We start from the raw sequence: 72,089 nt of genomic DNA on the forward strand, positions 1-72,089 counted from the left end.
TCCTTTCATTTTCATTTGAAGAAATTTCTACTGGATGAAGTCTCTTTATTTTGTGATTCTTTAATTTGTGTGTGATTCAATCTTTGTTTCTGTGATAATCGTGATGGTGATGGTGATGAAAAGAAGATGAGTGGGGTTAGTGGTGAGGGAGAGTAAGAGTTTGGGACAAAGAGAGAGAGAAAGAGGTTTGGTGGTAATGATGAAGGGGGTTAGGAATTAGTGATGAGGGAGAGAAGACGGGAAGAAAGAGAGAGAAAAAGAAGCTCGGTTATGATGATGAAGCCTGAAGGGAGGTTGGGGGTTAATTAGTGGAGAAGGGAAGGGTTTTTTTTAGAGGGCAAAATTGTCTAAAAAATGTTGTTTATGGACAAAAGGATGATTTTATAAAGTTTTGTAACGTTGAGGATTATTTTAATAACAAAAAAAGGTTGAGGATGATTTTCATTTTCACCCTAGACCTTAGGGACGGAAAAAGTACTTAACCCTAATAATAATATACACACAAAATATACAAATTAGTATAGGGATTATGATTGTTATGTGATAGCTCTCCAGACCAACTGAAGATGAGAACATCCCTGCAATAGTAGATTATTTGGAGATCAGGCCAACTGAAATTGAACCCATTGCTCTTAGGACTAAGAATAAGTCCACTTGGATGAAGAATTATGTACTCAATTGATATGTGCGAAGAGCATGAAAATTGCATCATCTTACTACCATGACAAGTTAGTTAGAGGGTTTTATATTGGAAAGAATATGGTGATAATTCAGTTAGAGTATTTAATGGATTCTAGTATGAACTAGAGTGGGCACCCAACTCGAATCGAGGTAGCATCTCGGTTTTGGAATGTTTCTTCAATATGCTCTACAGTAGACTTGATGAAGTGTCAATCAAGTTCTATTAGTGCTAATGCATATTATATGCATGAAAATAATAGGATCATGATCTCTTTACTGAAAACGGGGCATGATGTGAAATTGATGGGTTTGGGCAAATCTTAACAAGTTAATTGGTTTAAGAATCTTAGTCCTGAATCAAACGCCTACAGTTAAGAAAGGATGATTAAAAAAATCCTCCAACTACAATCTTAACTTACATATCAACCTTAATAAGTTACAATGTATAATCTATGCTTTCTAAATTTCTTATATGCCAATATTTTATTACACAAGAAAATAAGAATCATGAATCAAAGATCAAGAACTGGCTGGACTTCAACTTTAATTGAGTTCATGAATCTCGTAATGTAATCCTTCTTGTTGTAGGCAAAAAGAAGCAGCATTTAACAAGGAATACTACATAGTTACGCGACTATCATATGGAGAAATTATATAGCAACAAATAGGAAAGACAGCACGTTATGGCTATAGAGACCTGTAGATTATTAAAAATCAGTCAGGAGTAAGAACCAAACTAATGGATATGCTGATATCATTTATGCTTCTTAAATCTTAGTGATCAGATTAGTTTACAATTTTAATCTGCTTTATGTTTTATCTGATACTGAAAGACCTATTTAAGCACCAACATGTTTACGACAAGCATTTATTTGATCATTCTACTCAAAACCTTAAACGATCTTATGAAGTTAATGTATTGCTAGTAAACAGCATAAATTGAACAAGTCTTGATACAAAAATTACAATTTTCACTAAAATTAGAATTTGAGGGGATCCCAAAATGCAAATATAATCACTTGTTCTAGAATAACCTAAAGTTTGGGTGTGGACATGGCCCACCTTATCCTTAAAGTGGCGCAAACCATGTGAACGAGTATAGGCTGGGGCTTAATACCAGTTAGCACAATATAAAATGGGAGAAAAATTGGAGCCAGATTGGATCTGAACAGCACAATGACCGACCGCTGCTAGCGAAGCACCACACCTTTTCGCAGAGCCATGCTTAGAACCATAACATGGCCAACAATATCAGTTACATTACCACCAGAGTATCTAGATCAGGATGCAATAAGGCACGATGCGTCAACCTCTTTCAATCATGCTATAGACCTAATCTTTAACTTCTGGTCGTGACGACAACAACACAATAGCTGCCTCTTCTAATGACTGCTGACCTATAATATTGGCCAACCACACAATCTTCATACCATCTAAGCTTTCTTTTTCTCCTATCATCAAGCTGTCCAATACCGTCTTTTTCTTAGTGCATTAGGCGATACATTGGTCATTCACACCCTCACTCTCTGACAACTGAGATCTTGGCGACCTGTATGTACATGGAATACTAAAGTTTCACTAAAGTACAGTGGCTCACGAGAGACGCTTCCTAGATTATAAGACACATGAACTTCACATCAATCACTTGGAATATATGGATAAAGATATAAGTAAGATGGCTGGATTTTAAAAGAAAAGGATTATAATAGAGAAAAGAAACCAAAACTAAACCCAATAGGTACTGAAAGATATTACTAAGAACAAGCAACAAATAATCCTTCAATAATAAATCAATAATATTAATAGATAGGATTTTTTACATAATAAATAAAATAAATATAAAAATTATAGATGTAGACACATGTTGGGGTATTTACTCTTTCACACTTTGTTACATATTCCATCCTCAAATAAGATGATTTTATAACAACGTATCTCGTCCTTCTAAAAGATGAGATAAGTAAGGAATCATTAAAAGCATATCCAATCTACAGACGAGATAAGACGCCGAGCACATCTTAAATGTATCTTTCCCATATTAAGGACGAGATATGAAGATAACTATCTCGTCCATCATGAGGATGAGATACTTGTGTAAAAAAGTCATTTTCTATGTGAACGTGATACACATGGGACAATTTTTAACTATATAAGAAGCCCATAAATGTCATTTTAACACCAATCTGATTTCAATTCTCTAAAAATATCTAGTAGTGAGTGCATTATTGTGAGTGTTTATGTAAATGATTTTATTAGAGGCAATGACGGAGGGGTTATGTTTGATTGTCCGAACCGGATGTTGTTTCGAACCCTTCGACTCAACACTCTGTAGGATTTGAAGAATCTGATATTGATGAAGAATGGGATTCAAGGTACGAGAGAGGTCACGAGAATTGGGTATAGGTTTCTTGCTACGCTGGCAAATTGAGGCTTCAGGTACAAACTTTTCTGGGTTGTAGGTAATGAACATGTGAATGCAATATTTGAGGCTCATGGGAGAATCTTAGCACACCAAGTCATGGAGCTATATGTCAAGGTCAATGATATTGGTGGTGGTGAAGTTGGATCCACACCCGTTGGGGTCACTGATTACTGCATTTCCATTGCATTACACTACACCAGCTGATCACATGGAGGAGAACTCTAAGTCAGATGACGAATATATTGCTGAGACTAAGGTTTCCTTCGGTAGCTTTAAGGAGAATGAGTTTGTAATGGGTACTCCATTGGGACAGAGTTTTTTTTAGCAGCACCATTTATTGTGCTTGACCTATCCAATGTGCCTAGCCACTATCACACATTGGACCTTGATACGATGGAGGAAGATCCACTTTGTGGCATCAGTGTGGTAGGAGACTATTACAATATGGACGGGGGCGTTAATTTTAGGGTGGACCACCGATTTAGAGTACAGAAGCTTTTCATATAGGGGGTAAAAAATTATAGTATTCAGTGGGCTACGAAATACAGAGTGATGAAATCTGATTATATGAAGTACCACTATCAAAGAAAACAAAGATCAGTTGGGTGCCCATAGAGCATATGCATGTCACTTGAACAAAATCTTGGTTGTTAGTAAGTAATTAGTCACTATTTATATTTAAAGTCATTTATGATTTTCGCTTTTTTGGAATGAGTTACATATTTGTGGTCAAGTAAGAACATCAGATCCCCAGGACAACCCCCTGTATGTCGCGAAGTATACAAGTAGGGGAAGCTAACGGATATGCACAAGATTTTTGGACTTGTCTATTATCAAGTACCCACCAATCAACATCAGGATATAGCATCGGGTATACTGTCACAGCCTGTCAGGATCAGCATCAACACAAATCTACTGCATCCTCTATCTCAACCATGTTATCTTGATGAAAAATCTCTCCTTCTTACCTTCCAGCTGTTGCAGTGGCATGGCTCCCAGTAGCTCTGCCATCCAATCCTATGTTGGTCACTGATAGTGCATTTGGAAATCCCATAAGCAACCACGACCAAGTTTTCATTCGTACACAACCCAAGATGATACGCCACATCTTGGAATGTAATGGAACACTCTCCCCACGGTAAAGGTGTGTGTCTCTCGATGTTATCTCTCCACAAATGCAGATATTAGGGCGTTGTCGAAACAGAAGTCCCTAAGCATTGCTACATGCTTAAACCCGGCATCCTTGAGGTACAACAAGCGAATCTCTGAAGGTGCCATGGTATGGCAAATTTACCTAGAATGAAGCACCCTTGGCTGCAAACATATGACTGAACTTTACTTTTGTAACAAAAATATCTGATATTCAAAAAAGCCAACACTAATGCCACAAATGAATTAACTAGGATTTTTTGTAATAAATAAAATAAATGTGAAGTAAAATATTATAAAAATATCCTAACTAACAATTTCGATTTCTTTAAAATAAATAAAACAAATAAAAAATAAAAATATTAGAAAATATCCTAACTAACCATTTTAATTTTTAAAATAGATAAAATAAGTATTTTCTAACAATACTTTATTAGGCCATACAAGTCTAACTGATTCAAATCAATTAGAATAAAATTATTAAATAAGATAGAACTGACAAAGTAACTAACAAACAAATTACTTCTGACAGTCATATTTTGTAAAATCATTATTATCTTACCTAAACTAACAAAATCAATTTAATAACCATAATATTTAAATATTCAACTCATTCGGTTATCAACCTCTTGGTCGAGCGCTCTGATAATGTGTGTAGTCGCATTCAGCCAGTTGACGTCGACGACATGTACTTGTATCATTTTTTAGTGGTCCGAAACCCAATGAGTAAAACGAGAAGAGCAAACAAAAGGAAATTTTTCCAAAGAAACAAGGAACTTAAGAAATTGCAAAATAAAATTCATCGTCTTGTTTGCCACTAAGTTTGTATATATGGTTCCTATTTATAAGTATCTCGTCCTTAATATAGACGAGATATGTTTAAGATGTGCTCAGCGTCTTATCTCATTTGTAGGCTAGATACACTCTCAATACTTCCTTACTTGTCTTGTCTTCTCCAAAAACCATATACGTTTGCTATAAAATCGTCCTATGTAAGGATGGGATATGTAACAAAGTATAAAAAAATAAATATCCCAACACGTGTTTATATTTGTAATTTTTATATTTATGTTATAAGTAAAATATATTTTTTGTCATTAAATCTTGCTAAAAATTTCTAAAATACTCTTAAATTTAATTTTGTTTCAATTTTGTCCTAAAAATTTTTTATTTGCATTAAATATATCCCTTATGGCTATTTTTTAAAAAAAAAAACTTCAGGCCAATTTAGTAACAATTTTACAAAAACGAACTTTAACATAAGGAAGCCAAATATAGCTCTCATGCATTATTGTTGGATTGATATTAAACGTTTTGAAAATTTAGCTGGCGGGAGTATATTTGATGCAAATCGAAAACTTTTAGGACAAAATTAAAACAAATTAAAACTTAGGGATATTTTTAAAACTTTTGACAAACCCAAAAGACAAAAAATATGCTTTAGTATTATTTTATTATTTTAAAAAAAATCCTTGAAGAATATTAAAATTGTTAAAAATATTAACTGATCAAGTCCCATGATATCCAACCTGTGATACCATCTCAGTACCACCCCTTCTAGTGATCTCTATTCTATGAATCGACCTTATAACTTAGTATAAATTAACATTTTCAATAAGATTATTTCTTTTAATAAATATTTAAAGACAATAAGAAAATAGTAGGTACATCCATATCGCTAGGTCCTCACATACACTTTGTTTGGATATAGAAAAAGAAAATAAAAGGAAAAAAATAAAAGAAAAGAAAATAAGAGAAAAGAAAATAAAAAAAGTGAAGTTATTTTTGTGTTGTTTGAATGAAAAAAATAGATGAAAAAATAAAAAAAAATTGTTTTGTTTGAATAAAAAAATAAAAATAAAAAATTATAATAATATAAAATTATATTAATACTTTTATCATGAAATAAAGTATAAATTTTTGGGACATACTATTGTGAGGAAGTAGAACTTTTTTCTCACCCGAAGAAATGTTGTGGATGCACCAAGAGGATACGCATGTAGCTTTGGTTCCCATCCCCTTAATAATTCTACGACAGACGATTCCATTCCGGAAATAGCTTTGGATACTCCTGTTACAATTTTGACTGCCCAATAACCAATTTCATCCCAAGGTAAGGAATAACTAATTACACCAAAAGATGCGGTCAATACACAATGCCTGTAACCCACGTCAATTCATGCCCCAGCAAGTTCTGTGATAATTGTAACTCCCTACCACACAGAGTCTTATGCTTAAGTCACAAAACGGAGGTGGCAAGGTATTACGACCTCTAAACGTAAAATTATATAATAATAGTTGAAAGGAATTGTATAAAGAGAAGCCTTCGAAGAAAAGTCTAAAACAAAAGTCGTAGCATTCACGTAAATAGAAAACTTGCGTACGAAAAAAACTAAGGTTCGTAAACATTGATGTATATAGAAAGTAAGAGCAGAGAATCAAGGATACAAAATAATTAGCTCCTAACTCAGCCTGCGAAGCTAAGGCTGGCCGAAGAATATTTACATACTTATATACATATCCCAAAACCCAAAATACATAGATGAAACTCTAGTTCTCCATAATCCTTTAGGAGGAGTAAAATAAACAAGTATATAAGAGGAGAATCTATATATACATATGTCAAAAGATTAAAAGAAACCCCAAAGGAAACCACTTCGTTGCAGAAGCTCCAAATGCCTAGCGAGGTGCCTCTCGATCTGCATCTGAAAAACAACAACACAGTATGGAATGAGAACTGGAGGTTCTCAGCATGGTAAAGGTGCCACATACATAAGATATAAGGTCCTGAAAATACTAGAGGCAATCCTAGAACACCGATACTCAGATTGTGAAACTTAAAGAACTAAAATAGAAACCATGAATCAGGGACGTTCTCTAATACTTTCTAAACTTAACCAAGTCCTTAAATCTAGCTAAAACTTAACTAGAACCCTAAATCTCTCCGCGTTTTGTAACACCCTACCATACAGAGTCTTATGCTTAAGTCATAATTCAGAGATGGCAAGGTATTACGACCTCTAAAACAAAAATTTAGTACGTATAGTAGTATGAATAATTGATTATAACTAGGAGCCTTTGTAGAAAAAGGGGGTAAACAAAAACCGTAATCTCGAACGCGCAACACTCCGATCGATAACGTAACGAGCAAATGATAAGCTAACGCAAGATCATATGTATACAAAAGAGTGTCAAAAACAGGAATATCAAGACTCAAAATCCAGCCGCGAAGATAACCGGCCTGAGCATAGCAATATATACATATGATAAAATAAGGAAACCCCAAAGGAAACCCAAAGGGACACAAATACAGAAAACCTATTCTCCAAAAATTCCCTCTAGAAGGAGTCATCACAGTTTGTATTATTTAATGGAGATAAAAGTATCTAAACAAGATATATAACCCAAAACAGAGTCCCGAGAACAAAGGATCTTCGCTAATCCAAAAGTCTCCAGCATGCCTCAACGAGAAGCCTCGCGTCCTGCATCTGAAAACCACAAAATCCGCATGGGTGAGAACCAGAGGTCCCCAGCATGGTAACAGCTTCCACATATATAGTACATAATAATAGAGGAAAGCCGAAGGCAATCCTAGAACTTCCTCCAGATAATATCAAAGCTTATAAACAAGCTAAACCGTAAGTGGCAACTGACTAAAGATTCTTCAGTCTAACTAATACTTCCCTTTCCAATTCCTTCAGACCTCCCAACCACCAGCAGGAGTATAATATAGCAAACACAGTTATATCAGACAAGAGATTTACAAATAGGAACAGATAAGGCATTTAGGCAATTAGCAAGTAATATGCAGTCAAATAGGCAATCTCAAACAATTCATGTAGTATGCTTATGATGCATGCCTGTCCCTAGTGGCTGATGATATCATCTGTCGGTTATAGAGCCAACCCGACAAGTCCTGGTAGCTAGCCATTGGACTGTCCTTCTGTCGTGCATCCCCAACTCGAGTTATACTCATCATAAACTTGATCATAATCATGATCCATATCCATCACCCTCACTGGTGAATATTTATCCATCACCATCACTGGTGAATATTTATGGGGGCGAGCTCATCCGGGCCTTTTACAGTGCCCGGCCACACTTACGACATTGGGTTAACAGAGCTTCGAGTCTCAACCTGGAGCACATGGTGGCTAGCCATTGCTACTACCCAGGGAAACCCTCATCTCCAATGGTGGAAGTGCCAACATTCACAATTCATTCAACAGCATATATGCATTTATACTTAGCCATAAACATGGCTCCGCCGCCACACGGCATAATCCAGCCATCCGGCTCACGGTTAAATCCATAACCAGCCAATTCATTAACAATTTCGGCCATTCGGCCCATGGCATAACAAGCACTTCCACCGCCATCCTCCACATCTCACATAATCATCTTTGATCCTCATGGATCATTCATTTTTCCCTTGCTTCACTCGCAAGTTACCACATTCACTAGCCCTTTTTCTCATGCTAGGCATATCATAATGATTTAAGACATAAGTGGTGAGATTGGAGGCTTAGAAGTATGAAGTTTGGCTTTTAAAACTCAAAAATCAACTTTGGAATGAAAACAGGGCCACGCGTACGCGCACTCCACGCGCACGCGTGGATGATGCTTTCTCGAAGAACGGCGCATACGCGCGAGGGGTCATTCTGCTAAAAATTTTCTAAGTTAAAAGCTGCAGAATTCACAGATTCAACCCCCAATCTTCCGACGGTCATAACTCTCTCATTTTAAATCATTTTTTACCCGTTCTTCGAACGGCATGGACATCCCGGATCCAATTTCATTTCTAAATAGATTTGGCACAAATCAAAGATCCGTAGTCCAAGTTATGTCCCATCAAAGTATGCCCCAAAACCATATTTTCATTCAAAACCACAAAGTGCCATTTTCAAAACAAGCCACTTTCAACTCTTTTCAAAATCAATTAAAACATGCCAATTTCATCCCTTTTTTTTTGAAATCAATCAAAGTGTACCAAATTCAACAACAAGCCATCCTCAACTCACGCATTGACATTTTACCAAAATTCTCAAAACTACCTCCAACCATTTTAACACTTCTCAATCAAAAGGCCAAAGGATAAACACAATATTATGTCATACATCCTTCTCATCCCAATTTCTAACAATATTAATTTCCAATCAACCATCATTATACATAATCATCATACTCACCAACAATATGGCACCACCCATCAATTCAACCTCAATCATTCATCAAGCATATATCACAACATGCATTTTCTCACATATCACACAATCAAGGCATCAATATTCATAATCACACATATGATCACATCATATATCTCAACCATTCCACAACATCATCAATTCAATGCCTATCTTAGGGCCTCTAGCCTAAGTATTTCCTACCACATTACATATTAGATACGGGAAACCGAAACCATACCTTAGCCGATTTCCCAAGCTCAACCGGAGCACTTCCAAACCACTTGTCCACAAGCTCTCAAGGTATCAACACCTCTAAGAACAAATTTTATCACACAAAACCCTCTTCCAAGCTTTCCAAAATCACCAATCAATCTCCAATATTCACATATACACAACCTAAGCCACAATCATTATACCCATACACAACATCTCAATACCCAAACATCATAGAACAATAATTTACACTAGGGTTGAGAATCTTACCATACCCAAGGTCCAAGGAGATAAGATTAACCTTCTCCTTCAAGAGAGTTGGGTCCTATAACATCAAAGAACCCAAAATCTCAACATTTTTACTCATGAAACTCGAAATCAAGGGCTGGAATTTCGAACAGTAAAACGTGGCTTACCTCAAGATTAATTGTATGGGTTTTGTAGAGCTCTCCGCGGTGAACGCGTGGCCGCAAACGGAGCGGCAATCGGAGCTCTAGATCAAAAGTTATGGTGGTTTGAAGATCAAGTGAGAGATAGAACTTGAGATAGTGTTCTTCCCTCCATGGCCTCCATTTCAGCGTGTTTAGTGTCTCAAATGAGGAGAGAGAGTGCTGAAAACTAGGGTTTTGGTTTAGTTTAGTTGAGCCAAGGGCCCACTTTGGGTCCGGTTGGCCCGGTTTGGCCCGTTCGGTCCAATCTTGGTCCGATTTCTATAAAATTGGTACCGAAATTCTCGTCTCAATTTCCTCTATCATATTAAGCCATAAAAATAACATTTTTGGCTTTCTAGAATAAATTCTCATTTATGGGTTAATTAGCCGTTAATTAACCGGATCTTACATTCTACCCACCTAATTGGGAATTTTGCCCACAAAATTCAAATTCAAAGTCAATTACCTGAGAATAAGTGCGGATAATCCGTTCGCATCTCCGACTCAAGTTCCCAAGTGTGTTTCTCAACACCGCCTCGACTCCAAGCCACTTTGACTAATGAAACCTCTTTTCCACGCAACCGTTTGATACTAGTATCATCAATTCTGACTGGAGCCACTGGAAGCGTCAAATCTTAATTGAACCGATTCGGGTTCTAACACATGGCTAGCATCAGGAGTGTACTTTCGAAGCTACGACACGTGAAATACGTCGTGCAGGTTTGATAGATGGGGTGGTAGAGCCACCCGATACGCCACCGGCCCAATCCTCTCCAAGATCTGAAATGGACCAATGTATCGAGGATTCAACTTCTTTGCTTTAATCGCTCTACCTACTCCTGTGGTCGGAGTAACTTTTAGGAAAACATGATTTCCTGCCTCAAATTCTAAGGGCTTCCTCCTTTGATCGGCGTAACTCTTTTGACGACTCTGCGCCGTAAGCATCCTATCTCAGATTTTCTTGACTTGTTCAGTGGTCTCAGCTATCATTTCCGGCCCCAACAAGCCTTTCTCTCCAGCTTCATACCAACATAGTGGAGATTGACATTTTCTCCCATACAAAGCCTCATACGGAGCCATTCCGATGCTCGCATGGTAACTATTATTGTATGCAAACTCTACTAACGGCATATACCGATCCTAACTCGCCGGTTGGTCCAAAACACAAGCTCTCAACATATCCTCTAGTGTTTGGATCGTCCTCTCGGATTGACCATCTGTTTGAGGATGGTACGCTGTACTCAAGCTTAATCGAGTTCCAAAAGCTTTCTGAAATGCACCCCAGAACCTCGAAGTGAAACGAGGATCTCTATCAGAGATTATAGTAGCAGGTACACCATGGAGTCTCACAATCTCCTTTATGTATAACCGAGCTAGCTCCTCAAGGGTGTAAGTCATCCGAACGGGTAAAAAGTGAGCTGACTTCGTCAGTCGGTCCACGATCACCCAGATAGCATCAAAATCAGTCCTAGTCCTTGGCAATCCCGACACAAAGTCCATTGCAATACTTTCCCACTTCCATTGCGGAACCTCTAAGGGTTGCAACATCCTGGAAGGTCTTTGATGTTCAATCTTTACCTTTTGACAAGTTAAGCACTTTGAAACATATTCCGCCACATCATTCTTCATACCCGGCCACCAAAACATCGCCTTTAAATCATGGTACATCTTAGTACTCTCCGGGCGAATGGAGAATCCGCTTTTGTGTGCCTCCTTTAAGATATCTTGCCTCAAAGTGCCAACATCCGGCACAATGATCCTACCCTTGAATCTCCATAACCCATCTTTTTCTTCCGACACTCTCCACTGTTTTCCTTGCTCGATAGCCGGTAACACCTTCCATAACGCTTCATCATTTTCATGAGCCTTTAGGAGTTCGGACTTAAAGTCACTCGAGATTTCTAATCGGCTCAAACACAAGGTTCCAGATACTTCTCGAGCACCAATTTTTAGACTCTCGAATCCCTTGAGCAACTTCTCCTCTTGAAGCATCATCCAAGACGCATATAACGACTTTCGACTTAACGCATCCGCCACTATATTCGCCTTTCCAGGATGGTAATTTAACTCAAAGTCATAGTCTTTCAACAATTCCATCCACCTCTTTTGCCTCATATTAAGCTCTTTCTGATCAAAGAGGTATTTCAAGCTCTTGTGATCGGAGAAGACTTGGAACTTAACCCCATAGAGATAATGCCTCCACACCTTCAAGGCAAACACAACCGCAGCGAGTTCCAAATCGTGCGTAGGATAACTAACTTCGTGAGGTCTCAACTGTCGTGAGGCATACGCCACCACATTATGATGCTGCATCAGCACGCACCCTAGGCCCTTTAACGATGCATCACAGTACACCTCAAAAGGCTCGTTCGGCTCAGGTAACACTAACACAGGTGCAGTGGTTAACTTTTTCTTCAATGTCTGAAAGCTCTCCTCGCACTCAAGAGTCCAAACAAACGGAGTGTCTTTGCGAGTTAACTTTGTCAACGGCAAAGCTAATTGCGAAAAGCCTTTGATGAACCTTCGATAATAGCCAGCTAAACCGAGAAAACTCCTTATCTCAGTTACTGTGGTTAGTTGCTTCCAATCCATCACAGCTTCTACCTTAGTTGGATCTACGACTATTCCCTTCTTACTCACCACGTGACCCAAAAACTTCACCTCATCCTTCCAAAACTCACACTTAGACAGTTTCGCATGGAGTTTCTTCTCCTTTAAAATCTGCAACACGGTCCTCAAGTGTTCTGCATGCTCTTCTTCAGTCTTGGAGTAAATCAGTATGTCGTCAATGAAGACAACAACGAATTTATCCAGAAACAGACGGAATACTCTATTCATGTAATCCATGAATACTGCAGGAGCGTTCGTCAACCCAAAGGACATTACAGTATACTCGTAATGACCATAACGAGTCCTGAAAGCGGTCTTAGGGATATCCTCACCCCTCACCCTTATCTGGTGATAACCGGATCGCAAATTGATCTTAGAGAAAACCCCAGCTCCTTGTAACTGGTCGATGAGATCATCAATTCTCGGCAATGGGTATTTATTCTTTATGGTGACCTTGTTCAGCTGCCTGTAATCCACACAGAGCCGCATACTTCCATCTTTCTTCTTTACCAGTAACACTGGAGCACCCCACAGGGAAACACTTGGTCGGATAAAGTTCTTACCCAACAATTCCTCTAACTGAGACTTTAGCTCGGCCATCTCTAATGGTGACATCCTATAAGGAGCACTTGAGATTGGTCCCGCCCCCAGGCACTAACTCAATAGCAAACTTGACCTCTCGGTTAGGTGGAAATTTCTCAATATCATCGGAAAACACTTCCGGAAACTCACACACTACCGGAATCTGATCTAACCTTTGATCATCACCCGAAACACCCGCGGTTAACAACAAAATACCCTGACATTCGATTCCAGAACAGTTCACCATCATCAAATTCAAGTAATAATTATTTACCACGACCGGCCCTTCTGTATCCTCCGGCATAAAGTACACCGACTTGGTAGAACAATCAAGCAGGACATGGTTTTCGGATAACCAGTCCAATCCCCAGATAAGATCAAGACCGATCATCGGTAAGCAGATTAAATTATGGACAAAATCACGCTGCTTGAACCTAAACGAAACTTTCGGGTATCCTAGCCTAGTTACCATGGCTTCATGGGTAGCATTATACACTTTTAAGTCATAACCTAAGGTTACGATCTTCAATCCTAATTCATGGGCTTTCTCAAATGCAATAAATGAATGCGATGCTCCCGAATCAAATAAAGCATTTAAAGTTTGACCAGCTATTTCACAGTTACCTCGAATGAGTGTCTCAGATCCTTCTGCACCCACAGTTGAGGTGGTGAACACCCGACCAGTTTGCTGTGCTTTCCCAGCACCTTGCTTTTGCTTCTCCGGACAACTTGCGGCTTTATGCCCTGCCTTTCCACAATTGTAGCACAAACCCCATCCGGCCTTGCATGGTACTCCTGGATGGTGACTCCCACACCTAGTACAAGCTTGATCATTATGAGGCTGCTTCCCAAACCTTTTTCCTTGGGAGTAGTTGTTGTTGGGCCTCCTAAAAGAACCTCTCCTCTTGAAAGACGGGCCTCTAGGTGCAAAGCTCTTCCCTCGGTTCTGTGGAAATGACCCTTTGTGACTTCCTTTCTCAGCGGCTGCCCTCTTCACACACTCTTCAGCAACCTTACACTTGTTCACCAACTCAGAGAAAGTCCTAATCTCCATTGGTCCCACTGAACTGAAAATATCGCTCCGGAGTCCTCCTTCGTACTTAACACACTTCCATTCCTCATATTCCACCGGAGTCCCTTAACACATACGAGAGAATCTGAACAGCTCCTCAAACTTGTCAGTATACTCAGATACGGACATAGTACCCTGCTTCAGCTGTAACAATTCAAGTTCCTTGGCCGTCCTAGCAGAAGTCGGAAAGTACTTCTTATAGAACTCCTCTTGGAAGATATCCCAGGTAATATAATCATCACCCTGCTGCAGGAGACGTCGGATACCTTGCCACCAATGCGACGCTTCGCCAGTGAGCAAATAGGTAGCAAACTCAACACGCTGTCCTTCAGGCACCACCTGCGCTTGCAGTGCTCATTCCATGGCCTGAAACCATGTATCGGCCTCAGTCGAGCTAGTAGTTCCCTTGAACTTCGGGGAATTAACCTTCAAAAAGTTTGCCAGTGTCATCGGGCCCTGAACTCCACCTCCGTCATTACCATGGTTGTTCATCTGTTGACCAAGAGCCTCAACAGTGGCTTGCAAAGCAGCAACCATGTTCTCCAACGCAGTCATAAAGTTTACCGGGTCATTAGGGTTATTCACCGGCGCACGAGTATTCGTATGACCTCTCCAACGGCCTCTACCGCGTCCACGAGGCGCCATCTGGTTCCTATACACACCAAACAATCGATATTAAGTTGATCAGTCTCAATATCGGAAGTTTAGTGCTTCAAAGTCCCAAATGCATGCTCATGAACGTTTATGCTAACTATATCAAGTAGATATACTAATAGCACATAACACACATACAGAGAATGCACAGAAGCATAGTCAGTCCATTCCTCAGGCTCTACAGGAACGAACTGCTCTGATACCATAATGTAACACCCTACCATACAGAGTCTTATGCTTAAGTCATAATTCAGAGATGGCAAGGTATTACGACCTCTAAAACAAAAATTTAGTACGTATAGTAGTATGAATAATTGATTATAACTAGGAGCCTTTGTAGAAAAAGGGGGTAAACAAAAACCGTAATCTCGAACGCGCAACACTCCGATCGATAACATAACGAGCAAATGATAAGCTAACGCAAGATCATATGTATACAAAAGAGTGTCAAAAACAGGAATATCAAGACTCAAAATCCGGCCGCGAAGATAACCGGCCTGAGCATAGCAATATATACATATGATAAAATAAGGAAACCCCAAAGGAAACCCAAAGGGACACAAATACAGAAAACCTATTCTCCAAAAATCCCCTCTAGAAGGAGTCATCACAGTTTGTATTATTTAATGGAGAAAAAAGTATCTAAACAAGATATATAACCCAAAACAGAGTCCCGAGAATAAAGGATCTTCGCTAATCCAGAAGTCTCCAGCATGCCTCAACGAGAAGCCTCGCGTCCTGCATCTGAAAACCACAAAATCCGCATGGGTGAGAACCAGAGGCCCCCAGCACGGTAACAGCTTCCACATATATAATACATAATAATAGAGGAAAGCCGAAGGCAATCCTAGAACTTCCTTCAGATAATATCAAAGCTTATAAACAAGCTAAACCGTAAGTGGCAACTGACTAAAGATTCTTCAGTCTAACTAATACTTCCCTTTCCAATTCCTTCAGACCTCCCAACCACCAGCAGGAGTATAATATAGCAAACACAGTTATATCAGATAAGAGATTTACAAATAGGAACAGATAAGGCATTTAGGCAATTAGCAAGTAATATGCAGTCAAATAGGCAATCTCAAACAATTCATGTAGTATGCTTATGATGCATGCCTGTCCCTAGTGGCTGATGATATCATCTGTCGGTTATAGAGCCAACCCGACAAGTCCTGGTAGCTAGCCATTGGACTGTCCCTCTGTCGTGCATCCCCAACTCGAGTTATACTCATCATAAACTTGATCATAATCATGATCCATATCCATCACCCTCACTGGTGAATATTTATCCATCACCATCACTGGTGAATATTTATGGGGGGAGCTCATCCGGGCCTTTCACATTGCCCGGCCACACTTACGACATTGGGTTAACAGAGCTTCGAGTCTCAACCTGGAGCACATGGTGGCTAGCCATTGCTACTACCCAGGGAAACCCTCATCTCCAATGGTGGAAGTGCCAACATTCACAATTCATTCAACAGCATATATGCATTTATACTTAGCCATAAACATGGCTCCGCCACCACACGGCATAATCCAGCCATTCGGCTCACGGTTAAATCCATAACCAGCCAATTCATTAACAATTACGGCCATTCGGCCCATGGCATAACAAGCACTTCCACCGCCATCCTCCACATCTCACATAATCATCTTTGATCCTCATGGATCATTCATTTTTCCCTTGCTTCACTCGCAAGTTACCACATTCACTAGCCCTTTTTCTCATGCTAGGCATATCATAATGATTTAAGACATAAGTGGTGAGATTGGAGGCTTAGAAGTATGAAGTTTGGCTTTTAAAACTCAAAAATCAACTTTGGAATGAAAACAGGGCCACGCGTACGCGCACTCCACGCGCACGCGTGGATGATGCTTTCTCGAAGAACGGCGCATACGCGCCAAGTGCGCCTACGCGCGAGGGGTCATTCTGCTAAAAATTTTCTAAGTTAAAAGCTGCAGAATTCACAGATTCAACCCCCAATCTTCCGACGGTCATAACTCTCTCATTTTAAATCATTTTTCACTCGTTCTTCAAACGGCATGGACATCCCGGATCCAATTTCATTTCTAAACAGATTTGGCACAAATCAAAGATCCGTAGTCCAAGTTATGTCCCGTCAAAGTATGCCCAAAAACTATATTTTCATTCAAAACCACAAAGTGCCATTTTCAAAACAAGCCACTTTCAACTCTTTTCAAAATCAATTAAAACATGCCAATTTCATCCCTTTTCTTTGAAATCAATCAAAGTGTACCAAATTCAACAACAAGCCATCCTCAACTCACGCATTGACATTTTACCAAAATTCTCAAAACTACCTCCAACCATTTTAACACTTCTCAATCAAAAGGCCAAAGGATAAACACAATATTATGTCATACATCCTTCTCATCCCAATTTCTAACAATATCAATTTCCAATCAACCATCATTATACATAATCATCATACTCACCAACAATATGGCACCACCCATCAATTCAACCTCAATCATTCATCAAGCATATATCACAACATGCATTTTCTCACATATCACACAATCAAGGCATCAATATTCATAATCACACATATGATCACATCATATATCTCAACCATTCCACAACATCATCAATTCAATGCCTATCTTAGGGCCTCTAGCCTAAGTATTTCCTACCACATTACATATTAGATACGGGAAACCGAAACCATACCTTAGCCGATTTCCCAAGCTCAACCGGAGCACTTCCAAACCACTTGTCCACAAGCTCTCAAGGTATCAACACCTCTAAGAACAAATTTTATCACACAAAACCCTCTTCCAAGCTTTCCAAAATCACCAATCAATCTCCAATATTCACATATACACAACCTAAGCCACAATCATTATACCCATACACAACATCTCAATACCCAAACATCATAGAACAATAATTTACACTAGGGTTGAGAATCTTACCACACCCAAGGTCTAAGGAGACAAGATTAACCTTCTCCTTCAAGAGATTTGGGTCCTATAACATCAAAGAACCCAAAATCTCAACATTTTTACTCATGAAACTCGAAATCAAGGGCTGGAATTTCGAACAGTAAAACGTGGCTTACCTCAAGATTAATTGTATGGGTTTTGTAGAGCTCTCCGCGGTGAACGCGTGGCCGCAAACGGAGCGGCAATCGGAGCTCTAGATCAAAAGTTATGGTGGTTTGAAGATCAAGTAAGAGATAGAACTTGAGAGAGTGTTCTTCCCTCCATGGCCTCCATTTCAGCGTGTTTAGTGTCTCAAATGAGGAGAGAGAGTGCTGAAAACTAGGGTTTTGGTTTAGTTTAGTTGGGCCAAGGGCCCACTTTGGGTCCGGTTGGCCCGGTTTGGCCCGTTCGGTCCAATCTTGGTCCGATTTCTATAAAATTGGTACCGAAATTCTCGTCTCAATTTCCTCTATCATATTAAGCCATAAAAATAACATTTTTGGCTTTCTAGAATAAATTCTCATTTATGGGTTAATTAGCCGTTAATTAACCGGATCTTACACGTTTCCTCTGTTCCTCCATCTCTAGTGAAGTTACAAAGACAAACAAGTAGACAATGACAAACACAGGTAGAATACAAGTAATACAGATAGCAAATACAACAAATAACATATTATAACTACTTAGGCAATCCCAACTAATGCACCATCAAACAAAGCACACATATGCATATGATGAATGTCTATCATACTGGCTGTGAGCTCACGTGTCGGTAACTTTGCCAGAACCCGACACATCTGGTAGCTAACCTCGACATTGGTCTCTAGGTTGCGCATCTCCAGGAGGATCATAAACGAAGGAGAGTGCCTTTCCACATCAAAGGAGTGTGCATTTCTACCTTCTCTTGGAGGATATTCAAAGGAGAGTTCTTTTCCACATCAAAGGAGTATGCCATTCCACCTTGCAACCAGAGAAGAATGCAGGAGAAACAATACAAAGGAGAGTGCCTTTCTACCTTTCCCATATCCTCGTCATGACAAGAGAGGGAACTTCCGTCCTCAACTTGCCATTTGAACACATTTTCAAGTTAACGAGCAAGTATCATCGCACCCAATTCTTGCCCTCTCGACCATTCCGGCCATACACACACATCTCGACTGTTTCGGCCACACACACATCTCGACCATTCTGACCGCACACTCATCTCGACATTTCGGCCACATATAGTCATCCCCAATCTCATCATTAACACCTTAGTTCAGTTACTCTAGACCTTCCTTTACTTCCAAGTAACCTTCCTTCTCATAGCTTAATCTCATCATTTTCAACCTTTACTTCATCTCCAAGTTTCCTTAATTTCCTAACTTTAACTTACTACTAGAGTTACTACTATGTTTTTTGACTAAAAGAATGAAAAAAAAGTTTTAGAAGTTTGAAATTAGGTTTAAAATTCAAAAACCCAGATTTGATGAAACAGGGGACACGCATACGCGTGGGTATGAAAAATTCTTACTCGGGTACGCGTGAATCCCAACCCAAAAGGGTTAGTCACGTCACGAGCAGCTGGATGCATACGCAAATCCAAGGTCACGCGTACGCGTGGGCCACACGTACGCGTGGGTGTACGTTTTTTCAAAAATTTGCTAAGTCTAAAAAACTGCAGAATTTCATTTTCGAACCTTAAACTTTCGACGTGCATAACTTTTTCGTTTTAAAACATTTTTCATCTATTCTTTGAACGGCATAAACTTCACGAACCCAATTTTTATTTGAAATAAGTTTGAAATCATTTGGAGGTCTAGAAGCCAAGTTATGCTTTGCCGAATTTCAGCCAAAAATCAATTTTTCACAAGAAGCTCCAAACCTCAAATTTTCATTAAACCAAACTCAAAACCTATTTTCATACATATATCTAACACAGCCACATGCCATTTATTTTACCAAAGTCATCCTCAACCTGCTTCAATCAAATTCACATCAATATATACGTATTCTCATACCTAAATCTCTTAACTTTAGTCACAACATTCACCATCATACTACCATAAACTCATATTCATTCCGTTTTCCGCTTTACAACCATCAATAACTCATCATTCAACAGTCCATCATTTAAACTCCAATATCAACAACTAAGCCAAAGCATAACATTTATCATTAAGCACTAATCAATTTACATGCTCATGCATTCATTTTTATCTTAAAGTCAACTAGCCTAAGTTTTCACAGAACATTATATATTAAATATGTAAAATCTAAACCATACCTTAATCGATTTCCACGTATAATCCGAGATACCAACAAAAGGCACTAAGCACAGCCCCAAGGGTCCCAAAACTTCCAAAGCAATAACTTCCAAGCTCTACCAAGTCTCAAGTGTCCACAATTCAAGCTCCAATTTACAAATATACATACCTAATACACATTACCATATATATATATATATATATACAAATTTCAATATCCAAAATCCTAACATTTTCGAACTGAAGAAGAGGGAATAGGAGTTAAGAATGTGATTTCATCACCTTGAAAGGTACCGGACTTTGTAGAGATCGTCATTGCGGATGCGTGGCCGCAAACGGTGCGGCGATCGGAGCTCCAGATCAAAAGTTATGTGAATTTATCTTAATCAAGGGTTAAGTTTTATGGAAGAGCACTTCCCTTCCCCTAAATCAGTTTTCAGCGTGTTTCATTGTGGGAAGGGGAAGGAGAAGCTGAAACTTGTGGGTATTAGTATTTTGGGTTGGGCCTTGGGCCCAATACGGGCCCGATTCACTCGGTTCGGCTTGTTCGACCTAATTTTGGGCTAAATTCTTTAAAATTAGTGTCAAAATTCTCGTTTTAGTTTTCTCTATTTCATTAAGCTATAAAATTCTATTTTCTAATTTGCTTCATTATTAATTAATATATTAATTAATTATTTACTAATTATTTGGAGTTTACAATAATTGCAGAAGGTACAGAAATTGTTGAGGCTAATTAGAGTCAGTTGGTTGGCACATAATCTTCTAATCAGATAGTTGGACTTTTTTGTCTGTAAATTTTTGGTATACCATAATTGGAATGAGTTGGGTTGAGGTTATGGTCTAAAAATTTTGCGACTCCATTTCAAAATAATAATATGAATAATAATTACAACAATAATAAGAGCTCTAGGCCCCTTTATCTTTCCAAAATAGTAATAATGATGATGATCATTATCATGATAGAAAAACAATAAATTATATTTTTAATTTAAAATTTTTAATTTTAAAATTAATACCAGTACGTTTGTGTAAATTTTTTAATTTGAAATTATTAATTTAAAAATAATACTAATCACTTATTCTTTAATTTAAAATTAATAGGTTCAAACATTTCATTTTTTCTATAACTGAATATACATAATTAATTAAACAAGAACAATAATTATATATAAAGCAAACAATTGATTAAATAAAAAATTTAAAATTTACAATAATTTCGTTGATTTAAGATTACTTCAAAAAACAATTATATTTTAAGAAATACCACTCAAGGAAAAAACGTGTATCCACCATATCTCTCAAAATTTTTTGAATTTTTTATTTTTTATAAAATTATATTCAATGCCATTGGACTTTAAAAATATTGGTGAAAAACTTTTTTCTAAAACATCATATTTTCAAACTTATTCCTCCATGTGAATTAAATATTTTCACAATAACATTCACATTTGAATAATTTTTTATTAATTGAAAAAATAATTTGATCCAAATTATACCATTTAAAATTTTATTTATATAATTATATCCTAAACCTTAATCTAAATCTTCAACATTAAACAATAAATTCTAATCTATAACGATAAATTTTAAATTTTAAATTTTAAATTTTAAATTATAATACCTAAAACTTGCATTAACTCCCTGAAATTATGAATTTTAATCACTGAATTTTTAACTCTTAACTCTAAATTCTACATACTGAATCTTGAACTATAAATTTTAAACTTTAAATACTGAATGTTCAAACTTTAAATTTTAAACTCTGATTCAGCAAACCTTGAACAGATAATGCTAAAACTAAATATTTTATAGATTACTTGATAATTATTCAATTATTTAATAAACAAATCCAATTTAATTTCTAATAATAATAATAATAATAATAATAATAATAATAATAATAATAATAATAATAATAATAATAATAATAATAATCTCTAATTCATTCTTGCATTTTTAATAAGTCTAAAATATTCCCAAATCATTTTTTTCAAATTCTCAACTTATTCATTTTCAATACTGAAGCCACTACATCATCCGAAAATACAATACTGTAATTTTATCAACTTAGATTAACATTATCGTATTTTATACAGTACTAATAAATATAATTTACATCATTTTTTTACTAAAATATCTATTTGGTGTAAATCAAAACACTAAATACATTATTTTTTTAATTAGAATTTATCTAATATGTGTCTTAAGGACACATGATAAATTTATTACCAATAAAAAATTTAAAATATTTTAGTTTAATAATATAAAATAAATACATTAAAAATTTAAATTTTTAATATTTTTAATAATTTTTTTTTAATTTATACAAATTTTTTCTACTACTACTATTTTTTAAATAAATAGTAGTAGTAGTAGTAGTAGAAAACCCACATAAGTAAATGTTAAGGTTCATTCCACTTTTGGTTGAGCATTTTCTTGGTTTGAACTTTTGTTTTCATTTACTTTCTTTAATTCTCCCTTTTCGAAAACACAAACTAAATTCTTCAGGTAGCTTCATTTACCACAAAATTGATAATGCCATTTATCTTTTTAATTCGAATCTCTAGTTCGTTTTTTTAACTGTCACTTTTTATCTTTTGGTCCTATGCCTCCTTTTTTTTATTGTCAGCTTCCGTCTCCTCCTCTAACGAAGAAGAGGAGAATCTATCGTCCTCTTTCATGTTCGTTTCTACTATCGATCTCTTACCTCTTTTTTCTGTTTTCAAAAAAGAGTTGCATTGGTCTGTGTTGGCATCTCTTTTTGCCGTTCTTCTACTTCAAGCAATAACTCTACTTCTCTCGGCACAAGAGAAAAGCTCCCTGAGTATCTATACTCGTTTCCTTCTCTTTTGACCTTCTTTCCTTTCCTCCCTTTCCTTCTCGTTCCTGTCTTTTGGCTCATGCGAATGTAAGTGTCCACCACGGACAAAACCACCTTTCATTGTAGTGGTCAAGAGTATACATTTATCAGGCACAATGAGAAAAAATAAAAATTCTTTTTTATCACAAAAATACTTTAGTTATTGGTCTATATGATTCTAAGGTGACCAAAAATTAACAATTCATTAGAAAATATCTAAATGTATATTAAGCAAAAAAAAAAATCGCGGCCCATTTACCTAATCATTTTATTTTTGTTCAATAACACAACAAAAAAAATCACATTTTAGACTGATACCAAATATTTACGGAACATTAAAAAAAGCCCAAGACCATAATCATCATCGTTAACTCTTTATCATCTAATTAATTTTTTAATAGAATACGATACTCTTTGCTATGGTTCAGTTATTGTCGGAGTGTTTGGAGACACATTAACATGCGTTCGTTTTTTTTTTGTTTCACGTACTTTAAGCACCTTCTTTTCAACACGGTAGTATTAGCCTAAATTTTTTTATTTATTTATGATATTGTATTTTATAAATATTATAAAATATTATAATTTTATATATTTGATTTAAATTATTTATCAATACATATAATGTTGAAATGTAAATCTCTATTATAGTAATATATTAAAATTATTAAAATTAAGTTTATATTAATAATTGTTAATAATAATATAACTAAAGATAATATTAAAAATATAAAAAATATAACTTTTTTTTCTTTTCTTGCTTGTGAGAAAAAAAAATTTAGTGGACCAACATAAAATTTTTCTTTTCTTTCTATTTTCTTTGATATCCAAACAAAAGAAAATATAATTTTTTATTCATTTTTTTTCTCTCATTTTCTCTCCAACTAAAATAGTATTAAGAACCTGTGATATATGTAAGGCCCTTATAACCTAGTACAAATTAACATTTCTAATAAGATTATTTATTTTAATAAATATTTAAAGACAATTAAAAAATATTAGATACATCCGTATCGCTGGTCCTTACTTAGGAACCTGTGATATATGTAAGGCATCAATAACTAGATTCAACTAACAATGTTCATAGTATCATAATGGTTGTACCGTATAGGAAATGGTATATTTGATGATGTGTCCCCAATCATCATCCATGTGGAGTTATTTTTCAATCTTTATATTTATTAATATGCACATGACATATATTTTTAGTATATTATCTGTACTGTACTCCTAAAATCTCAGGCAAAATCGAGTCATACCTCAATACGACCTATTATAAAAATGGCTCTATCTTAACAGAATGCTCTCCTCAATCTCATGACGAGATCAGGCGCTAAGATCTCGGACGAAACTAATTGCTAGCTCCACACTAAATTGGGCTATAAAACGACCACGGCATCAACGATAAAGCACACAGCAAATTTATTCCATAATAACATACTACCAAACAGCGTTCCGATCATACACATGCTTTTGTTTAAGTGACATTACAAGGTTTTTGTTTATTTATGGAGGTTTTTTTTCTTATTTGTGGAGGTTTATAACTCCCACCAAATAATTTGTGGGGGGTTTCTAAAACCTCCAAAATTTGAGGTGTCACGAGGTCTTTTGTGGGGGTTTTTAAAAACCTCCACAATTTATTCAGTGGGGGGTTTTGTATGTGTTTAGTGGAGGTTTTATATTAGACTTTGTGGCAATTTTAAATCACTTTTGTGGCAGTTTAAAACCTCCACAAATTGATTTTTTAATTTAACAAGAATTAACTATTTTGTGTGATTTTTAAACCTCCACAAATCCTGTAATTAATTATTTATTTTTAATTACAAATCATTCATTAATTTCATCTCATTCATATACTCTCAAATTAAAAATTTATTTTTTAATATCAAAATTTAAAAATTAAATCTTTTATAACACAATTCCTCAATATAAGACATAACTCTATATATAAAATCATTCTCTGAATGCCAATTTCTATCACAAAACAGTTAACCTCTTTATTTGAATCAGCAATAATTAGTGGAAAAAGTACAAAATTCAGATATGATATATTACACAATGATCACAACTGTCAGGCATTATTATGTACAACATATTATGAGTATACATCATTCTAAAGCAACTCAAATCAGAAGTAACAAAGATGCAATAGTGATACACAGTTATCAGATCCAAATTTTGGAAAGTGTTGAACTTGTTGTCAACCTGCACATTTAACACATGACAAAAAAAAAAGCAAAGTGTCTTAGAATGTTATATCACTATCTTAGAGTAGTATTAATATATAGTTTATTCATAATTTCATTCATACCCAACAAGTGAAATAAGAAACAAATTGCACAGTAACTTGCCTGACAAGGGAGCACTCTGTTTACTACAAAATTAACACACAACCAAAGGAGAATTAGAAGCCTAGTAATCATTAATAAAGGTTAATAATAATAATTTAATTCATGATGAGAGAATTAAACCTGTCAAAAAAAGAAAATGAAGATAAGAAAACTGATGCAAAGGCTTGTCTATAAACAACAAAAACAAAAGGGGTCATTCCTTTGGAAATTGCAGCCTTAGACAATAAAGCCATGCTTGCATATACAAACTGAATAAAGAGCATTGAAACATAAGGCTTATTTTTCTCCACAATAGCCATATAGCTTACAAAACTCTTCATATTTTAATAATTTTTTTGAATGAATGGACTATAAACTAATAAGAAAGTCGTGTCAATATATATATATATATAAAGGCTTTTGGAACTGATGAATTTTGCCAACTATGCTAGAGCCCATATATTTATATCAAATAAAGGGGCACTAGAATAATTAAGGTAAGGCAAGGCCCCTCCATTGAATGAAAAAAGTGAAATCATTAAGCACTAGCTAGTAGTTGCATCATTTTCATGGTAGTAGTAGTATATAGCAGAAGCAGCAACAAAGATAGATTGAAAAAATTTACAATATTAAATTAGAAAAGGAGAATAAAAATTATACCTGTAAATTACACTATTGTGAATTTTTCTATCTCACAAACTCTAAAAAGGAGAATAGAAACACTACCTTGTAGTACTTGGCTAAAGGAATAACAAACTCTGAAGGACTATCCCTGCAAATGAAAGAAAGATTTTGAGTTCAAGACTTTATAATTGAGAACAAGAGTTCATTAAACAATTAGTTGATCCATGCCTCTGTAATTGAACAAACATACAAGAATTGATAAATTAGCATAAAGAAAAGTAAAGATACTCACCTAGGATTGTAAAAGACGGTAAAGGGACTATTATTTGCAAAAGCATGAGCAGCTGCCGCAAGAATCCCAATATGCATACTATCACTTGACAATACCGAGGATGATATGTTGGCTAGTTGCCTGTTAGCTAGCCTGATGCCCAAAACGTTTAAAAGAGCAGGAAAGATAGTCAAAATGCAAGTCATTTGCTGAAGTGAGTTGAAGCTTTGAAACACTGATTTTCAATATATTTCAAGACAGTTTTGAAAACTTCGACTCGAGCACCAAACAGCACAGAAATGATCAATTTATTACCCTCACCGTATAAATAAAACAGAGTCTCTAGCAAAGAGCCTCTTTCCACTGACAAATATACTCCATTCAGTTGTAACCAAGTGGCGCTTTGGTTGCCCTGCTTAAGGTGAGGGCCATAATAAATAAATAAAAAGATCTTCAGCAAGTTTCCAATAATTTTGCTGTTTCAGATTATATACAGGACTACACATTATGCATATCTCGATATATATGACGGAAAGTCCAAACATTATCATGCGAATCCCTAGCCACAAGTTCTTGTGCATGAAGTTGCATAGAATAATCCTACATGAAAATATGGAAAAGATCAAAGCCTGAAAATTTTCAGGAGGCACTGGACGGAGCCCTCTATTGCCACCAAATGCGCCACCTATTATAATCAATAAGTGTATCAAACCAACTATCAATCATTTTCTTCACTATTTCACCAAATTCACACGATAGAAGAAAAAATTCGTATTTGAAGAAACATAAATTTAAGCAAAAATTCCTCAAGCGCTTCAATTAAAATCCAGCTAGTGCTTATATAAATCACTTAAACCCTAATAATAATAATAAATTTGGCGAGGAATAGAATAAGAAAATGGTACCTGCACTCATTTGTAGGAATGGAAAAGGTTTCGCAGAATCGGAATCGGAGAGAAATTTTAATTTTCATTTTGTTGATATGCTTCCTAGGACCTTAAATTGTGAGTCTAGCTGCACACATTATATATAAACAGAATTAAAATTTGAAAAGAGAGCAAGAAATAATAGAGAAGAAGAGTACCTCTCTTCCATCCTTCATCTCAAAGGCTAAATGATGAAAACAGAACAGTAAATAGAAATAAGAGAGCATACTTCACTTTCAAACTGATGCATAGACCCTGCAGTCAACGAAAAATATTATTGAAACATATAAAACCACAGGGAATAAGTAATATTTTACTCCTGGCTTAGAGGTCCATCATGTATCAATTTACAAAATGTAAACGAGAAAAGAAACATATATGTATATATTCCACAAACACTTCATACATCTAAGGTCTAACCTTCACTTTCTTGAGGAGTTCAGGATCAATATCAATATTATGTTCATCAACCATGTAATTTATCATCTTCGCTGACATTTTCTCATGGGACCTGAAAGTAATGTTAATTCAAAAGGATGAATTCTCAACCAACACATTGTTGCAGGTTTTAGAAAGTCAATTTAACTCCTTAAATAGAAATAAACAAATTCAGAAAATATAATTTTTTGGAATGTTGTTGGAAGAAGCAAGAAACATGTGCTATTAATCATGTGAAGAAACTTCAATGTACGGAGAGAAGTCAGAAAACCTGAATTAACAAGCACATCATAGAATTACCATTTGTCACCATTAAAGACCCGGGAAAGGAACTTGCCCTCAAACATGTGGCTGAAGGGACCATGGCCAACATCATGCAGTAATCCTAGGCAAAATATCATATCATATTAGTAATAATAACAAAATAGTGGAATTAGAAGTGTCAAAACAAATAACTCTCCAGAGATGTCAGGTACCAGCAAGCTTTCCTGCCATTACATCGCAATGTTCAATACCAAGCTCTGGGCCCTAAAAGCATAGTAAGATTGTTTAACAAAATAATCTCATATCATCTTGCCAATAACAAGCATATAGCAACACAAGGCAGTTTATATATATTTACTTTGTATTTTTTTATTATGTCAATAGCTTTGCCAGCAGGCAAGCCAATAAACACCAAGTGAATGCTCAAAACGAGTGTGTACAGCTCCACGGTAAACCATATGAGTTAGACCTGTATTACATTAAAATCAAAGATTCTAAGGGCTTAATTTTGATCGACTAAGTGCAGACTTCCTCACATATAACATGACAACATCTAAATCTACTTTTTACTAACTTAAACTGACTATTAAAGCCTTAAAAGTTTTAACTAAAAGATGTTGTGACAAAATAAACACTAATACACTAAACACTCAGAATGATTGAACAACTCTCTTAAAAGTTATTACAATTTTCTTTTTCTCAATGTGTGTTATTTGAACAAAGATTTTCATTCTAGACCACTGGAGATACAGAAGCAGAGAAATTTTTTTTTTTTATATAATTCATCAACACCTTTTCCTTCTAAGAACTTCAAGAACAGATTGTGCTGTGCAATAAGCTATAGCCTGAACAGTGATCATTGGATTCACACCCAATGCTGTAGGGAACACACTTGAATCTCAATTTATCAGTATCATGAAATATTAGTATCAAAATAAAAGAGTATCACGAAATCAAAATTCAAAAATTAGCAAATCAATTTATCAGAATTTTAATTAAGAGAATAAACAATTCATCAAACACTTGGAGTGCTTGATAATTTGAAACAATGTTATATCACATAGCAAGGCATTCAGAATTTGCAGATGAAAAACAACGAAAATAAATAAAAAGGAAAAAGAGAAGGAGAACCAGAAACTGAGAACGAGTGGAAAGAAGAGCGTACACAAGGGATAGAATGCCGATGGAGAACATGAGCGTCATTGGCGGAGGAGAGTTAACCGAAGAGGTACTTTTTCTCGATCTCAAAGGCTTGGGCGTTGCGATTAGATTTGGAAACGCGTTGGTGAAAGAGATGCCTTGGCTCGATCTCAATGGCTTTATGGCAGAAGCAGAAAGGAGATGAACTCTAGCGGCGGCCATGGCGGCGGAGGCAGCGACGGAGATGGCGGTGGAGATGTCTATCGCAAGCTTAGGGTTTCGATGAGCTCTGACTCTTCAGTTCTCTGTTCGAGTGTTCTCATGGATATTGAAAGAGTTTTAATTACTTGATAATTATAACGGTGGAGTTTCATTGTTAATCTGTGGGAGTTTATTAAAATGTCACCAATATATTATATTGTGGAGGTTTTTAAAAATTCCTTTTAAAAAACACCCACAAATATATATAAATCTTGTAGTGTGATTCTTTTACTGACTTGGGCGTCGGAGTCCTTTTTGCAGGTACCACGCTCGGGTCCGAGTTCACGAGGATATCCCTGGTTCGGCTCAAGTTATAAAGCATACCGAGCAACGAGGAGCTGACGTATAGCTCGGAAAGAGTATCCTTGCCAGAACATTTGGTGCCCACCGCGGGGCCGAAGAATTTAAATTCACCCCATCCTGTTATTTTAATTTTCATAACTTATCCATATCTGCCTTGTACCCCTTTTTCTTTGCAGAAAAGGAAGCATGACTGATCTCTCGGAGACTCGGCAACATCCTCGGACCAATGCCGACCTCATGGCCGCTAACTCCGCCCTCCTAGCAGAAAATCAATGGATGGCCGAGCTGTTAGTAGCAGTGCAAAATAACGGAGAACAGAAAGTCGCTAGCAAAAAAACAAACGCTGATCAGCACGAAGAGCATTGATAATTGGATTTTTGTGTGGTTTAGAATTCACAAATGAAGTCTCGTTGCAAATATAGTTTCTAAACCAATCAATAATCCTTTCATACAAAAATTTGTTTGTCACAAGTAACAAACTCCTAAAATCTATAAACCGAAGTATTGAACCTTGGGTCATTCTTCCTAGGAATTGCAATAAAGTGTTCTTGTTGTTGGTTATGAGTTTTGTTTGGCGTTTTTGATAAGAGGCATGGAAAGTAAATAGAAATGAAAATAAACTAACAACTAAAGAGGTCTTGGCAAGGTTTGGTGGTCAAGGATCTCTATCCTAATCACTAATCACAACATGAGAATTGGCAAGGACCAACTCCACTAAGTTAACCCCTAACTAATAGTAGAGGAAAGTCAAGTGAGCTATGTCAATCTAAGTCCATAAGTCCTAGTTCTCCACCAAATCAATTAGTGAGATCTAGAGTTAATGGCTCCCAATCGTCAATCACTTGGACATTAGTAACTCAAAAGTTCCTAAGTTACCTTCCCAAGCCAAGAGCATTAAAATTCCAATCTAAAATCCAACCAAGCATTTCATCAAACACTTGGAAGGAACAAAAGAAAAGCATAGTAAAATAGCAAAGAAAGTAAATCTACACTACTCAATTGTAAGGAATTAAACAACAACAAATCAAATCAACAATAAAGGAACATGAATCATAAATTGCATTGAAAGAGAAATAGAAGAACAAAAGTGTATCAACATAAAAGTAGAGAATTACATGACTTAAATGCTAAACTAGAGAGAGAAAAGGTAGAAGAAGAAGAATTGCAAAAGGAAAAGTAAATCAAAGCATGAAATTAACCTAGATCTAAGAATTCCTAATCTAGATCTAACCTACTCCTAATTCTAGAGAGAAGAGAGAGATTCTCTCTCTAGAAACTAACTAAAAGCATATAAAAACTAAAATAAAACTAAACTAATCACTAGCTGTCTCATCCCTCTTCAATCCTTGGGTTAAATAGCATCAGAAATGAGTTGGATTGGGCCCACAAGGCTTTAGAATTCGCTGGCCACGTATTGCTTTAAGTGGATCATATGGAAGCAACGATGCGTGCATGTACAGTGCGCATACGCGTCACCATACGTGTAGCAACTATGGCAAATCTTATATCTTTTCGAAGCCCCGGATGTTAGCTTTCCAACGCAACTAGAACCGCATCATTTAGATCTCTGTAGCTCAAGTTATGGTCGTTTAAGTGCGAAGAGGTCGGCTTGACAGCTTTTGCAATTCCTTCATTTCTTCATGAGTTCTCCATTTTTACATGCTTTTCCTTCATTCCCTTGATCTAATCTTTACCGCCTAAATCTGAAATCACTTAACAAACATATCAAGGCATCTATTGGAATCAAGGTGAATTAAATTTAGCTATTCTAAGTCCTAAAAAGCATGTGTTCACTCTTAAGCACAATTAAAGGAGAATTTATAAAACCATGCTATTTCATTGAATAAATGTGGGTAAAAAGTGATAAAATTCCTTAAATGAAGCATAAGATAAACCCTACAAATGGGGTTTATCAAGCATCAGTTAGAGTCCAACACGAAGACAGGGGAAACACCCCCCCAAAACCGGAAGACGACGAACCAACCCGTTTTCCGAAGAAATAATGAATTTCAAAATGCCTAAGAATATTTTGTTACACTCCCTATAACTCTAACACCATATAAGGGGATCGGAAATCCTAAATTTCATGTCATAAAATTTGAGTCTATGATGTTCCTCAATAGTGACTCTGATCCCATCCTGTGCCGATCTTTTTCAACCTTTTTAGATGGAGTCGCTTTTATTATGGTTTTCTAATTTGCCTGCAGGATCCATAACCAGCTTTGACAAGTTCGCTAAGATGTTCATCAATCACTTCGCAGCATCCAAAATCTATGTGAGAGACTCGGACTACCTTAGCACAATTAAACAAGGGCTGCATGAAAGCCTAAACGACTACATGACACGCTTTACAATAGCAGCTATGGAGATCCCCGACCTTAATCCAGAAGTGCAGTTGCATGCCATTAAGAGCGGTCTCCGACCTGGAAAATTCTAAGAAGCTATAGCTGTGGCAAAACCGAAAACATTAGAGGAGTTCTGGGGCAAAGCTACTGGACAAATCGAAATAGAGGAATTACGTGAAACTCGAAGGAACGAAAGACTACCATCATGGAAGGAAAAAGACAAGCTGTACAGGTCCCATAACAAAGACTCCAAAAAACCTTTTAAACTAACTCCAAAATTTGATACATATACCAGGTTTAACACCAGAAGAGAGGACATCATTAAAGAGATATTGCGCAACAAACTCATAAAGCCACCAAGCAAAGCAGGAACATACAAAAGCAAACACTGCGCATTCCATTGAAAGTTCGGGCACACCATTGATGAATGCGTAGTAGCTAAGGACCTACTGGAGCGGTTAGCAAGACAGGGACTACTGGACAAATACGTTAGCTCCAAAAGTCAGAAAGAGCCAACCAAGGATACAGACAAACCGAGGTACGACTCGGATAACAGAGCAAAAGAAACATGGCGTAGCCTGGTAGAGATCCCTGCCTCCAAAGGAGTCATAAACTACATATCAGGTGGCTTTGCTGGAGGCGGAGACACTAACACAGCCAGGAAAAGGAGTTATCAAACTATGATGGCAATGGAAGGATCTCATCAGAGCCCACCAGTTCCGACCTCAGCCACCCACATCAGTTTCAATACTAATGACTTTAAATTGCAGACACCAAATTTAGACAACCCAGTGGTGATCTCGGTGCGCATGGGAGAACTAACTGTAAAGAAGGTCTTGCTCGATCCAGGGAGCAGAGCTGATGTCTTATTCTACTCCACGTTCAAAAAGATGCAGTTAAGTGACAAGGCACTACAACCATCAGGGGGAGAATTGGCAAGATTCTCAGGTGAAAGAGTCCTTGTATCAGGTTATGTATGGTTAAGAACAACATTGGGATAACCCCCAAACTCCAAATCATACACTAGACATCCAGATATAGATGCACCCAAATGACGAAGATAAGACAGCGTTTGTAACTGACCAAGGTAATTTTTGCTATAAGGTAATGCCTTTCGTACTAAAAAATGCAGGAGCAATTTATTAGAGACTGATGGCAAAATCTTTAAAAGTCAAATCAAATGAAACATCGAAATATACGTCGACGATATGGTGGTCAAGTCTAGTTCAAAGAAACAACACGAAGCCGACCTTCAGGAGATTTTCCAGCAACTCCGAACATACAATATGAGACTAAACCCAGAAAAATGCGTATTTGGCGTACAGAAAGGCAAATTTCTCGGGTTTATGCTCACAAATAGAGGTATAGAAGCTAATCCCGACAAATGTCAAGCAGTTCTAAACATGCAGTCACCAAAAACAATCAAGGAAGTACAACGTCTAACAGGTTGCTTAGCCGCCCTATCCAGATTCTTACCAACAGCAGCCACTAGATCCTACTATTTCTTCAAAACCATGAAGAATTCAGATAAGTTCGTTTGGACAGAAGATTGTGAAAAGGCCTTCTCCAAATTCAAACATATCCTGGGGTCACCACCTATACTTAAGAAACCAGAATAAGGTAAACCACTCTTTATATTCCTTTCAATTTCCACTAACACTATCAATTCTGTACTTGTAACGAAAGCAGGGAAAGAGCAACGCCCGGTGTACTTTGTAAGCAAAGTATTATAAAATGCCGAGACAAGATACATGATGATAGAAAAATTGGCATTCGGTCTAGTAATCACTGCTCAACGGTTGAGGCATTACTTTCAAAGACACCAAATTATAGTTCGGACCGGTCATCCCCTACGAAACATATTATCAAAGCCAGACCTAGCAGGATGATTGACAAAATGGGCGATAGAGCTCTCTAAATTCGACATATCATATCAATCACGAAGATCACCTAAAGCACAAGCATTGGCTAACTTCATCTCAGAATTCACAGAAAAAGAGGATCGAATCAAAACATGGGAATTATACGTAGACAGAGCATCAAATGAAAATGGATGTGGAGCAGGAATCCTCCTAAAAGACAATAATAGAGTCCACTCTGAACAGTCAATAAAGTTTCTTTTCGAAACAACCAATAACCAGGCCGAGTATGAAGCTCTACTGGCAGGCCTAAGGTTAGCCAAGGAAGTAGGGATTTCCAGTTTAAAAGTACAATGTGACTCCCTCTTTATGGTACAACAGGTAAATGGTCATTTTCAGGTACAAAATTCGCTTCTAGAAAAATATTCGAACTCAGTCAAAACCATAATGAAATTTTTTCAAAATTTTGAAATACTGCATATACCCAGAGAACAAAATTGCAGGGCCGATATTTTATCCAAATTAGCTACATATAGGGTAATAGATCAAACAGAAAAATTGAACCATCTTACACTAACGGAATCCAGTTTAGATACAAAATTTGTTTTACGTATGTCACAGGAAGAAGATTGGCGAAGCGCATTTATTTGCTACTTAAAAAGCGGAGAAATACCCAAGGGTGAAAACCCAAGGACATTCAAATACAAAGCAAACCAGCATACCCTATTAGGGGACGACCTATACATGCGAGGTATATCCCGACCTCTTCTGAAATGCCTTGGCCGAGCAAAAAGCAGAAACCTCCATGGACGAGCTACACGATAGGATCTGCGGACACCATACCGGAAGTAAGAGTTTGGCCACAAAAATACTCTGATCAGGATACTTTTGGCCGATGTTAAGAAAAGATTGCAGAAATAAGGTACAAAACTGCGATGCATGTCAGATATGCACACCGTACATCCACAACCCAGCCGAGCTATTACATACCTCAGACGTCAGCTGTTGATTACTTCACAAAATGGATAGAAGCACAGCCTCTTGCAAAAATAACAGTAGAAAAGGTACAAAATTTTATTTGGAAATCAATTATATGTAGATTCGGTTTACCTAGGGAAATTATATCTGATAATGACAGACAATTTACAGATAAAAAGATCGCGTCATATCTAACCGACCTGCATATCTGATGAGCGGATAATTTATATGCTTTTTGGCATTGTTTTTAGGTAGTTTTTAGTATGATTTAGTTAGTTTTTACTATATTTTTATTAGTTTTTATGTAAAATTCACATTTTTGGACTTTACTATGAGTTTGTGTTTTTTTTGTGATTTTAGGTATTTTCTGGCTGAAATTGAGGGACCTGAGCAAAAATCTGATTCAGAGGCTGAAAAAGGAGTGCAGATGCTGTTGGATTCTGACCTCCCTGCACTCAAAATAGATTTTTGGGAGCTACAGAAACCCAATTGGCGCGCTCTCAATTGCGTTGGAAAGTAAACATCCTGGGCTTTCCAGCAATATATAATAGTCCATACTTTGCCAAAGTTTTGATGATGCAAACTGGCATTCAAACGTCAACTTCTTGCTCTATTCTGAAGTTAAACGCCAGAAACAGGTTACAAACCAGAGTTAAACGCCACAAACAGGCTGCAACCTAGCGTTTAACTCCAAGAGAAGCCTCTACACGTGTAAAGCTCAATGCTCAGCCCAAGCACACACTAAGTAGGCCCCGGAAGTGGATTTCTACACTATCTATCTTAGTTTACTCATTTTCTGTAAACCTAGGTCACTAGTTTAGTATAAAAACTACTTTTAGAGACTTACTATGTATCTCATCACATTTTCACATTTTACATTTTATCTCTACGGCATGAGTCTCTAAACTCCATGATTGGGGGTGAGGGGCTCTGCTGTGTCTCGATGAATTAATGCAATTACTTTTATTTTCTATTCAACACGCTTGTTTCTGTTCTAAGATATTCACTCGTACTTAACCATGAAGAATGTGATGATCCGTGACACTCATCATCATTCTCAACCTATGAACGCGTACCTGACAACCACTTACGTTCTATCTGTAATAGTTTGAGTGTATATCTCTTGGGTTCCTGGTTTAGGAGTTTGATTGCCTCTCCTGATAACAAAGCGTTCAAATCCATGAATCCAGAGTCTTCGTTGTAAAAGCTAGAATTAATTGGCAGCATTCCTGAGATCCAGAATGTCTAAACCTTGTCTGTGGTATTCTGAGTAGGATCTGGGAAGGGATGACTGTGACGAGCTTCAAACTCACAAGTATTGGGCGTAGTGACAGACGCAAAAGGATCAATGGATCTTATTCCAACACAAGTGAGAACCGACAGATGATTAGCCATGTACATGGACCTTTTTCACTGAGAGGACGGATGGTAGCCATTGACAACAGTGATCCACCAACATACAGCTTGCCATGGAAGGAGCCTTGCGTGCGTGAAGAAGAAGATGGAAGGAAAGTAGAGACTCAGAAGACAAAGCATCTCCAAAACCTCAATCTGTTCTCAATTACTGCATAACAAGTATTTATTTGATGCTCTTTTACTTTTTACTATTGAAATTAAGAATTATCATTGATTTTCTGACTAAGAATTACAAGACAACTATAGCTTGCTTCAAGTCGGCAATCTCCGTGGGATCGACCCTTACTCACGTAAGGTATTACTTGGACGACCCAGTGCACTTGCTGGTTAGTGGCACCGGAGTTATGAAAAGTGCGATTAACAATTTCGTGCACCTAGTTTTTGGCGCCGTTGCCAGGGATTGTTCGAGTTTGGACAATTGACGGTTTATTTTGTTGCTTAGATTAGGAAAAATTGACCTTTTTTTAGTTTAGAATCACAAAAAATTTGCATCTTCTGTTATTGTTTTTGGTTAAAGTTCTAAAATCCTTATTTTCTTTTTCTAAAATATTTTTTGAAAATTTTTATAAACTAATAATTGAGTTTTTCTGCTTGAGTTTAGTTTCATATTTTAAGTTTGGTGTCAATTGCATAATTTTATTTTTCTTTCAATTTTTTTCGAATTATTAATGCTTAGAATATAAAAATTTTTAAGTTTGGTGTCCTTTGTATTTCTGTTTTCTTAAAAATTTTTCAAAAGTTGTTCTTAGCGTTCATTGTGATATTCAAAGTTCTCCCGTTTGTTTCCTTTATTTTGATCTAAGAATTTAAGTTTGGTGTCATTTTTACTATTTTTCTCTTTCTTCATTAAATTCAAAAATATCTTTTCTCTTTATTTTAATTAATTTTCGAATTTTCCTTTAAAAAATTCATATTTTTATTTTAAAACTTTCTATTCTATCTTATCTTAGTTTTGAAATTTAAAAATTCAAAATCTTTTTCAAAAATCATATCCAAAGTTTTTCAAATCTTCTTAATTAAGTAATTATCTTAGTTTTCGAAATTTATATTTTAATTTCTAATTATTTTATTTTATTTTATTATTTTTATTTAATTTTAATTATTCGATTTGTTCTACTTAAATAGAATAAAAACAAAAATATATTTTATTTGCAATTCATATCAATTCCCTTTTATCCATCATGGACCTAAAGGAAAATGAATAGTCCAGAAGGACTCTGGGGTCATATGCTAACCCCATTACTGCTGCATATGGGAGCAGCATCTGTATATCTCCCATCAGAGCAAGCAATTTTGAGCTAAATCCTCAGCTCATTGTCATGGTGTAGCAAAATTGCCAGTATTCCGATCTTCTACAGGAAGAACCTACTGAGTTTCTGGCACAGTTCTTGCAAATTGCTGACACAGTACGTGACAAGGAAGTAGATCAGGATGTCTATAGATTATTATTGTTTCCATTTGCTGTAAAAGATCAAGCTAAGAGGTGGTTAAATAACCAACCTACAGCAAGCATAAGAACATGGAAACAGTTATCAGACAAATTCCTGAATCAATATTTTCCTCCAAAAAGGATGACACAGCTAAGGCTGGACATCCAAGACTTTAAACAAGAGGATGATGAATCCCTTTATAACGCCTGGGAGAGGTACAGAGGGATGCTAAGGAAATGCCCCTCTGAAATATTTTCAGAGTGGGTGCAGTTAGACATCTTCTTCTACGGGCTTACAGAAAAAGTTCAGGTATCTCTAGACCACTCAGTGGATCTATACACATGAGAAAGACTATTGAAGAGGCTCAAGAGCTTATCGATATAGTTGGTAGAAATTAGCATCTGTACATAAGTAATGAGTCTTCCATGAAAGAAGAAGCTAAGGCAGTATCAACTGACTTTAGTCCTCAGGAACAAGTTGCTGAACTCAATCAGCAACTATCTTCTATAACAAAGTAGTTAGCAGAATTTAAGAAGATGCTACAAGAAACCAAAAATGCTAACAAGGATATGGAATCACAATTGAATCAGAAAAAATAGCAGTTATCAAAATAGATAACAGAGGAGTGCCAAGCAGTTCAATTAAGAAGTGGAAAAACATTAAATACCTCAACTCAAAGCAGCAAAAAGCCAAGAAAAGAACAGCTGACAGAGGATGAGCAACCTGCTACCCAAAATCCCTCTAAGGACAGTAAGAGCCCAGAGAGGAATAAGTCTGGTGTTCAAATGCCAGAAAATGGTGAGAAACTGGCGCTAAACGCCCAATCCATGTCCAGTTCTGGCGTTCAAACGCCAGTGAAGGATCAGACACCTGCAAGTGCTGATAATAACTCCCTCAAGAAGGCTTCTCAACCTGCCTCTGTAGGAAATAAACCTACAGCAACTAAGGTTGAAGAATATAAAGCTAAAATGCCTTATCCTCAGAAACTCCGCCAAGCGGAACAGGATAAACAATTTCCTGCTTTGCAGACTATCTCAGGACTCTTGAAATAAAGATTCCGTTTGCAGAGGCACTTGAGCAATCTTATGCTAAGTTCATGAAAGAGATCTTAAGTCATAAGAAGGATTGGAGAGAAACAGAAAAAGTTTTTTTCACTGAAGAATGCAGTGCAGTCATTCTAACAAGCTTACCAGAAAAGCTTAAGGATCCCAGAAGCTTTATGATACCATGCACATTAGAGGGTACTTGTACCAAGACAACTCTATGTGACCTTGGGGCAAGTATCAATCTAATCCCTGCATCCACTATCAGAAAGTTTGGCTTGACTGAAGAGGTCAAACCAACCCGGATATGTCTTCAACTTGCTGATGGCTCCATTAAATATCCATCAGGCATAATTGAGGACATGATTGTCAAGGTTGGGCCATTTTCCTTTCCCACTGACTTTGTAGGAAGAGCACAAGAGTGCAACTCTCATTCTAGGAAGACCTTTCCTAGCAACTGGACGAACCCTCATTGATGTCCAAAAAGGGAAAGTGACCTTGAGAGTCAATGAGGATGAGTTCAGGCTGAATGTTGTTGAGGCAATGAAGCATCCAGACACATCAAAAGACTGCATGAGTGTTGATATTATTGATTCCCTGGTAGAGGAGATCAACATGACTGAGAGTCTCGAATCAGAGCTAGAAGACATCTTTAAAGATGTTCAGCCTGATCTAGAGGAATCAGAGGAAATAAAAGAGCCTCTGAAAATTCTTTAGGAAATGGAGAAACCTCCTAAACTCGAGCTCAAACCACTACCACCATCCCTAAATATGCATTTCTAGGAGAAGGTGACACTTTTCCGGTGATCATAAGCTCTGCTTTAAATCCACAGGAAGAGAAAGCACTACTTCAAGTGCTAAGGACACACAAGACAGCTCTTGGGTAGTCCATAAGTGATCTTAAGGGTATCATCCTAGCAAGATACATGCACAAGATCCTATTGGAGGATGATGCTAAGCCAGTGGTTCAACCACAGAGGCGGCTAAATCCAGCCATGAAGGAGGTGGTGCAGAAAGAGGTCACCAAGTTACTGGAGGCTGAGATTATTTATCCTATTTCTGATAGCCCCTGGGTGAGCCCTGTCCAAGTTGTCCCCAAGAAGGGAGGCATGACAGTGGTTCATAATGAAAAGAATGAACTGGTTCCTACAAGAACAGTTACAGGGTGGCGTATATGTATTGATTACAGAAAGCTCAATATAGCCACTAGGAAGGATCACTTTCCTTTACCATTCATAGACCAGATGCTAGAGAGACTAGCAGGTCATGAATATTACTGCTTTTTGGATGGCTATTCAGGTTATAACCAAATTGCAGTAGATCCTCAGGACCAAGAGAAAATAGCATTCACATGTCCTTCTGGAGTGTTTGCCTACAGAAGGATGCCTTTTGGTCTGTGCAATGCACCTGTAACCTTTCAGAGGTGCATGCTCTCTATCTTCTCTGATATGGTAGAGAAATTTCTGGAAGTCTTCATGGATGACTTTTCAGTATTTGGAGACTCATTCAGCTCTTGCCTTGACCATTTAGCACTTGTTCTGAAACGATGCCAAGAGACTAACCTAGTTTTAAACTGGAAAAAATGTCACTTTATGGTGACTGAAGGAATTGTCCTTGGGCATAAAATTTCAAATAAGGGAATAGAGGTGGATCAAGCTAAAGTGGAAGTAATTGAAAAATTACCACCACCTGCCAATGTTAAGGCAATCAGAAGCTTTCTGGGGCATACGGGATTCTATAGGAGGTTTATAAAGGATTTTTCAAAAATTTCAAAACCTCTAAGTAATCTGCTAGCTGCTGACACGCCATTTGTGTTTGACAGAGAGTGTCTGCAGGCATTTGAAACTCTGAAAGCTAAGCTAGTCACAGCACCAGTTATTTCTGCACCAGACTGGACATTACCATTCGAACTAATGTGTGATGCTAGTGACAATGCCATTGGTGCAGTACTGAGACAGAGGCATAACAAGCTTCTGCATGTCATTTATTATGCTAGCCGTGTTTTAAATGATGCACAGAAAAATTACACAACCACAGAAAAAGAGCTGCTTGTAGTGGTTTATGCCATTGACAAGTTTAGATCATACTTAGTAGGATCAAAAGTGATTGTGTACACTGACCATGCTGCTCTTAAATATCTACTTACAAAGCAGGATTCAAAACCCAGGCTCATAAGATGGGTGTTGCTTCTGCAAGAGTTTGATATAGAAATAAGAGACAGAAAAGGGACAGAGAATCAAGTGGCTGATCATCTGTCCCGGATAGAACCAGTAGAAGGGGCGTCCTCCCCCTCTTTTGAGATCTCTGAAACTTTTTTGGATGAGCAATTGTTTGCCATTCAGGAAACACCATGGTTTGTAGACATTGCAAACTATAAAGCTGTAAGATTCATACCCAAAGAGTACAGCAGGCAGCAAATAAAGAAATTGATTTCTGATGCAAAGTACTACTTATGGGATGAACCATATCTCTTTAAGAGATGTGCAGACAGAATAACCCATAGATGTGTGCCCAAGGAAAAGGCACAGAAGATCTTATGGCATTGCCATGGATCACAATATGGAGGCCATTTCGGAGGTGAGCGAACAGCTACCAAGGTTCTCCAATGTGGCTTCTACTGGCCTACTCTCTATAGAGACTCCCGAGAGTTCGTACGTAACTGTGACAGTTGCCAGAGAGCTGGTAATCTGCCTCATGGTTACGCCATGCCTCAACAAGGGATCTTGGAGATTGAGTTGTTTGATGTATGGGGTATTGACTTCATGGGGCCTTTCCCACCATCATACTCAAACACGTATATTCTGGTGGCAGTAGACTATGTATTTAAATGGGTAGAGACAATTGCAACACCCACTAATGATACTAAAACAGTGCTAAAGTTCCTCCAGAAACATATCTTCAGCAGGTTTGGTGTCCCTAGAGTACTAATCAGTGATGGAGGCACTCATTTCTGCAATAAACAGTTTTACTCTGCTATGGTCCGATATGGAATTAGCCACAAAGTAGCAACTCCATATCATCCACAGACAAATGGGTAAGCTGAAGTCTCTAATAGAGAACTAAAAAGAATCCTGGAACGGACTGTAATCGCCCGTAGAAGGGATTGGGCAAAAAGCTTGGATGATGCTCTGTGGGCATATAGAACAGCATTCAAGACTCCTATAGGAACCTCTCCATACCAGATTGTGTATGGTAAGGCCTGTCATCTGCCAGTGGAATTGGAGCATAAGGCCTACTGGGCAACCAGATTCCTAAACCTGGATGCTAAGTTAGCTGGAGAGAAGAGATTACTCCAGTTAAATGAGCTAGAGGAATTCAGACTCAATGCTTTCGAAAATGCAAAAATTTACAAGGAGAAAGCAAAAAGGTGGCATGATCAGAAACTGTCATCCAGAGTCTTTGAACCAGGACAAAAGGTTCTGCTGTTTAACTCTAGGCTCAGATTATTCCCCGGGAAACTGAAATCCCGGTGGAGGGGACCATATGTGATTACAAGTATGTCACCATATGGCTATGTGGAGCTTCAAGACATTTATTCTAATAAAAAGTTCATTGTTAATGGACAAAGAGTCAAGCATTATCTTGAAGGCAATGTTAAGCAAGAATGCTCAAAGTTGAGACTAGATTAAAAGCTCAGTAAGGTCCAGCTAAAGACAATAAAGAAGCGCTTGCTGGGAGGCAACCCAATTTTTACTTATTTATGTTAATTTTCTGTTTTCCATTTTTATTTTCTATTTTCTTTAGGATGATGATCATGTGGAGTCACAAAAATCAAAGCAAAATAAAAACAGCATTAAAAATAGCTCACCCTGGAGGAAGAGCTTACTGGCGTTTAAACGCCAGAAACAAGCTACAGTCTGGCGTTTAACGCCAGAAACAAGCACCAACTTGGCGTTAAACGCCAATAAAGGGAGAAAATCTAGCGTTAAACGCCAGAAACAAGCAGCAACCTGGCGTTTAACGCCAGGATTGCACTCTATGGGCGTTTTGCACGCCTAAATGGAGCAGGGATGATAAGTCCTTGACCCCTCAGGATCTGTGGACCCCACAGGATCCCCACCTACCCCACCTCTCTCTCTCTCTCTTTCTCTCTCTCTCTCCTACCTTTTTATAACACTCTTTCCCAAATACCCTTCACCAATCACCTCCCTCTACCCCTATATAAACCCCTTACCACTCCTTCATTTTCACACATTACAACCACTACTTCTACCCCTTGGCCGAACCATATATCTCCCTCCATCTCCTCCATTTTCTTCTTCTTCTACTACTTTCTTTCTTCTTTTGCTCGAGGACGAGCAAACCTTTTAAGTTTGGTGTGGTAAAGGCATTGCTTTTTATTTTTCCATAACCATTAATGGCACCAAAGGCCAGAGAAACCTCTAGAAAGAGGAAAGGGAAGACAATTGCTTCCACATCCGAGTCATGGAAGATGGAGAGATTCATCTCACAAGCCCATCACTAAGAAAATGATGGACCAAATAAGAGAGCCCACTCATGGACCTCAACAAGAGCATGAAGAAATTCTTCATCATGAAATTCCTGAGATGCCTCAAGGGATATACTTTCCTCCACAAAACTATTGGGAGAAAATTAACACCTCCCTAGGAGAATTGAGTTCCAACATGGGACAACTAAGGATGGAGCACCAAGAGCATTCTATCCTCCTCCATGAAATTAGAGAAGATCAAAGAGCTATGAGGAAGGAGCAACAAAGGCAAGGAAGAGACATTGAGGAGCTAAAGCACTCCATAAGATCTTCAAGAGGAAGAACTTGCCGCCATCACTAAGGTGGACCTGTTCTTTAATTTCCTTGTTCTTTATTTTCCTGTTTTTCGTTTACTATGCTCTGTTTATTCATGTTTGTGTCTTTATTACATGATCATTAGTGTTCAAGTGTCTATGTCTTAAAGCTATGAATGTCCTATGAATCCATCACCTTTCTTAAATGAAAAATGCTTTAATTACAAAAGAACAAGAAGTACATGAATTTCGAATTCATCCTTGAGATTAGTTTAATTATTTTGATGTGGTGACAATACTTTTTGCTTTCTGAATGAATGCTTGAACAGTGCATATGTCTTTTGAATTTGTTGTTTATGAATGTTAAAATTGTTGGCTCTTGAAAGAATAACAAAAAAGGAGAAATGTTATTGATAATCTAAAAAATCATAAAATTGATTCTTGAAGGAAGAAAAAGCAGTGAAGAACAAAGCCTGTGAACAAAAAAATAAAAAAAAATAAAAGAAAGAAAAAGGAAAAGCAAGCAGAAAAAGCCAATAGCTCTTTAAACCAAAAGGCAAGGGTAATAAAAAGGATCCAAGGCTTTGAGCATTAATGGATAGGAGGGCCCAAAGGAATAAAATCCTGGCCTAAGCAGCTAAACCAAGCTGTCCCTAACCATGTGCTTGTGGCGTGAAGGTGTCAAGTGAAAAGCTTGAGACTGAGCGGTTAAAGTCGTGATCCAAAGCAAAAAGAGTGTGCTTAAGAACCCTGGACACCTCTAATTGGGGACTCTAGCAAAGCTGAGTCACAATCTGAAAAGGTTCACCCAGTTATGTGTCTGTGGCATTTAGTATCCGGTGGTAATACTGGAAAACAAAGTGGTTAGGGCCACGGCCAAGACTCATAAAGTAGCTGTGTTCAAGAATCAACATACTGAACTAGGAGAATCAATAACACTATCTGAATTCTGAGTTCCTATAGATGCCAACCATTCTGAACTTCAAAGGATAAAGTGAGATGCCAAAACTGTTCAAAGGCAAAAAGCTACTAGTCCCGCTCATCTAATTGGAGCTAAGTTTCATTGATATTTTGGAATTTATAGTATATTCTCTTCTTTTTATCCTATTTTATTTTCAGTTGCTTGGGGACAAGCAACAATTTAAGTTTGGTGTTGTGATGAGTGGATAATTTATACGCTTTTTGGCATTGTTTTTAGGTAGTTTTTAGTATGATTAGTTAGTTTTTACTATGTTTTTATTAGTTTTTATGCAAAATTCACATTTCTGAACTTTACTATGAGTTTGTGTGTTTTTCTGTGATTTCAGGTATTTTCTGGCTGAAATTGAGGGACCTGAGCAAAAACCTGATTCAGAGGCTGAAAAAGGACTGCAGATGCTGTTGGATTCTGACCTCCCTGCACTCGAAATGGATTTTCGGGAGCTACAGAAACCCAATTGACGCGCTCTCAATTGCGTTGGAAAGTAAACATCCAGGGCTTTCCAGCAATATATAATAGTCCATACTTTGCCCAAGTTTTGATGACGCAAACTGGCGTTCAAACGCCAACTTCTTGCCCTATTCTGAAGTTAAACGCCAGAAACAGGTTACAAACCAGAGTTAAATGCCACAAACAGGCTGCAACCTAGCGTTTAACTCCAAGAGAAGCCTCTACATGTGTAAAGCTCAATGCTCAGTCCAAGCACACACTAAGTGGGCCCCGAAAGTGGATTTCTACACTATCTATCTTAGTTTACTCATTTTCTGTAAACCTAGGTCACTAGTTTAGTATAAAAACTACTTTTAGAGACTTACTATGTATCTCATGACATTTTCACATTTTACATTGTATCTCTACGGCATGAGTCTCTAAACTCCATGATTGGGGGTGAGGGGCTCTGCTGTGTCTCGATGAATTAATGCAATTACTTCTATTTTCTATTCAACACGCTTATTTCTGTTCTAAGATATTCACTCGTACTTAACCATGAAGAATGTGATGATCCGTGACACTCATCATCATTCTCAACCTATGAACGCGTACCTGACAACCACTTACGTTCTATCTGTAATAGCTTGAGTGTATATCTCTTGGGTTCCTGGTTTAGGAGTTTGATTGCCTCTCCTGACAATAGAGCGTTCAAATCCATGAATCCAGAGTCTTCGTGGTAAAAGCTAGAATCAATTGGCAGCATTCCTGAGATCCAGAACGTCTAAACCTTGTCTGTGGTATTCTGAGTAGGATCTGGGAAGGGATGACTGTGACGAGCTTCAAACTCACAAGTATTGGGCGTAGTGACAAATGCAAAAGGATCAATGGATCTTATTATAACACAAGTGAGAACCGACAGATGATTAGCCATGTACATCGACCTTTTTCACTGAGAGGACGGATGGTAGCCATTGACAACGGTGATCCACCAACATACAGCTTGCCATGGAAGGAGCCTTGCGTGCGTGAAGAAGAAGATGGAAGGAAAGCAGAGACTCAGAAGATAAAGCATCTCCAAAACCTCAATCTGTTCTCAATTACTGCATAACAAGTATTTATTTGATGCTCTTTTACTTTTTACTATTGAAATTAAGAATTATCATTGATTTCCTGACTAAGAATTACAAGATAACCATAGCTTGCTTCAAGCCGGCAATCTCCGTGGGATCGATCCTTACTCACGTAAGGTATTACTTGGACGACCCAGTGCACTTGCTGGTTAGTGGCACCAGAGTTGTGAAAAGTGTGATTCACAATTCCGTGCACCAATATCAAACATCGTTTTTCCTCCGTCAAATACCCACAAACCAATGGGATTGCGGAGGCAGCTAACAAGGTTATCTTGCAGGCCTTAAAAAAGAAATTGACAGATGCTAAGAGACGATGGGCCGAGCTTATACCGGAAGTGTTGTGGATTTATAACACAACACCCCACACAACAACAAATGAAATCCCATTCCAACTAGTCTATGGTGCAGACTGTATGATACCCATCGAGATCAGCCAAAGGTCCAATCGGACCGAATACTTTGATGAACAGGGCAACTCGGAAACCAGATCAACCGAGCCTGACCTAATAAGCGAAGAACGAAGCCTCATAGAACTAAGGCAGCAAGCCATGCATGTAGCAATGCGAAAGCAATACAACAAAAAGGTGAAACCAAGAACCTTACAAGAAGTAGACTTGGTCCTACGACAAATGGAAGAAGTCCGGAAACCACCAGGACAGGGAAAGCAAGCTACTAATTGGGAACGCCCCTTCCGCATCTCCAAAGTCATCGGAAAGGAGTATACTCTCTCGAAACACTAGAAGGAACAGCTCTTCCTAACACTTGGAATTTTTCATCTTTAAAAATCTATTACAGTTGAATTCCTATGTACATATGAAATGGTCAGGTACTCTTTTTCCTGATCACGAGGTTTATCCCTAAGGAGGGTTTTACTCGAACAGGTTTTAACGAGGCCGACCACTTCATACCTTCCTCGATAGACTGATTTGTATACTAATAAAATTCATCACACCCTGCTCCACTATCTATACTAACTGTATATCGTCAAACCGACAAAACAACTACGGAAATTGCATCCATCTTACTAATAATGAAACCGACCGCATAGGTCAAAAACGCCAAATTCAAAAATCATCATCAAATAAGGGACGAACAAAGTCGTTCCAAACTATAAACATACTATGCATATAGATGAAAAGAGCTTCCAATAAAAACTAAAAAGTTCCCGATCTGGGATCCTTGTCCAAACTATTTGTAGAGATAAAGTAGCATCTATTATCTAACTAGCAAACCAAAGCTAGAGTCAACATCCATCCACATGCAGTTTATAAAGTATCATAGCAGTTAAATCCGACACCAAAATTTTCATGCAAAACAAGTTCAAAATATTCCGAAACAACTCGAAAAAACAACCTTAAAATAAACACAACTAAAGTACACACATTTTTTAAGAAGGAGGAGGAACGCTTTTAGCCTGCTCCTCGCCAGCTTCATCATTCGCAAGTTCCCCATTCACAACAACTTTGGTCACATTGAGTCTCCTCACATCAAAGTTCGGAGAAAACAATGTGACCTGGCTGACGGCACGTTGAAAACCAGCTGCAAACATATCCATCTTCTCCTCCTCAAGCTTGCTGAGACGAGCAGTCATTTCACCCTTGACCTTATCGTTCTCCTTAACCTCAACTTGTAATAGTCTAATTTGTTCTTGAAGACGAGAAACTTCATTCTCTCTCTCCTTCATTTTCGAGGTCACGTCAATGATGACCTCTTCCCTCTCTTTTAGCAAACGCTCAAGAGACGAAGCCTTCTCCACCATTACCTATTGTTCCGAGCCCAACAGTTCAGTAGCACGATCAACACACAACAGCAGAGAAGCAACAATCTACAAAGCACGATCAACACACAACAGCAGAGAAGCAACAATCTACAAGAGACAAGGAAAAAACACAATCAAAAAACCTTACAAATACGAAAAAGAGGTAAACAGAAAATCCAACCTGAAGAAACTTGCCCATCCCCTCAACTCCAGTCCAACGCGTGAGACCCATGTTTCCAGGATACTGGGACACACGATAGCAAGCTCGGAAATTGGAAACTGATCACTCCACACAGAATGCGGATTCGCTCCAGGAATAAAACCATGTAGTTTTCGTTGCCTTTCAAAAATAGACTTCACAGCAGCACTTTGATCACCTTCGAAAATCACCTCTAGAGAGTTTTCCGACTCAGTCATCCTCCGTTTTAGAGAAGGAAGAGGCTGAGCAGAGGAAAAAGCAGCATCCCCTCTATCTCTTTAACAGCCCCGGATGCACTACAACCCTTCTCACTTTTCTTCTTCATGTACGCTTGAAACTTAGCAGCATTCAAATTCGGAACTCTACTACCTATAAAAAGCAAGGGATGAATAATAGGCAATCAAACAAAATCAAAACATATAAAACCAAAATTACCTATATACAATTCCAGCCCTTCTTTGTCATTTCCCTCTTCGTATCTCAGTAAATCAGGAATAGGCAAACACTCCCCATCAGCAAAATTTTCGATTAAAAATTCTAACAAACAGTCCTCCTCCTCACTCCTCTCACTAGCTTCGAAGATTTGCAACGGTTCAGAACACCAGTACAAAGGATATTTCTCTATCAACTCACTATCTAAATAAAAAGGATATTCAGACTCCAAAGAACGAACCTTTACAAACATAGATTTAAAGTTTTTAAAGGAAGATTTATACAATAGGAAAATAGGACGGCCAGGGAAACTACTCAAAAACACCCAAAGCCCTTTACGTACCCCTTTCGATTGAAACAAAGAAAGGAAAACATTAAGAGAAACAAGAGAATTCAGAAAACTCATCAGACATTCAAATGCACGCAAAAATGCCCAGGAATTTGGACGTAACTGCGACGGAGTACAGTTCAGCTGAGTTAAACCTTACACTCAAAATCTGTGAAAGGAAACTTCACATGCAATTCAGACAAGCAAGGGACATACATATAAAAATAACCCCAGTCTCCTCTCCTCTCACAAACCCTCTCCTCATGGGTACAAGGAAGAAATTCGACACGAACGCCAGAACCCCCCTATCAAACCTTAGGGCTTCCAAACCACGAAGCGACTCGTAATCACAGAACGACGACGCATGAGTTCTTACATCAACATGCACCCAATGATAAGGGTTCTCTTTGTTCACTTCGACAACCTTCAGCTTTTCTTTCTCTTTTTCTTTAACCATTTTTCAAAAAAAAAATAAAGCAGAGGAGAAAAAATGAGAAGACAGTAAGAAGACAAGAAGACAGTAAGAGGAGGAAAAGACTAACCTCTGGAAGACATGTCTTCTCACACTTATCAAATTTTACAACTGAAGTTGTGTCTTGTAAAAGAAACGGTAAAAGGTTTAATTACAACCCACTATTCTAGTGGAAGTTGAAAAAATAATAAACAGCTCCCAATGCAGAAATGGTCCGGATCCAACACAGCCTAGTATAAATTTATTGTAGCCCAATTCACAAAGCAAAACTTTTTCAAAAACATTTTTTAATTTAAATCCATTTATTTTTCAAAACCTAAGCTTGAAACGCACGTTGAGCTTAGGGGCTTCAGTATTTTACCCTAAAAAATACCGAGGTATGACTCTATAAGAAAAAGCTCAACTTGCTGAATTACAACAAGTCAAGCTTGGGGGCTGTGTACTGTACCCCTAAGATCTCGGGCAAAACCGAGTCATACCTCGACAAGACCTATCATGAAAACGGCTCTATCTTAACAGAATGCTCCCCTCAATCTTGCGACAAGATCAGGCGCTAAGATCTCGGACCAAACCAACTGCTAGCTCCATACTAAACTACCAAACGGCATCAACGATAAAGCACACAGCAAATTCATTCCACAATAACATACTACCAAACAGCGTCCCGATCATACGCACACTTTTGTTTAAGTGATTCCTTTACTGACTTGGACGTCGGAGTCCTTTTTGCAGGTACAACGCTCGAGTCCGAGTTCACGAGGATATCCCCGGTTCGGCTCAAGTTATAAAGCATACCGAGCAACAAGGAGCCGATGTATAGCTCAGGAAGAGTATCCTTGCCAGAACATTATCATTTATTCTTTGATACTTGGCATTTAGATTGAGAGCCCACTTGAAAAATAGTAAAAGCTATTTTTTTTTATATTTTTTAATTATGAAAAGTCACATTATGTGTGTTTAGTACCATTTTGAGAAAATATTTTTAACTTCTTGAAAAATTAATTAAGAGCTTTTGAAAAAGTACAAAAATATGAGTTTTCTCATTCTTAAAAGTTATTTTATCACTCCCATTAAAATAAATTTTTGACTTTAAAATAAAAGAAATCATTGTGCTACTTTCATTCTTGGCTCTGTGAAAAATATTTTCTATTTCTGTTAGAAATACTAGCCTTCCACCACCATTTTCACACAATATTCTATCTGTTAGAAGTATTAACCTTCTACCACTATTTTCACGCAATGTTCCATCTACTGAAAGCACTGACCCTCCACCATTATTTTTGCACAATATTCCATTTAAATTACCTATTGTCTCTTTCAGTTATTTTTTTAATCATTTTACTACTCTATTTTTATTATTAAATTTGTATTTAATACTCTATTTTTTTTCACATGTAGATTTATTTTTATATATTTTACTATTTTTTTATAGTTATTACAATAAGTTCTTAACCCCAATAAAAAATGAGAGAATTTTAGTAGGAGTAGCAAAAATAAAAAACAGTTACCTCGCAACCATAAGGTACATGTAAACCTGTTGCTCATGTAGATACCACTTAGGGAACCTCTGGTATATCCAAGATACCAGCAGAGGACAGCAGCCTGTGATGTCTGTGGTGGAACAGTGTGCTGCAGAGCATAGGGAATGGTACGTCCATACTAGCATCCCCAAGACAGAGATCGGCACATCTAAAAGTCGTCCAGTAGTGAGAGCCACTAAAGATGAACCTGATTGTTGGACTTATCAGTCATCAGGTAACCCCCAATCATCAACAGTATGTAGCACCTCGCACACTGTCGGAGGGTAGCTAAATCATCAGTATCGGGCAGCATTTATCGGACACGCTTCCAAAGCCATGTCAGCTCCAGGAAAAAAGACTCCTTCCTCTGTGCTCCATGCTGTTGGACTACAGGAGGTCTGGCACTGAGTAGTCGCTCAACCAACTCCCAAATCCCGTACCATGTATGAAAGTCATGAAAGCAACCACCACAGGTTCTCCATTAGCGCGTAGCTTGAGGTGGTATCCGACGTCCTGGAGGGTGATCATGCACTCACCCCATGACAGTTGAAAGGTCTGGGTCTTTAGATGTTAGCACTCAACAAATGTCATGATTAGAGAGTTGTCGAACACAAAATTCCTGAGTGGCAACGTGTCGTTGAACCCAGCCTCTCTCAAGTACAAGACAATGGCGTCCGGTGGTGGGAGTGTGTCACTCACTCTCCTGGAAAGAAGTAGGTGAGACCTCTAGTAAACAATAAAAAGTCAAATCAGAAATGCGTAAACCTATAAAGCTATAAGAATTTCAACGTAAAACATTCTATTGACGAACGTATACATAAAGAATTAATTTGACTTATGAGTAAACTATTTTAACAAATAACTACAAATATTTAAATTATAAATTTATTTTAATAAAAAAATTTACTTAAATAATGAAAATATTTAGTAAAATAATTAATTTAAATGTCTGTATAATATAATGCAAATAAAAATATTTCATAAGATAATTAATAGCCAAACTAATAAACATCTATTTTATTTAATTTAAATAACATTATTTAGTTAAATAGTGAATAACAACATTTATTTCGCATCTCCTTCGCAAGTTAAATTAAATGTAAACATTTACTTGAATAACCAACAGGTACACTATCAACTTGATAACTTAGTTTAAGTAATAAGAAATTTAAGAAAAAACCATTTACTTAAATATTTAGTAAATAAAAATATAAACATTTTTCTACTTAATTAAGTTTACTAAAAATTGTTAATAACCCAAATTAATAAATAAATTAATAAACATATGCTTAATAATAACTTAGATTAAAGAAAAACAAACATTTAACAAACAAATTCATGTCTAACGTCATAGTTTAGCATTTAAACTATTTTTAACTATATATTCATTCGCATAACATATACTCCATACTACCTCTATAAAAGTACCCTAAGTATGGCAACAGATTTATTTTTTAACATAAACATAAAACAAAAAACAACACCAACCTCAAAGGTGGGCTGCCCCTGCAATGTGCCAAGTTGCGTTCAGTCTGTTATGTAAGCGTGCGCCATATTCTTTAAGTAATTAAAAAATATGATAGAAAATGGTAAAAGTGGAAGAAAATGCCAAGAAATGGAAGTGAAAAGCTCTTTAAAGTGGCTGTGGACGAAAGGCATATATATATATATATGCCTCTTCCACTCTTATCTTGTTTATCGTGTAAACGAGATAAAGGCGTTACACAATACGTGTACAAACGTGATACGGCCACGTCGTCTTGTGTCTTATCTTATTTATACTGTAAACTAGTGTTAAACTTGTGCGATTCATGGGCTTATATTTAAATTCGACATGGTAAATCGAAAATAATATTTTATAATCATAAATTTCTCAAGTTTAGTATAATAAATGTACTGAATATGCTATTTTATCTTTGTTCAAAGTAAAATGCAAATAGGACAGTTTGAAATCTATAATATTCTTGAATCATAAGGAATGCGACATGAAAAAGTAATAACATATATAACTGTAATAGGCCAATGAGTTATAGCTCAAATGATATAGTCTTTCCATACTCATCTAAGAGGTTGCAGGTTCGAGTCTTCCTATCTTTGGTGTGTGTGTGTCTATATATATATATATATAACTGTAATAGTAGCATGTCAATTTTACACTAAACTTTAAACCATTCCAAAAGGCTAATAAAAATTTATCGACAACCTAGTACCTTACTAACTTCATTAGAAAAGCAATTGGCATATGATGTTGTGCTCTCTATTACACATTTCATCTCAAGTCTGAAAGAAGAGTTATAGATAAATTAGTTATATTTACAGTAAATACTTGTACAAAAGTGTAAATCATAACATGTTAAATAGTTGTCTATGGGTGACCACTGATTTTAGCAAGTATAGCCCTACATGTGATAATGATTGACCCAGACTCTTGTTAATGCTCATTGTAAAAACTTAAATGGCAATCCTGAATCTGAAGGGATCAATTTTATTCTTGGAATGTACACTTTGTCTCCAATATTTCTACCAATCACTATCGCCGCTCCAATTATGTTGTTACCAAGTTCGTTAACTATTAACCTTGTCCCGTTGCATTAACCTAAAGTTTGGTCTATATTTCACAGTAGCATTACAGTAACTTCTGATTTCAAAGTCAACTTCTAATTGGGTATTCCCAAACATTTAATGTCATTTAGGAACTTTGGTGTGAACTACTTGACGAACGGATTTTTGCTAGTAAAGAATTCACAAATAAATTTCCGTTGCTAGTATAGTTTCTAAACCAACAAAGAATCTTTTCGTACAAAAGTTTGGTTGTCACTAAAGCAAACTCAATAAAATTAATAACCGAAGTATTTAAACCTCGGGTTGTCTCTCATGGAATTGCAGGGAGGTGTATTTATTATTGGTTATAGAAGATTATCTTTTTGGGGTTTTTGAATAAGGAACAAGAAAAAGTAAATTGCAAGAATTAAATTAATAACTAATAAAGCTCTTAGCAAGGTATGAGAACTGGACGTCCTATCCTAGTTATCCTTATCAATTGTGATGAGAATTGTTCATTGCTCCCACTTAGTTAACCCTTACTAAATAAAGGAAAGTCAAGTGGACTAATCAATTTGATTCCTCAAGTCCTAGTCAACTCCTAAGAAAAGACTAGCTTTAGCGGGATCCAAACCAACCAGCAAATTCCAATTATCAATCAACAAAGGATTTTGATAACTCAAGTGTCTTCAATTAATCAATTCAACCTAAGAACGTAAAACGCTAAATTGAAATCATAAATATGAAATACCTCAAATTGCATTAAAGAAGAAAATCAATTCTAACATGGAGTTCATAAACCAAATTGTCAACATAAAGTAATCAACAAGGAAAATAATTAAACTAGAATGCTAGAACAAATAAAATTAGAAGAGAAACTAAATTAAAGGAACATTGAACCTGGAATTGAGAAGAAATAAACTTAAAACTAAGAGAAATCCTAAAACCTAGAGAGAGGAGAAACTACATCTCAAACCTAAAATTATGAATAATGAGAATTGTCTGAATGAATGAATGGATTCTCCCACTCTGTAGCCTCTAATCTGTATTTTCTGGGTCGAAGACTGGGTCAAAAACAGCCCAGAGGCGATTTCTGATACGCTGAACTTCCCACCATGCACGCGTCCGCGTGCTTTGTGCATGCACGCCCCTAAACGCCAGATCAACTATGAAAAACTATATATTGTTGCGAAGCCCCGAATGTTAGCTTTCCAACGCAACTTCAACTGCCTCATTTGGACTTTTGTAGCTCAAGTTATGATCGATTGAATGCAAAGAGGTCAGGGCTGACAGCTTTGCAGTTCCTTCAATTTCTTGTATTCCTTCCACTTTTGCATGCTTCCTTTGTATCCTCTAAGCCATTCCTGCCCTGTAATCTCTGAAAACACTTAACACACATATCATGGCATCGAATGATAATAAGAGAGGATTAAAATTAGCTAAATTACTACCAAAGAAACATGTTTTCAATCATAGCACAAAATCAGGAAGGAAAATGTAAAACATGCAATTTACATGAACAAGTGTGAGAATAGTGGATAAAATTCACTCAATTAAGCACAAGATGTACCACGAAATAGTGGTGCATCAAATCTCCCCACACTTAAACATTAGCATGTCCTCATGCTAAGCCCAAGAAAAACTATAAGAGAGTGAAGAGGACTGCTAGAATTTATGAAATGCAAACTATCTATATGAATGCAACTAAATGCAAAATGCTTTTACCTACTTGGTTAAAAGTAAATAAATCTTTTAAGAACAAATATGAACTGGATTTCACTAATTCGAATCATAAAAATGAATGACAAATAGACTTGCAAGAAGAAGATAGCTCATGAAAGCCGGGAACAAAGAATCGAGCATCGAACCCTCACCGGAAGTGTATACACTCTAATCGCTCAGGTGTTTAAGGTTCGATTCTCTCAATTCTCTACTAAGCTTGCTTTCTAAGAATTTCTCTTCATCTAACAATCAACATAAATTTAATGCATAAATACACAAATCAAGAGGTCTTTTAAGGGTTGTAATGGGGTCAAGGTCAAGGTAGGATTGTATTTGGTCAAGTGGACTAAAATCTGAATCCTTAATTAACCTAAACTTCTCACCTAACTTAGGACAATCCATTTAATCATAATATAAATCCTAACTATCCATTAACTATGTTTTGCCACATATTCATGCATCCATGTTTTAGTACAACTCATATGCATTGCTTTCACCAATTACTTTGGGGCATTTTGTCTCCTTTTATTATTTGCTCTTTTTCTTTTCTTTTTTCTATTTTTTTATATTTTTCTTTTCTTTTATTTTATTTTTCTCAATGCATATGATTAAAGTATTGAGTGCAAGAATATATACGCTCAACATTTTTTTTCACATTTTCACAGAAAAGTCTAACATACTCAATTCCCAAACCAAACGTTTCCAAACCCACTTTCCCCACACTTAAATCATGAACACTCTCACTAGTCTAAGCTAACCAAGGATTCAAATTAAGGACATTATTGTTTTCCGCTTAGAGTTAATGATGTGCTAAAATAGAGAACAAAAGGGATGAAATAGGCTCAAAATTGGTTTGCAAAGGATAATGAAGAGTTAAGGCCATATGGGTATGTAAGCTTTGTGAAACAAGGCCTCAATCACATAAGTGCATGCATACATCAAATAATGGAAATATAGAATTAAGCAAGACAAATATCACAATTTTAGAGAGAACAATACACACACAAAAATAAAATATTGGTTGATAAGATGCAACCAATCGAATAGGCTCAAAATCTCACAAGTTTTTGTGTGTTTGAGCTCTAAAACCATGTTCTAAATTAATTTTTTTCAAAAAAGTTTAACAAAATTTTAATTCAAATTAGTGAAATGCTATATTATTTCAAATTAGTTTCTTGAAAAAGAAAATATTACTTCAACCAAGTAGTACATACATGCAAGCAATTAACTACACATGCAATCTACTATGCAATGCAACAACTCAGTAACAACGAAAACTAAACATTGGTGTTGAAAAGAGAGTAACTAACCCACAGAGATCGGTATCGACCTCCCCACACTTAAAGATTGCACCGTCCTCGGTGCATGCAAAGATGCGCAAGTGGGCGGGTGGCTTCAACTGATGCTTTTTCTTCAAAGATTGTGCCGCAGACTTGTTTATTGCTCCAGGTTGAAAAGTTTTCCTTTTCCCTCTTGGTGGCCATCCTGAAAGAAGAGAAAAAGGAAGGAAAAGAACCCACAAGCAAAGATATGAAAAGAAATAAAACATAGGTGGGCTAGTGCCAAATAGTAAGGTGCTCAACTACATGGTAGCTACAACATGTAAGTGAGAAAATAATAGAAGCACAGGGTATGTCAACTAAATAGAAAACAAGTCAAGAAGCACCCATTACAATGCAGGAAATATGCAGCAGATGAGTAAGAAAATTTAATACCAATGTGAAAACAAGAGATATAGAGAGAAAAGGAGAGGAAACAACAAAGTTAAAATGCCATGAATACGAGTATGCAAATGGAATAAAAAAAGAGAAAGAAAGAGAATAAGGAGGAGAAGGGAGGAGAGAAATTTGAAAGCTGGTGGCGCAATCGACGCGCACGCGTACGCGTGCATTGAGAGAAAAGAAATGGCACGGAGGCGCACAGTGCACGGGCGCGTAGGTGGCCATGTGTGGAAAAGGATGCGCACGCATCATGGACGCGTACGCGTCGGTGAATTTGTGCCTTGAGCACAGTACCAGCCCCAGTTCAGCATAACTCTCGGGTAAGACGAGGTTTTATGCCAATTTTCCCAAGCACGCGGACACGCTAAGGGCGCGGACGCGTGGGTCGCCAAAAGTGGAAACGGTGCGCACGCGTATAGTATGCTTGCGCGTGGGTGGGATTGTGCCTAAGGCACGTTTCTCGCCCAGCTCCCGCACCACTCTCTGTTCAATCTAACCCATTTCACATCCACAAAGGACGCGGACGCGCACTAGGCGCTGGCGCGTCGATCCCCTTTTTTATGCAAAATGCAAATGATGATGCAGAATGTATGAATTAACACTAATGAAAATAAAACAAAATAAAACTAAGAATGAAAATGAACGATCATACCATAGTGGTTTGTCTCCCACCTAGCACTTTTAGTTAAAGTCCTTAAGTTGGACATTTGGTGAGCTTCTTGTCAGAACGGCTTATGCTTGAACTCCTCCAGGAATCCCCACCAATGCTTGCAATTCCAATAGCCTCTGGGATCCCAAGCTAGGCGCATAACGCCTTCAAGCAAGTTGAAGCAAGTGACAAGGCCCCAAGAGTGTTGATTGCTAGAATGAATTCCGGGGTCCCAAACCTTGCTTATGCACCCGTCTTTGTGTTGATCGCCATTGTTCCAACTGGGTGGCAAGCAATCTGAATTCTCACTGAAGCGGCCAAACAACTTCCTAGACCCATTCAGTCAAGCTTTACACCAACCTTTGCATTTAAACTTTGAGATTTCCACCATATTGAATCTTGCATGACAACTCCTACCACTAGCCATCTTCCTCTTACTCGTAAAGCCACAAAGAGCTCGAAGTTGACCATTTGTCTCAAGTAAACCATATTCAAGTGGAATGAAAAAGCTAAGAGATATGAATTTTACCCACTTGAATGTTGTGAAGGATGATGGTGACTTAGGGGGAGAGGTCTCCAACAACTTTGGCAAGGTGATTTCAAGCTCCACTCCCTTGTGCTCTTCCTTGACAACTTCCACCTCTTTGGAAGCTTCTTCAAGTTCAATCGCTTCCTTTTGGTAGCTTCCTTCCAATTCAATCTCTTATTCATTGCTCACCAAGGGCATGGGAGGTTGTGCTTTTTCTTCTTTAATCTCCATGTCAAGTCCAATGGGAGAGCATTTAATTGCAGATAAGGATTCATCAATGATTGAATCCATCTCTTGATCAACCTCCTCAAAGTCTTCAACCAGGATATGCCTTGGAGGTTGTACACCCTCCTCAACATCAACATCAAACATCTTAGAAGGAGGCTCTATGACTGGACTTTCCCATGGAGGTTCAGCATCTCCTAAGTCTGCAACCACTTCTTTCTCTTCAATAATTGCTGCTTTGTCCAGTTGTTTTAGTATAAAATCGTACTCCTCCTTGATGATTTACTTTCCATGACAATTCCCTTCAACTACTCCTTCATCTTCAAGGGTCTCTCCTACCTCCACATTTTGGGCCTCCTCTTGCTCCTCTTGAAATAAAGCCGCGTGTAACCGATCCATTACGTCCCTAAGACGATCCCTTCTCTCTTGTTCCATGTCAGTAGCATAATTGGGATCGTGTTGCTCTTGGATTAATGGATGCGGGTGCTCTTCCATGGAGGGTGGTGATGGGATGGGAAGATCATTATGTGGTTGAAAAGGAAGTGCACTAGAGTTTGAGAGTTGATTGTTGGGGGTATTTAGTGATCCAATATGGGCGATGAGAGCGTGTATAGCAGAAGTAAGACCAATAAGTGTGCTTTCCAGGGTCATTTGTCCCTGTGCAAAAGATTGAAGCATCTCGTCATAGGAAGAGGAAGGGGGGCAATTGTGTTGGAATTAGGGTGGTTCTATGTATGGTTCATAAGGCTCTTGGTATGGTGGGTAAGGATTAGAGTCATATGGGGGTGTTTGGTGGTAAGGTGCTTGTGAGTATGATGGTTCAAAATTATGTTGAGGAGGGGGTTCATAGGTGTATGGTGGTGGTTGTTGATAATCAAAAGAGTGCTCACCATAGCCGTTATCTTGGTATGCTTCTTGGAATGGCTCTTGATCATAGTATGTTGGTGGAGGTTATTGCCAAGAGGGTTGATCAAATCCTTGTGGCTCCTCCCATCTTTGATTCTCCCATCCTTGATGCATATTCTCATTGTAATCTCCTCTTCCTGCAACATAATTACAACCAAACTCATAGCCAAAAGGGTGAGAGTTCATAGTAGCTAAAGAAAATAAAAACAAGAACTAATAAAAATAAGCAACAAAGTCCTAAAACTAACAAAAACTAGCAAACAAGCAAAAAGCAAATATTTACGATAACCAATAATAAGACACACATTTGCAATTCCCCGGCAATGCCGCCATTTTGACGAACGGATTTTTGCTAGTAAAGAATTCACAAATAAATTCCCGTTGCTAGTATAGTTTCTAAACCAACAAAGAATCCTTTCATACAAAAGTTTGGTTGTCACTAAAGCAAACCCAATAAAATTAATAACCGAAGTATTTAAACCTCGGGTCGTCTCTCAAGGAATTGCAGGGAGGTGTATTTATTATTGGTTATAGAAGATTATCTTTTTGGGGTTTTTGAATAAGGAACAAGAAAAGTAAATTGTAAGAATTAAATTAATAACTAATAAAGCTCTTAGCAAGGTATGAGAACTGGACGTCCTATCCTAGTTATCCTTATCAATTGTGATGAGAATTGTTCATTGCTCCTACTTAGTCAACCCTTACTAAATAAAGGAAAGTCAAGTGGATTAATCAATTTGATTCCTCAAGTCCTAGTCAATTCCTAAGGAAAGACTAGCTTTAGAGGGATCCAAATCAACCAGAAAATTTCAATTATCAATCAACAAAGGAATTTGATAACTCAAGTGTCTCCAATTAATCAATTCAAGCTAAAAATGTAAAAAGCTAAATTAAAATCATAAATATGAAATACCTCAAATTGCATTAAAGAAGAAAATCAATTCTAACATGGAGTTTATAAACCAAATTGTCAACATAAAGTAATCAACAAGGAAAATAATTAAACTAGAATGCTAGAACAAATAAAAGTAGAAGAGAAACTAAAGTAAAGGAACATTGAACCTGAAATTGAGAAGAAATAAACCTAAAACTAAGAGAAATCCTAAAACCTAGAGAGAGGAGAGAGCCTCTCTCTAGAAACTACATCTCAAACCTAAAATTATGAATAATGAGAAGTGTCTGAATGAATGAATAGATTCTCCCACTTTATAGCCTCTAATCTGTGTTTTCTGAGTCGAAGACTGGGTCAAAAACAGCCCAGAGGCAATTTCTGATACGTTGAACTTTGCACCATGCGCGCGTCCGCGTGCTTTGCGCGTGCGCGCCCCTAAACGCCAGATCAACTATGGCAAATTATATATCGTTGCGAAGCCTCGGATGTTAGCTTTCCAACTCAACTAGAACCACCTCATTTGGACCTCTATAGCTCAAGTTATGATCGATTGAATGCAAAGAGGTCAGGGCTGACAGCTTTGCAGTTCCTTCAATTTCTTGTATTCCTTCCACTTTTGCATGCTTCCTTTCCATCTTCTAAGCTATTCATGCCCTGTAATCTCTGAAAATATTTGACACACATATCATGGCATCGAATGGTAATAAGAGAGGATTAAAATTAGCTAAATTACGACCAAAGAAACATGTTTTCAATCATAGCACAAAATCAGAAAGAAAAATGTAAAACATGCAATTTACATGAACAAGTATGAGAATAATGGATAAAATCAACTCAATTAAACACAAGATGTACCACGAAATAGTGGTGCATCACTACCCTTGTTGTAAGTTATGAAAATTAACAATTAGGTTAAAATTTCAAATACAATTAAAAAAATTATTAATTAGTTAATTAATCATTTTAAATTCATAAAAATCAAACAACGTAAAGAATACTTTTTCTTTTGTAAATTATACTTATTATTTATATTTTCAATATTAACATGCCATTAGTCCATTACAACTTAAAAACTAACTACTAATAAAATATTATCAAACTATATACATATTTTATATTTTTAAAATTTAAAAATTAACAATTAAGTTAAAATAAAATTAACCATCAATAAAATAGTATCAAACTATATACATATTTTATATTTTTAAAATTTAAAAAGTAACAATTAAATTAAAATTTCAAACATAATTTAAAAAATTAATAATTAATTAATCATTTTAAATTCATAAAATAAAATATACAATGAAGTTAATATCAAAATTTATAGATTTATAAAAACAAATATATAATTACTCATTATCGATCTCTAATTCAATAATAATGTACTTGGTAGACTTGTTATCCTTTTCAAGAGTCCTCTTCCTTTTATTTTCAGCAATATATCTAATAACATCTAGAATGGATTAAAACTAAAAAAAGGTTTGTTGTCAATAAGTTTATTAAGAAAAAAATATAATTGAAATTATCAATAAAATAAATAAATTACTTACTAACCAAATAGGTGTAATCGAATCTAGAAACATTGAGAGTGTCAAAACTTAGAAAATTAAATCCATATCGTGAGATACTTGACGATTCTAGAAATATATGTACATCGATACGTTGGTTTAAATTAATCACATACTCATAATGTGTAGTCTTGAAGTTACCCAAATTGAGTCCAACACCAAAATATTTTATTTGGTAAGATATTCCTTCTTTTAGTAAATTCACGAATTGAGACAGAAGAGCCTTCTTAATTGAGGCGTGTATTTTTTCTCCCTAGAATTAATAAACAAAAATCAAAGAACAATTAAATGGGAATAAACAAATAAATTTAAAATATGAGTAATATAAATTTAATATTATTTAAGAAATTGGTAGGAAACTCACGTCTTTATCGAGCCAAACCATCTCAATTGAGTATGACAATGGAGAATTTTCGTAGTTTGGTAGTGTTCATAACCGTATCACTCGTATATGTATACACAAATTGTCAACTGTATGATTGATTTCTGCATTTTTGTGAATACTAGCCATTGAAAAAAGTAAAAAAATTTTAGATTTTGGATATATGTAAAGAAAGGTTAATGTACTTTAAATTATTGTATTATACATGTCTCAACTTATACTTTTATAGTTAACTCATAGCTAGAATTCTCTAAACTTAATTGACTTTAACTTGAATTTGAATTAAATTTACTGGTAAAATAAATATATAAATATATTTAAAATATAAATCCTAACAAACACAAATATTTATCAATGAGTTATAGCTCAAATGATATAATCTCCCCATACTCATCTAAGAGGTCGCGAGTTCGAGTCTTCCTATCTTATAATTGATTTATTCATTATCATATAACAATTTATAATTGACAAATATAAAACTAATTTTATTTAAAAAACATAAATAAATTTACTCAAGATATCACTTTTTAAATTAATGTAAGAATATTGTTAAATTAGGAATGATTTTATTTAAAAAGTATTTTAAAATTTAAAATTATAACAACCTAATTATTATCGTTATTACGTGAAAATTAATCCGCTACTAGTTATAAATCACAATAATTATGTAAATTTATTAGTTTAGGAATAAATTTGAATTAAAATAAATTTAAATTAATCTTTTCAAAAATTTTAATTTATGAGTAAATAACTTAAAATTAAAAAGTAACAACTTAAGTAGATAATAATTTATGATAAAATAAAAAATAATATGTAAATAATTTAAAATTTAAAAAATAACAATCTAAGCAAATAACTTAAAATTTAAAAAATAAGTACTTAAGTAAAACAACCTAAAATTAAAAAAAAAAACAACTTAACTAAAACAATCGAAGCAAATAACTTAAAATTGAAAAGTAACAATCTAAGCAAATAATTATTTATAATTTATAAATATAATTTTAAAAATTTCTAGTGACGACACCTAAATAAATAAATTTTTAAACTAAACGTATAAGCGCTATGTCGGCATATAAACTCCCGATTTGTATTACTATAAAGATAAATATAAAGATTACATGAACTTAGTTAATTCCTCTGTAAATTTAAATTAGAGTAATTACCTAAATTAGTCCTCAAGGATTTTAAAATCGGACATTTTAGTCCCCAAGAAAAATTAATACACAGATCAATCTCCAAGGTTTTACTTCGACAAATTAGTCCTCAGTTTATTTTCCGGCAAAGTAATTACCCAGATCAGTCCCCAAAGATTTTTAAAATGGACATTTTAGTCCAAAAAAATTAATGTACAAATCAATCACCAATGTTTCTCTCTGTTAGACATAATAGTCCTCTGTCCAAAAATAAAATAAAATTATTATTATTATTATTGAGTGACTATATATATATATATATATATATATATATATATATATATATATATATATATATATATATATATATATATATATATATAAATACATATATAAAAATCTAATGAATAAATTTATTATTATTTTTATCTAAAAAATACAAAAAATTATGGTACAATATTATTATGTAAATAATAATAATAATAATAATAATAATAATAATAATAATAATCAATAAAATTATTAGAGATTATTTTACAAGAAATTCAAGGTTAAAATCATTTGATATTTTTATATTTAATATAATCAAAAGATGTACCATTTTAAAAAATATGTTTGTATTAAAAAAAATATGTATTTAATATAAATTCAAATTAAAATATTTTCTTTTAATACATATTTTTTAATACAAACATATATATTTTTTTTACATAAGACATCTTTTGATTATATTAAATATAAAAATATCAAATAATTTTAACTTTGAATTTCTTGTAAAATAATCTCTAATAATTTTATTATTATTATTATTATTATTATTATTATTATTATTATTATTATTATTATTATTATTATTATTATTATTGAGTATATATATATATATTTAATGAATAAATTTAATGAATAAATTTATTATTATTTTTGTCCAAAAAATACAAAAAATATAGTGCAATATTATTGTGCAATTAATAATAATAATTATTTTATTTTATTTTATTTTTGGAAGGAGGACTATTATGTCTAACAGAAAGAAACGTTGGAGATTAATTTGTACATTAGTTTTTTTTTTTGGACTAAAATATTCGTTTTTAAAATCTTTGGAGACTGATCTGTGTAATTACTCTGCCGAAAAATAAACTGAGGACTGATTTGTCCGCCGGAGTAAAACCTTTGGGATTAATCTGTGTATTAATTTTCTTTGGGGACGAGAATGTCCAATTCTAAAATCCTTAGGGACTTAATTTGAATAATTATTCTTTAAATTAAAGAGACTCCCTTATCTTTCTATTTAGTTTGTTTAAATATAACTTAGTTTTTCAAAAATCACAATAATTACGTGAACTTATTAGCTTAGGAATATGAGGAAACTACAATCATAAAAAATTAAAAAGAGTAATTTGCAAATAATTTAAAATTTAAAAGGATACCACCTAAGCAAATAACTTAAAATTTAAAAAATAACAATTTAAGTAAAACAACTTAAGCAAATAACTTAAAATTAAAAAGTAACAACTTAAACAAATAATAATTTATAATTTATAAATAAAATTTTAAAAAATTCTAGTGAACAACCAAACAAATAGTAATTTATAATTTTTAAAAATTTTTAGTGACAATACCTAAACAAATAATTAGTTCAACAATATTAAAAACTAAATACCCAACAATCTAAGAAAGCATATTAAAAGTTTAAAAAGTAACAACCTAAGCAACTAATAAATTATAATTTATAAATAAAATTTTAAAAAATTTTAGTGACGACACCTAAGTAAGTAATTAGTACAACAATATTAAAAACTAAATACCCAACAACCTAAAAAAGCGTATTTAAAAATTCAAAAGGTAACAACTTAAGCAAATAATAAGTTATAATTTATAAATAAAATTGTAGAAATTTCTAGTGACAACACTTAAGCAAATAAATTCTCAAACTCAACGTATGAATGCCACGTCAATATAAGATATCTCCATTTGATTATTATATTATATTATTATTATATATTTCAGAATCGTCAATGACACCAAACTTTATTTGATACATGCTTAATAAAAAAAATCAGCATAAAAGAAAAATTAAATGTATACTTATTCAATATCTAATCCATTGTGATTAGACTTTAAATTAAAAAAATAAATAAATAACCTTGGAGTTATAGATAAAAAGAGACGACCACAAACATAAATATTTAAAAATTTTTGTAAAAGTATAGGTGGACCTGTTACATTCATATTGGTTGTACCACTAGTCTACAGTATCCACAATATGACTTATAGTAGCCAAGACAAGACAAACAAAGCTCGGCAGTACAGCATAGCCGAGATAAAGAAAGACCGAACACCAACCCTCCCGACCAACCGAGACGTATCATAACTGTATTTCCGGAGGTTTTGCAGGTGGAGGCGCTACAAGCTTGGCAAGAAAGCGGTCTTACCGAGCTATGCTTTCAATAGAAACCAGTCAAAATCATCATCAGACACCTACATACTTCCCTCAAATAACATTCCAGGACTCCGACTTCAACACAAACGTAACAAATCTAGATGACCCCGTTGTGATCTCTCTACAGCTCGGCGACCTCCTAGTTAAAAAGGTTTTACTGGACCCTGGGAGTAGTGCCGATGTTCTTTTTTACTCCACATTTCAGAAGATGAAGCTGAGCAACAACACCCGTCTGTCCGACCTATAGCACAGAAAAAGTGAAACCTCGGCCATGACCGCAAACAAGCCTCTTTGGAAGAAACCAAGAAGCTCATCAATGCTGGCTTCATTCAGGAAATCAGGTTCACAACATGGTTGACGAATGTCGTCATGGTGAAAAAGCATAACGTTAAATGGCGCATGTGTGTTGATTTCATTGATCTCAACAAAGCATGCCCAAAAGACTCTTATCCCTTACCATCTATTGATTGTTTAGTTGACAATGCTTCTGGTTATGAAAAGCTTAGCTTTATGGATGCATACTCTGGCTACAACTAGATTCAAATACATCCATCCGATCAAAGTAAGACAGCTTTTATTACTGAATATGAAAACTACTGTTATAAAGTCATGCCATTTAGCCTTAAGAATGCTGGTGCAACATATCAATGCCTAATGGACAAAGTATTCACCCAACAGATCGGCAGAAACATTGAGGTCTACGTTGACGATATGGTTGCTAAAACGAAGACCGACAACAACCAGCTTGATGACCTCGCAGAAATCTTCGGTCAAATCCGAAAATACAACATGCGGTTAAACCCCGAGAAGTGCGCCTTTGGCATACAAAGTGGCAAATTCTTCAGCTTCATGCTCACCAGCCGAGGTATTGAAGCAAATCCAGAAAAGTGTCGAGCTGTTTTGGATATGAAGAGCCCACAAACTATCAAAGAAGTCCAACAACTAACAGGAAGACTTGCTGCACTCTCTAGATTCTTACCTTGCCTAGCTTCTAAATCTTTATGTTTTTTCCAAACTTAAAAAAAGAAAAAGGCATTCCATTGGACCGATGAATGTGAACAAGTATTCACAACTATCAAAGAAACTCTTTCAAAACTACCAATTTTACAAACACCCTTTCAAGGGGACCCACTATTTTTATATTTATCTGTGACTAACTGGGCTGTAAGCTCCGCTCTTATTGCAAAAAGATGAAAGCAGCAATTGCCGATCTACTTCACCAGCAAAACACTTCAGAATGCAGAACTTCGCTATCCGAGCATTGAGAGGCTAGCTTTGGCTCTGGTTTTCTCGGCACAAAGACTTCGGCCATATTTCCAAAGTCATGTCATCATGTCCGAACAGCTCAACCCTTGCGACAAGTCCTTCAAAAACCAGAACTAGCTGGCCGACTAGTAAAATAGTCGGTGGAGCTGTCCGAGTTTGATATCATATACCAAGGCCGATCATTGACGATCAGGTTTTCTATCGGTAAAGAATTTTGTGAAAATATAATCGCGTTGTAAGTATAGCTTCTAAACCAACAGAGAATCCTTTCGTACAAAAGTTTGGTTGTCACAAGTAACAAAACCCAATAAAATTTATAACTGAAGTATTTAAACCTCGGGTCGTCTTCTCAAGGAATTGCAGGAAGGTATGATTTATTATTGGTTATGTAAAACAGTATATTTTTGGGTTTTTTGAAATAGGAAACAAGTAATTTAAATAACAAGAAAAATAAATTAATAAATAATAAAATCTCTTGGCAAGGTATGAGAAATTGAAGTCCTATCCTCGTTATCCTTATCAGGTGTGATGAGAATTGGATTCTGCTACCACTTTAGTTAACCCTTGCTAAACAAAGGAAAGTTAAGTGGACTAATTATTTTGATCCTCAAGTCCTAGTCAACTCCTATGGAAAGACTAGAGTTATTGGAGTACAAATTAACCAGCAGAGAATTCCAATTTCAATCAATAGCTGAGTTTGATAACTCAAGTGTTACTAATTACTTAACCAAAGCCAAAAGGAAAAAATATCTTAAATTAAATTAAAAGCATTCATAAATAAAATAAAGAAAAATCAAATCTAAAATACCTCAATTTATATTAATTAAGAAAATCCTAACATGAATGGTTCATAAGCCAAATTGGAAAGATAAATGACAATTAAAGTAATAGAATCAATAAAGGTAGAAAATAAATTAAAGGAACATTGAACCTGTGATTGAAGAGATTATAGCTTAAACATAATAGAAATCATAAATCTTAATCCTAAGAGAGAGGAGAGAATCTCTCTCTCTAAAAACTACATCTAATCCTAAAATTATGAATTATGAGAATGTGTTCCAGTATCTCCCGAGTCTCTGCATGTTTCCTTGCTTTATTCTGCATTTCTGGGCCGAAAACTGGGTCAATACGCAGCCCGAAATCGCCCCCAGCGATTTCTGTTAATTCTGCAAATTGCGCTTGTCACGTGTATGCGTCGGTCACGCGTACGCGTCACTGGTCGAATTCCCTTTCCATGCGTGCGCGTCAGGCGCGCGCTCGCGTCGTTGTGCTGATCTGCTTCCACGCGTACGCGTCAAGCACGCGTTCGTGTCGCTGCGAATTCTCCATTTCGCGCGTTCGCGTGGGCCATGCGCTCGCGTCATTACTCGCTGGTCATCTCCTTAGTTTCTTGTGTTCCTTCCATTTTTGCAAGCCTCTTCTTCAATTTCCAAGTCATTCATGCCCTATGAAGTCTGAAACGCTTAACACACAGATCACGGCATCGAATGGGATAAAGGAGAATTAAAATATATAATTAAAAGTGTCTAGGAAGCAAGTTTTCAACCATGGAGTGATTTTGGAAAGGAATTGTAAATACATGCTAATCATATGAATAAGTGGGTAAAGATTTGATAAAACCGCACAATTAAACACAATATAAATCATAAAATAATGGTTTATCAATCTCCCCACACTTAAACATTAGCATGTCCTCATGCTTAGTTGAAGGAGATAAAGTAAATGAGTAGAAAAATGTAGAACTCATGAAATGCAATGAAACCTATATATATATAAACTATATGATCCTTGTTTACTTGGTTAAAAGTAAATAAGCTCTTCAAGACAAACATAAATCAAATTCCACTAATTCAGTTTATACAGTAAAAACAGGTAACATTGTAGGAAGATAGCTCATGAAAGTAGGGAACATAGAATCAAGCATTGAACCCTTACTGATGGTGTATGTGCACTCCAGTCTCTCAAGTGTATAGGGTAATCACTCTGCTCTTTCTAATCATGCTTTCTAAATTTTGTTCTTCACCTAATCAATCAACAATATTTAACATACCAATGCAAACATCATGAGGTCTTTTCAAGGTTGTAATGGGGCTAAGGTAAGGGTGAGGGTATTTATATGTGGCTAAGTGAGCTTATAAATTGAATCTTTAATTAACCTAAGCTTTCACCTGACATACATATACTCTATATAACTTTAGGATCATGTCTAGCTACCCATAGTTTTCACTTTTGTATTACATACTCATGCATCAACTTTCTTTAAATTTTTTTTATTACACATGCATTGATCTTTGAACTTAACTTAACTTTGAATCGGGATAATTTTGTCCCCTTATTATTATTATTATATTTTTTTTTAACATGAAAATAAATATAGCTTATCAATGCACATGGATTTTTTAATTTTTATAGTTTCACATGAGTAGGTACCCAAATTCCCATTATTTTATCATGACACATTCCCTTATTAACCCTTGTTCCCACAATCTTCCCATACTCAATTAACCCACAATTTCTATCTTAAGCTAACCAAAGATTCAATTGGGATATTTAATTATTTTTCCGCTTAAGGCTAGTAATGTGGTAAATATAGAACAAATGGGATTAAAAGGCTCAAAGTGGCTGACAAAGGTAATTTAAAGGGTAGGCTTATTTGGGACAAGTGAGCTAAACAAATAATGGCATCAATCATACGCATGCATATAACATATTAAACATTGGACATTTAGGATGAAACAAAATAAGATTACAATCATAGAGAAGTAAACACACAAGAATAAAATATTTATGGTTAAATAATGTAACCATATAAATAAGCTCAAAATCTCACGGGTCATGTGTTCTTTGGCTCAAAAACCATGTTTCAAATACAACTTCAAACAAGTTTAACACAAAAATTTGATTTTAAATTAGTGAAAATTTTCAAAAATAGGGTCTTAGAAGAAACTTATTATTTTCAATCAAGTAGTACGTAAATGCAAACAATCAACTACACATGCAATCTATTATGCAATGTAACAATGAACTAATAAAGAAAATAAGACATTGGTGTTGAGAAAAGAATAACTAACCCATGGAGATCGGTATCGACCTCCCCATACTTAAAGATTGCACCGTCCTCGGTGCATGCTGAGATGTGCAGGTGGACGGGCTATTCCAACTGGCGCTTTTCTCCGAAGATTTTGCAGATAGACTTGTCTGTCTCCCCATGTAAACGTCTTCCGGTTCCCTTCCGGGTGGCCATCCTGAAAGAAAAAGGGAAGAAAAGTAACCCAGAAATAAAGATAAGAAAATAAATGAAGTATGAGTGGGTTAATGCCAAATGATAAGGGTCTCATTTACATGGAAGCTTCAACATGTACGTGAGAAAACAATAGAAGCACATGGCATACCAGTGGTGCAAAATTTTCAACAACGGGAAGAGACAGTAGATAATGAAAGACAGTGTAAGTTCATGTCAATGCAAAAGGAATACAGGTATCATAAAAGGTTGACATTGACAAAAAGATAATATCATCTAACAGTGTGAATCAAGTCACTAAGCATCAAAATAATATCAGAAAAGATACAACAGTTGAATAAGAACATTTATCACCAATGGTAAAATAATAAATTTAGAGAAGAAAATAAAAATATGCACAAAATGAAAATACAATGAAAGAAAGTATGCAAATAAGTAAGTAAAATAGAATGGAAGTGAAGAAGGATGATGAAGAAAAAAGAAAGTAGGAAAGAAAGAAGAAAGAAGAAAAGATAGAAGAAATTAGGATTAGAGAAGAAAAGATAAGATAATTGGCACTAATCTGGATAAGTTGTGCGACGCAGACGACGCGGACGCGTGGATCACGCGTTCGCGTGATTGGCGATAATTGCAAGTGACGCAGACGCGTCGGTCACGCGGACGCGTGACTTGATTTGTGCTAGTGGCGCGAGAGCAGCCTCGCGTTCGCGCAACTTTCTGTCTCAAACGCATTTTGCCAAAATTTAGCGTGACGCGTGCGCGTGGGTGACGCACACGCGTGAATGGACTGATTTTGTAAAACGACGCGGCCGCGTGGGGCACGCGATCGCGTGGGAGCGCTGGTGCTTCTAGCATGGTTCTAGCCCCACTCTATCATAACTTGCTGCCATACACCCATTTACGTCGATTTTACAGGGTCACGCATTCGCGTGGGTGACGCAAACGCGTGGGGAGGCTATATCGCAAACGACGCGAACGCGTCAGCAACGCGGTTGCGTGGTCATGTTTATGCCTAAGGCACGCCTCCAGCCACGCTTTCGCATGACTCTTTGTTTCTTTTCTTCTCGTGTCCAAGGCACCTATGACGCGGACGCGTCAGCGACGCTTACGCGTCGCATGCATTCCTTTTTTTGATGTAGTATGCAATATGCAGAATGCAGAATGCAAATGTTGATATGGAGGTTATGAATAATTCCAGGTTCAATAGAATAAAACAAAACTTTAAAACAAAAAAATGAAATAAAATTAAAATTGAAAAGGAACGATCATACCATGGTGGGTTGTCTCCCATCTAGCACTTTTAGTTAAAGTCCTTAAGTTGGACATTTGGTGAGCTCCTTGTCATGGCGGCTTGTGCTTGAACTCATCCTGAAACTTCCACCAATGCTTGGACTTCCAATAAGCTCTATCAATACCAAGTAAATTTCTCAAGCTTTGATGGAGTTTGTCACAAGTTTTGAGCTCCCAAATTTGATCCTCATATATGCCTGGATCCCAAATCTTGTTTCTGCACCCGTCTTCAAGTTGATCATCATGGTTCCATCCGGGTGGCAAGCACTCTGAATTCTCTACGGAGTACCAAACTTTTCTTTTAGATCTAACCAAATTATCACCAGTTGAGCCCTTACATCTTTCTCTTGAAGTATCAACCTTGATAAGCCTTGATTTGCAACTCTAACCACTAAACATTCTTCTCTTACGCTTAATGCCACAAAGGTTCCTAAGTTGGCCGTCCGTTTCAAGAATACCGTACTCAAGTGGGATGGGAAGACGAACAGAGATAAATTTTACCCACTCAATTGAAGGAGTAGACGACAACCTAGGTGGAGAAGTCTCCAACGTTCTTGACAAAGCGTACTCAACTCCCGTCCATCCTTTTTGAAGGGCTTCTACTTCCACATCATTTGCAGACTCAATCAGAGAAGAGTCTTCATACTCAAGAAGTTCGTTTGCGGATGTAGATTTATCACTAGGAGGACTTGATGCATGATTCTCATCACCAAGGGAACTTACTTCTTGATCTATCCCATCTAAGTCTTCATAAGGAATATGCCATGGAGGTTGTGCACTGGCCTTCTTGACATCAATTTCAATCTTATTGGAGGGGTACTCTACAATTCTAGATTCCCATGGAGGTTCAGCATCTCCTAAATCTTCAACCACTTCTTCCTCTGCAACTGTTATGGCTTCCTCCACT

At 36.3% G+C, this 72,089-nt stretch overlaps 1 protein-coding gene across 50 annotated transcripts; it reads right to left on the bottom strand.

The window, feature by feature from the left end:
• Positions 1-25,026: 25,026 nt before the first annotated feature.
• On the bottom strand, positions 25,027-29,434 carry LOC112754904 (auxin response factor 19). Of its 50 annotated transcripts, none has more exons than XR_011874497.1 (13): positions 29,074-29,433; positions 28,267-28,377; positions 28,121-28,172; positions 27,945-28,029; positions 27,627-27,717; positions 27,186-27,461; positions 26,885-26,965; positions 26,602-26,692; positions 26,302-26,433; positions 26,112-26,157; positions 25,527-25,574; positions 25,367-25,429; positions 25,027-25,260 (listed from the first exon to the last, which is right to left on the bottom strand). XR_011874497.1 is itself a non-coding variant. In XM_072221116.1 (13 exons), exons 6-11 carry the CDS (start codon positions 27,193-27,195, stop codon positions 25,530-25,532), a joined length of 405 nt encoding a protein of 134 aa, XP_072077217.1. In that variant the 5' UTR covers positions 27,196-27,294; positions 27,365-27,461; positions 27,627-27,717; positions 27,945-28,029; positions 28,121-28,172; positions 29,074-29,434; the 3' UTR covers positions 25,027-25,260; positions 25,407-25,429; positions 25,527-25,529. The 50 variants fall into 45 exon arrangements, 5 of the variants coding, with proteins under 5 accessions (XP_072077217.1, XP_072077220.1, XP_072077218.1 ...); XM_072221116.1 differs by lacking the exon at positions 28,267-28,377 and having other exon boundaries at positions 25,407-25,429; positions 27,186-27,294; positions 27,365-27,461; positions 29,074-29,434; XR_011874530.1 differs by lacking the exons at positions 25,527-25,574; positions 28,267-28,377 and having other exon boundaries at positions 25,407-25,429; positions 27,186-27,294; positions 27,441-27,461; positions 29,074-29,434.
• Between the last annotated feature and the right edge of the window lie 42,655 nt (positions 29,435-72,089).

Source organism: Arachis hypogaea, chromosome 16 (assembly GCF_003086295.3).
Source record: "Arachis hypogaea cultivar Tifrunner chromosome 16, arahy.Tifrunner.gnm2.J5K5, whole genome shotgun sequence".
Taxonomy (NCBI): Eukaryota; Viridiplantae; Streptophyta; class Magnoliopsida; order Fabales; family Fabaceae; genus Arachis; species Arachis hypogaea.

What these genes read in the sequence shown, in the direction of transcription:
- LOC112754904 (XM_072221116.1), bottom strand. An exon ending in GATCTTTTCCATATTTTCAT is followed by an intron (nt 26,693 to 26,884) that starts GTAGGATTATTC and finishes CACCTTAAGCAG; the next exon opens with GGCAACCAAAGCGCCACTTG. An exon ending in CTTTAGCCAAGTACTACAAG is followed by an intron (nt 25,575 to 26,111) that starts GTAGTGTTTCTA and finishes TGTTGTTTATAG; the next exon opens with ACAAGCCTTTGCATCAGTTT.